Source organism: Opisthocomus hoazin, chromosome 9 (assembly GCF_030867145.1).
Source record: "Opisthocomus hoazin isolate bOpiHoa1 chromosome 9, bOpiHoa1.hap1, whole genome shotgun sequence".
Taxonomy (NCBI): domain Eukaryota; kingdom Metazoa; phylum Chordata; class Aves; order Opisthocomiformes; family Opisthocomidae; genus Opisthocomus; species Opisthocomus hoazin.
In genome coordinates, this window is record NC_134422.1 from 25,674,385 (window position 1) to 25,746,473 (window position 72,089).

Sequence of the window (72,089 nt, forward strand, 5' to 3'; positions counted from 1 at the left end):
AGAGGAGTGACATGTTTGGCAACAGTCAGTTCAAACCCCAGAGGACAGCCTGCTCCAGCACAAAGTGCTTCCAAGAGAACCACCACAGACCTCCATTTTCACTGTGTTCCCCCTACCTGGGGGGAAGTAGCCCAAAGACTGGTTGGGGTTTTTTTGGCACCTTGTTCTTTCTCCCCGCCCCATTTCCCCCCCATTTTTTTTTCATTCAGTGAAAACAGATTCATTCAATTAAGTTCTCTAAAGACATTCCTGGGAACTCCAGTGAGCAATAATTAAAAAATAATTTACCTACACTCCTAGCATACTTTCAGCATAAAAGACAATATGCAAACAACTGAAAAGTGCCTTTTCTAAGATTCCTCATCTCCTACCTTACATGGAAAATGACACCCATTGCCCATGATCAAGCAACTTTCAACCAAGCATTACAGAAACCATTAACTGTTTTATCAAAAAATGCTAAACCAGTAATTCAATTTATAATTACGTGGACAAATACCACACTAGACGAAGATTTCTGAGGAAATAACGATGCAACAAAGTCAGGTTCATTAAAATCATGGTGATATCCTTTCATGGCTATATATAACATCCTTGTCATTAAGAAATAAAAAATTACTGGTAGGCAAACCATGCTGTATTGAAGCACTTAAGCCTTTTGCCAAAGAGAAACCTGAAATGAATCTTGGGTGGATTAATAATGCTTGATTTTTTTTTAAGACTTAATATTACCGTGTTCATTCCTTCCTATACTTGCTGTACAGAAGTACCCATTCAGATTCAGTGTGTCATGTTCTCCGTTAATCACCACTATCACTATATATGACAGTGAACACACATAACCATAACAGAAAAATTAACTGTTCTAGAATTCTATCCCTAACCCTGACAAAAATAAATGCTATTAGCCTAGTAAACCCCATTTTTTCTTCAGGTAGTAAAATAAGATACCAGGTAATATTCCAGTGTTGTATAAGCTCAGAGGGAAGAGTTTATTAAATCATTATTTTTGTAAAACTGAAAAATAAAAACAAAAACTTTTTTTTGTCACTGTTAAACGCATACATATTTACAAAATACCTTCATCTTGTACTCTGTAGATGTATAACAGAATTTAGCCAGAGATGGAGTACAGTGACTGAGAATCTTTACAAAAATATCATTAAAGTTAATTTTAACCAGCTCTGCAGAGAACAGAAGTCCAAAGCATAACACAAGAGCCTTGAAGACATACATTCCTCAAACTCAGCCAAAAGCCCACTCCCTCAACAAGCAATGTTTTGGAGATGCACAGGCACACGCTTCCTTGGCCAGTCTTGAGCAATGGGGTATTTGTAGCGCCGTGACACCAGATTTCTCAACCCTGTTGCCCAGGGAACTTTCTTCCATCTCAGCTTTTACATCAGTGAAGGAAATCAGTGTGGTGTCAGCATCCTTACATCAAAGAGAGCGCTTCTGGAAGCCACAAGACTTGGAGGAACTTCCCCCCACCCTCAGTGTGCCAGCCTTTGGCAGAACCTGCCGAAAGCAACTGCCAGGCAACGCACTTCTGTGTCCTTTATACCCCCAAACATAGGTGTGTCACCGGTGGAAGGCTCTTAAAACCCTTCAGCTTAGTTTTCAGTGGGGCACTAATGGCTCAGGGGAAATCTCAAGGCTTTAACCAGGATATACTATTCCAAAAGGGCAGCTGGATGCCCCACTATCAACGTGACTGTTCAGCTATTTAACGCCTTATAAACACATCTGTGTTTAGCAATCGAGTTTTTGGATATTTGGTCATTTTATCAAGCTATCTTCTGCGTCCAGAAGCAAACACAATGGAGAATCAGCATTAGTTTCTTTGAGGGAAGGCAAAAGAAGAGGAAGATACGTTCTTAGACATTTGTTATGCATTTTTTGGGGAGTTATACAACTCTAGTTTTGCAAAGCAATTTTCTGACTTTCACTGACAAACAAATCTGGTCTGAAAAATCTTACATCAGCAGGGTTGGTTTGCAGATCTTATTTGCACCATTTATTTATCAAAAATAACTAGAAAATGTTTTTAAAACATCATTCCAGACTGTACAAATAGGAATGTGACATGGGCTGTCTGTTTTACTTATACTGTTTTACTACTTCATATTCTGAGCAAACAGAGAGGCTATTTTCCCCAGGGGTTCAGGAGGGCATACTATTTCATTTCTTCAGAAAATTGTTTCTCTGGATTTCAATCTTTTTAGCTAGATATGACAAAATATAATATCAAGAACACTTATGCTTTTTATCAGCTCTATTTTCAAAGCATAAATAATAGATCAGTATATATTTAAGTCAGGTGACCAAGTCTTATTTCAGAAATCAAATAAGCATTTTACAATTTTTAAGTGATGCTGTACATTTTCACTACAGTATCATTATGCCTTTAAAACACTTCCAACAGACCAATTTATAAGCATGGAGCAATTTTGAAGATGTTTCACTAGTGTTAATAATACCTCACTCAAGTGGCATTCAATTTTCTGAATCCTTGGGTTAATGAGGCAACTAAATCAAAACTAAATTGGCCTTGGAAAAAAAAATTCAAACAAAATTGCATCTATCACATTATACATCCTGAGACTCCTCCAGTACTGTTCACAATGGCTAACAATATTCCAGCTCTCAGAATCATTACACTTACTTATAACACAATCTGAAATTTTAAAATCAAATAGATCAGACTTCACGACCAGATGAACATAACGCCTTATTGTAATCTATCAGGAGTATTCACAATCAGTTGCACACAGTCTTAGTCCAGTACTTTCTGTTAAGTGTCCCTAAATTTCAGCTGCCCACCATTTGTTCAATGATCCAACAAACTCCTTCCAGGAGGATTTCACCATCACAAACCGGTAAGTTTTAAGATAAGTCATAAAAGAAAATACATTCTACAACCAGGCTGCCATTCCCCATCTCTTTAAAAAAGCCCCAGCAACACACAGATGTCACCAAATAGCTGAAACAAACAAAAATCCTAACATTTTTGAAAAATACTTATAGTCCTACTGCTGTAGTAGGAATGGTGGAAAAAAAATATCACCTTCACTCCTTTCTCTAAAATATGAGAGAAAGAAAATATTTTCCAGATATTATAAAAGGGATTCTACTGTTGGGGAATACCAGTGTTGTCAGTTCTTTAAAAAAATTGTTAATAATATACAATACAGAGAACTAAAGATGCCCGAGTTGTCACCAGAAGTAATAAATTCAGCATGAGCAAACAACAGTCAACAAATACTGACACACAATGGCACCGCAGTTGCCATTGTTTTGCTGTTGTGACTTGCAGCCAAGTTAACATATGTCCTTCTCCACCCACGGAGTCATCTGCCTGCACAAGGGCATCCTTTCACTGTGCGGAACTTCCTACAAACACACAGCCCCCGTTGAAAAACAAACTTCCACACCGAGCTGTTGTAACCACCTTCATCTGCCAAGTCAGCAGCATGGACTCAAGATTTCCATATACACACTATTTATATTTTTCAATGGAAAACACTGCAAAAAATAAGGTTGGGGGTTTTTTCCAACCTAAATTAGTACTGCTAATTTAACATTTAATGAAAGTATGCAAAAAAGCTTGAGGGGTTTTTTTATTTTGAAGTAGTTAAGGGCCCAAGCGCCCGTACATGGCACAGGTTGAAAGCAACAAGAAACCGCACAGAACACATTTGCGCAATTTCCCCAGACAGTGCCTTCCTTGTAGCTTTGCAAAATAGTTTCTGTGGCCAAGACCTTGATCAGGAGTAATTTATGTGATGATCTAATGTATTTGTTTTGCTTTTCCTCCCAGAGAAAAAATGACATCCCAGATCGTCAAGAATTTTCTAACTGTTGCTAGAAAAGTAGTGAGAACACACATTAGAGAGACCCCTCCATTGCGATGAAACTTTCATTACAAAAGTTTTTTGGTTATTACCAGTCTACAACTAGTGTGTATGTACAGCAAACAAGCCACCTCCCCAGCCAGGAGTTCAAAAGAGAAAGCTACTGGAGAGAAGGCACACAGCCTTCTGCTCACGGCAGATCTGGGAGAGACGGGCACCGTTCAGCCCCCACCCCACATCAGCCACTGGGGTCTGCTGCCTCCTGGGCTAGGGTTCCAAGGCAGCCAAATGTTACTGGGGACCAGAAGTTTAGATTTTCGGCAGCTTAAAGAAAGCCATTCCAAAAGGTGTTGATTTCACCCCAATATAGAACAAAATAAGCATTTTTCCCCAGCTCCTTAACTAAAGTTCAGTGCCTAACTCCAGCACACTGACACTGCTCAGTGCCCAGCTGCTGAGGAAGCAGATATTTCAACAAGAAGTTGTACCTGAAGTTGTTCCTTTGAGTTTTGGTCGTGACAGACAGCATTGATAAAAAGCCACCATTCAGTGGTTACTCAACTGCTAGCTCGGAATGACACAGTAATTTTATTCTGATTTTTAGTCCACAGAACAGAAGCCACAACTGGTACCAGTCCTCTTGAGGCTTTATGCTCTTTGGCAAGGAGTACCGATTTGTGGTTTTATAGCACCTACCAGGTAGCGGCTGTGAACTATCATTATCCAAATAATTTATAACAACAGGTAAGGAAGACGACTTGGAAACTAAACCAAATGTATCTTGATCTACCTAGGAAAAGCATGAAACATTGCTGGAGCAGCTAAAACAGCCTTTTAAATCGATACACAGTGCAGGTCTGAGATACCCTCATATGTTCTGAAAGGCATTTAAAAACATGTGAACTTGCGTTATCATCATGCACAGAACCAACTCCTACGAGTATCATCATGGGAGCAGCACAAACACAGTGACATGTCAACTGCTTGCAGTATCGGGCTTTAGCCACAAATCAGAATATGAAACTTAGATTACATTTGAACACAACAAAAAGGGTTAAAGAAACTCTCCCAGAAAAAAGTATTGTAAAAGAAGCCAATGGCACAAGACTCCTTTCTACTACGAAATCAATGCTAATTTAAAAGCCAAGATTCATTTGAAAACATTCACCTGTAAATCAAAAAGTCCCCAAAGATTAATTTCTGCATGTACACTATTTGCAAAATATATTTAACTTAGAGGTATCCTTTTTATCCTGAAATAATTGCTTACAAGATGAGAACTAAAACTCAATCTCAAGTGTAGTAAAGGTAATTGCTGCACTTACTGCTCGTGTCATGTTGATGTATTACTACGTATCAAAGGTCACAGTTCTGTACTCATACATTATCAAATTTGAAAGAGCAATATTTGATTCAGACCAACCTTTAAACTGCCCAGAACGTGTGTGAAAATGGATGTCAGGCTAACTTGGGTTTTAAAAAAATTGAACCCATGTTTCGGAAGCTGAGGGGTCAATCAAGCCAGACTGACAGGGTTAGGTGCCACTTCTGTGCATCTAATACTCTCTTAGATTATCAATGAGGTGCAGTACACTGATCACAAGCTAAAGCAGCTGTACTAATGAAAACGAAACAGTCTGAAAAAATTAGGTAATACAAGCCCATGACACAGGGCAGTACCTTGTGGACAATAATGCAGGAATAAGGACATAAATCACCATTTAGATACAATAAAACCTGTAACACCCACCCTGAAATGCATGTGTCTACGGAATCAGAGGCCTAAATCAGCATCTTCACAACTCCACAGTCCCCTCTGAAGTTCTTTATACTGAGTCAAGGCAAGTTTTCCACGCCTCTACTTCACTGCGCACACACAATTTTGCAGTCATACACCAGCCTGACCTTTGAGGGTGGGTAGCTGGCTGTTCGTGCCACAAGCCAGGAGTTCTCACAATTGGTTGTAGCACAGATAAACGGGTCTTATCAGAACCTACTCAACCTTGAACAACTTTTTTTTCTACATATGCCAGTTCAACCGGGGGGAGGGGGCTGCACTGAAGCAGCTGGGGCTCATCCTTGTTTTGGTAACATATGAGCTCCTTTAAAAAAAAAAAAAAAAAACACCCTATGAAATCCAAGTTGATTGAGTACAGCCAGCACAGAATGAACTACTGAACAGAATTACCACCTTAAAACCATAAATCACTACTATGCAAAGAGCAACCTGACTCTTATTCCAGCCATCATTATAATCCAGATCAGATGAACATTCAATAGCTTTTTCAGAATCAGGTTTTTCCTGAAGAAGCCACGTACACAGCAAAGGCAACATATATTCAAACAACAAGCTATATAATTTAATTTCATGCTCTTTAATATTTGCTTCATTCCGTAAAATGCTAAATTTCAAAAGGCAAGCACAAGTTTAAGTATTTTACCAATTACAAGCAGAAAAGCTAAGACAGACATTTCATAAAGTCTATTAGACCCTAAGAATTCACATTAATTAATGTCTTTGCCATTGATTTTTATGGAGTTTCAGCTGTAGCTGATGTAACTAATAGTCAAGGCCACGGCTAGGATTAACATTATACTTCTGATTAAAGAGACTGTTCATAGTACATAAACACACATATCCTTTACTAATACAATAACAAGGCTATTACAACAATAAGAACTTAAACTATAAATATACAGGATCTCCTGCTTAAATAAAAGCTCAATACACAAAAAATACAAGCTCAAACATTCTTTAAGAAATATCAACTTTCACATTTCTTCTAAAACATCATTTTAAATAGTTTTCTTAAAATTAATTTTCTCGGTGTTTTTGGTAAAATCTTTTTCTTTGTGTGCTGACCAAGTCAGAATTAAGTTTCACCAACTGAGCAGAACTCCTTGAAGCGATGCAAGGAATTAGAGGGCAAACCATGTCAGGAGAGCTAGAAGATCTCTGTTGCTCGAGTTTTCTACAAATCCAGCATCTCTATTTTCATTTAGGCAGCAAAATAGAGAGAGAAAGAGAGAAAGAATTATCATTTCAATGTAAGTTACAAATTTAGAGATGAATTTGAATTTACAAATTGAACACCCAAAATTACCAGATCTCCAGAATCTGCACCCCTTGTTTTCTCCTACATCTCATTATTTCAGGATTTTGCTGCATGTATTTCTCTCTGGCAGTTGCAATCTCCCTTTTGCAAATTATTTTTGTCACAAAATAAAAGGAGAATACATGATTTCACAGTGGCAAAGGCTTACGAAGCCCTCCTGAAAAATATTAGTAATTGTTTATTGAGAGTTCTAGCACTGCAATGCTGGCTACATACAGAAACAGTCCCCAAGTAGGCTTGTTCCCACAGCAACTACAGTGAGAAATAACTAGTATTACAAGAATCGGCCAGGACCCTCCCTTCTACGCAAAAATTGTCATGATCAAATTGATTTTATGCAACCTTGAAAGTGTTATATTACGATTCAGTGCTTTAGATTTTGCACTGCTGCCAAGTTAGATAATCTATCAAGAATCTTAGAAGTGTTTGCTTTAATCTCAAAACCCCATGGTTTGGGAGCAAATTATTGTATAATCAATACATTTCATTTTAAAACCCTTCTCTCTATCCTGCCCATCATACACCTCTCTAGGTCTTATTCTTGCAGAGAAAAGATTGAATGTGACCTGACAGGACCCCAGAGAGGTCCACAAATCAAAAGCAATGGTAAAGAGAAGTCAAGCTCCTTGAGACTCACAATCTTAAAGGACAACTTTTTTTTTTTAAAAAAAAACAAAAAAAACAAAACACTGGAGGGTAGCAGTTCCTATTGTTAAATGCTATTATAACTCACTCTATTTGTTGTGTAAACAAACCCCTAGTAAAGACCAAGTGCTAAGAGATTCCCATCTACTTAGGATGTCATCCTTTTCCTCCAAAGAGCCAGAATCCAGACCATGAAGTGCACTTAATTTCAGACTACCAGCTACTATCCCGAGTATGACACACTTCTGATGGAAGTTACAGCATTTGTCCTCTGACAGAAGCATAGTAACACGCCAAAACTTGGCAGCCAGAAGCCGTATGCCAATCAGCCCCCTAGGAATATTTGCACAAGAAGAGTTGGTTGTAATTCATCACCTTCATCACCCTCCACAAACTGGAGACCTGTGAACTCCACCTAAAGACCACACGCTGGAAGAGCAGAGCACAGCCACAGATCAGCAACTAACAGTTTCACAAACACTTTTCCTTCCAGCGACTCAAAACCTTCTGACAACAGCCAGAAATCTCTTCCATGAACTATCCCACAGATCCTGCCATTTAACACATTCTGAAGCAAAACCCAGAAAGACGCACCCCAGTAGAAAGAACCCATTGGTCGCAGAGCAACCTCCTGTTGCCCCCTCGTTCTCCATTTTAAACCTAGTGTCTCCTGCAAAGCTATTTGTCCAAATCATTATCAACTTTCAAACTTTCAATCTGAGTTTATTCATAGAAAACTTACTTTCCTCTTAGGGTTTATGCACTTGATGTACTTGTAGCCTTTTTTTTAAACTAGTTTGTGTTAGGGATGTGTCTTCTATACAGTCTCCTATACACTACAAGCATAATACATGAAACTACTACAGCAGAAACCTGGACAGGTTTGCATTTATCAATTTGAGAAAGTAATTGAAACACAAGATGCTGAGATCCGAGGCATTAACTTTTAATCACGTGACTGGACAGGCAAGAACATCTTGGAGATACTAGGCAAAAAACAATCTGCAAAAGATGGAAGGAAATGAAGGCCTAAAGATTTTGTTTGAGAACACTCAGTGAACTAGTGAAATGATTTTTTGCCAACAAAGATTCAAAATTAATCTTGAAGGTTGTTGTTCTAGTGAAACATTCACAGAGAGGCCATTCCTTACCTCATGGACAGTCTTCCTCATTGAGGAAGACTTAACAAAACCTCACTCCAGATGCAGCTTATTTGGAACTTTCTTTACACCCAGTACTCTTCTACTGAATACGTTCAGACTTTATGAAGAGTAAGATTTTTCAAGTGTTTAATAGCAGACTTAACTACTGAATAATGAACAGTTTCCTCTAGCCTACTCACTTGCCCATCACCACAGATCCACAAGCACACAAATATTGCTAAGTTCAAAACCACGTATCAGAGGAGCAGTTTCTCCTAGCCTTTGAAGGTTAATGAGGTTATAAAAATTAATCACTGCCAGAGTTTCCCTAATCCCAGAAGTAGAAAAGAATTTCTAAGTTTTTATGTTTAATAAGAGCAACTTTGCTACCATCATCTCTAGTAATAGCTAGACAGTCTTGTTCTACCAAGTTATTGTCATCCACTTATTTTGGAATTAATTCTAAAAAGCAAACAAGATTCTCTGATATGATTCATTGTTAATTGCATCCTTATTATTTCTGACATAAGCACATGACATTAACCTGGGGTATGTACTGCCGTGTAGTAATAGCTAAACCCCACTAGACTTTCTGAAAAATGTTTTTAAGCTCTTATCTTATTTATCTCTTGGTCAAACCTTGTTCTGACAGACAAAACCACTCTCGCTTCCCTGCCCCCCATCTCTTTCACTCTGTCACTCTTTTTTTTTTAAGTCCTTCCTTCTACTCATGCACCAGATAGGGTTCAACCTTCTTGTTGACTTCAAGGCAACCTTACGCACCCCTAGTTACAGGCTTTTGATAACCTCTAGACCAGCCCATAAATTGTCAGCTTCTGCATCATTGTCATTTGCATTTCCTCATGAGCTCCTGCTTTTCCCACGTGTAGGCTGAACAGCTTGAGACAAACCATCTCCATACCAAGATTCCACTAAATGATCTATTTCTGTCAAAATGTCCAAGGGTTATCAATTATCTTCTCCTTTAGAATAAGTACTAGAATTTGAAGTAACATTCCCTCATTTCTCTGTTATGCAAGCTCTTAGTAAAACTTAAATTCGACCAACTGACTCATTTCAATTTATTTTGAACTAGAACACTCATTTGTCTTTTGTGGCAGATTTTACATAGCCCACATAATTCCTTCCTAATATATCAACTATGTGTGAATAAAAGGAGATCTCTGCAATTACTCACAATATTTCAAAAGCAATAAAAGCATGGCACCAACAAGCTTGCCAAGTACTACTTCACCACATCACTCAATTTTGCTTTTCACCCAGTCCACAGGAAGAAAGGGGACTTTGTACAACACCTCTCAGAAGCAGGATTTTCACAGGACCCGGTTCTTACATACTTTTGAAAAAAATTCAGATTCAGGTGCATACTAGGAAGTCAGAAGACAACAAAATATGGAACAACCACATTTGGTGTATTTTTCCCCCTACTTCCGTCTCCTCATCTTTTGAGAGTCAGTGTGCAACTGGACTAAGTATCACTGACAACTGCTGTACTTGTTGCTCTACATACTCCTACTTCCAAGTTTTTTGGTGTTACAAAGACATGACTAAGCGTGGCTACTGCTGTTCACTGACTGGTATGTTTGGATTTCAATCCCATTCCTGTTGGACAGGCATCTTTTACTATCACCACACTTGCAATAGCCAGAAGCCGAGAAGCAACTGCTGCAGAAATAGAATCCTCTTCTCACATTCGTATCAGGACTGGGGCACACATACTTGGCAGGAGCAACACGTGAACGCTGTAAATTTTAGAAAGCCCAGAGTCTATTACTATCATATGTATCTCCCTAAACCTGAATTCACTTACAGATTAATTAACCCTCTACCCTTCATTTACTATAGCTGCTTTAAAACCCTGAAAAATTAGAAAGTTAAAAATAGATCTTTCTCTACCAAAGTACCAGGACATCCTTAACATCTTTTTCAAGCCTTCTGAAGCAATTAATGGGAATGACTGCTTGGACACTTTTTTTTAGTATGAGTCTTCCAGGAAAACTCTTATCATGCTTAAAACTCATCTATTCTTCCCCTACTCAAAAATTCTAAGTAGTCTTAGGTCTCAAAAAGCTAGGTTTTCACATGTTAACAAGTATTCGTTTTCACATCCGGTTGACTCTCTCTACTTGGTCCTTCAGTGACATATTAAACAGAAAGTATCAATCATTCCTGTGGCAAGTTGCTAATGTCACATTTAAGAGCACAGGGAGAAACCATGCTTTCCCACCCTCCCAGCCCATAGCAGATACTGAGTTTCCTTTTTTTGAAAAGGGGGAGAAAAAAAAAAAAAAAAAAAAAAAATCAGATTCCCAACAATCTAAGAAGCCTCAGTTGACAAAAGCAGGACATCTGAAAAGACACATCTTCTAGGCTAATGAAAAAATTTAATAACTAGTATCAACAGATTATTTTCCTCAGTTAATTCAATAGATATTATATGCATTACAGCTCAGTGGCTGCTTGTCATAGGAAGGACCTAAAATTACTCTACAAAAAGCCTGACACAAGATACAAAATTATAATAGGAAATAATACGTGGACCTAGAGTAATCTTAAATTCTGAAGTGCCAGTAATCCATGCATTCATATCCCATACAAGGGATCGTAACATCAAATTTTACTTGGGTTTAGTGCTTATAATGAAAGCACATCCAACAACTCACTGTGCTAAATTACTGAAGTATTCTGTGATTTTTTTTCTCCTCCAAAGCAACCAGCCTTTAAACAAATTAGTGAGGTACACAATGCAATGTAGAGATTAACAACTGAAAGTTGTACAAAATAATGAGCAAGCTTTGTCACCTTTCAGACAAAATTATTTGTTTGAAAGAAGTTCCGGAATGTAAAATACATTCTCTTACAATATTACAGAGCGCATTCCCCTATAACTTTGTACCCTGTACTTTTCTCAGACCGTACAACATGTTTGGAAAAGGGACTGTTTTCTTTGTATTCCCAACTAAGATAGTCACGCACAAGATGGTTACCTGGTTTTACTAATTGTTTATACAAATATAGCCAAATACCTACAAGTACTCCTTTAATCACATGTCTACATTCTTTTAAAACTAATTAAAATACGAGTTGCAACTTAGTGAATCAGAAAAAAAATTCCTCATTTATCTAAATACAGACCAAACTTGATTCTGACTGATGAAGGCGTTGAGCTTCTAAACTGACCCCACAGAATCAGAAAATAAAGCATATATTTGGAAAATAAAATTAATCATTGCTGCTCATGTAATAATTATGTCTCATATGAAGACATGGATACTAAGGTCACATTTAGAAACACGTTTTTCTTCTAGAGGGCTTTTGACCTATTAAGATTTAGCTTTTTTACTGCCTTCACACTGTAAAACCAGTTCACTTTGGGACCAAGATGATGGATAGAAAAATGTCTGAAGTACTTCCTTCCCTCCATACAGTGAGGCACACAGAACATCACAGACCACAGAACTTTTATCAGAACTACTACTAAATCAACCAAGGTACACGTGGTCTGCATTTATTTCTAAAAAAATCTGATTGATTCAGGTACCTCACTTCCAGCCACCAGAAAAGTTCTAGTCTAGGTTCCAAACTTCTAAATTTAACAGGAAACATAACAAACATTCTTAGCTTGAAAAGCTATTCAATAAAATAAGTACAGTTTCAGTAATCCAGCAGCAACTATTCATTGTAATTTTAACAATACATAGTATCAATAGACTTTAGCCACAGTTAGGAAAGTCTTTCAGCAAATGCACATGCGCTTCCCCTATTGATCAGGGATCTATTTCTACACTATCAAAGCCACCTTAGCTACAAAGAGACACGCTCCTTTTACGGTGTCATATTCCTTCTGAACTTCCACAAAGTAATTGTTGAACAGCTGCATACAGCAGGACAAATTCTCTTCGGTTTTAGGAATCACAAAGCAAGTATTGCTGCTAGATGTCTTTATTTTCCTTTAACAAAATACACAAAGGCACAAAATTCACTTATATCTTGTAATTATTGTACAGGTATAAATAGTGCTTTATATTCAAGTACAATCAAGTGCAGAAACTTTCTATATTTTATGTAAACACAAAACAGTTTTGTATATATGTGCCTCTGGTTCATCTGCAATGCAAATACCAAAGGAGATGCCATTTATCTGAGTGCCATTTAACTGAATTCTGTCAAAAAGTTAGACAATGAATAACATTAACAACACTGTAATGACACTTCCATACGCTTAAGTCAAATGTCAGATAACACTTCAGCTTGTAAACATCTGTGTATTTAAAATGTACTCAATTCATTTTAAACAGGGAAGCATTAAAAAGTATCTTAAGTTCACTAGGCCAAGCTTACTAGGTCAGTTGCTGCCAGTAATTGCTCTTTAGGTGTGACAGCTAGAGATGTCAAATTATAGGTCACCCTTAGCAAAGCTTATACTTCTAAGTTTTTTTAAATATGCAAACTGAACTATGGCTACAACTGTTAGACTTCAACCAACTGTACATGTGTGTTAACTTCTTTAAAGACACATGCTTAATTTACAACACCCACTTTTACACATAGCTTCGACATACTGTGGCAGTTGAGGCAGTTTAAGCTCAAGCGAGATTTTTAAGTGGTACCATTTAAAAAGCTCACCTGAATAGTAATAACAGCCATGAACAAAGCTAAAAACTAGCTACAGAAGGCACTTGAAGTACTTTATTCTGCTTTCGTTAAAGATTCTTCATTTTGTTCAGCTGAAAGAGACTCTGAAATAGAGTCTTCAGTTGTTGAAACGTTTTCTGTTTCTTCTTTTTCGACTTCTTCGACTAGCTTATCATTTAGCTGCTCATGACTTGGTGTTTTATCACCTGTCTCATTTGTCTCAACGATCTGGGCCATGTCTTCTTCAGATTCTAGGAAAAGAAAAATGATGAAATAAGCATTTCCAGAAATTAAGAGCTAGGCAATATTCTCAAAAAACAAACGAAACATTTTCGCAATCACACACACAGGTTTTGACTAGCCACTGCACAAAGTTCTCAGCTGCTAAAAACTATTGTATTTTTCTAACAAGAGAGTCATAAGTAAAATCTGTAAAATTAAACAAAAATGAAAATACTAAGGAAAATAGTTCAGATCCCACTATGAGACTATTACGTATTATTTGTATATGTTCACCCTCAACAGCATCTTTCTAAGCTTGTTCATTAATGTGAGACAGTGTCAGAAATAAGACATGATGATAATTCAGCTTCATTGTGCTTGGTAATGGAAGTTTTACCAACTGTATAGCTTTTTCTAGAAGAGTTCCATCTGTACACAGAACATAACCGTTCTATTTGGTGAAAACTAAACACAAGGAGCCAGATAACCAGGAAAAAAAAAAAAGATCACTAGTCAGTTCTCAACATTTCATAACAGCTAATGAAAACCACTGCATATTCTCCATCTTCCCACAGAAAGGGTAGGAAGGATACACAGGATTATCTTTACTCTCAATCTGGGATGGAAGTTTCTTGGATAACAGGCACATTTTGAAGTTCAGTCAAAAAATTTTATCATAAACACTACCTGTAAAGAAGTAAATTCTAGCTTCACAACATGATTTCAGTAGTGTATGAGAAATAAGAGACAGTCACATTTTGAAGTAAGCATAAGCACTGAAAAACTGAACACTACGCATTGCACTAAATGACACAAAGGTACTGTCGAATAATGCTATTGACAGTGGTTTATTTATCGACTACTATTAGTCAATACTATACAGCATTAATGCACACTGAAGGCAAACAGTTTGCAAAGCTGATGTCAAGTTACAGCTCAAAAATTTTAACCTTATGAAATGCTTGTAATTTCCTATTTATCAAAACATGTTGGGTGTCTGAAAGTAATTGGACCGCTTCAGGCTGATATGCACAGACTTCAAGCAGGGCTGGAAGTTTTAGAACTGTTGCTCTGGCTTCTTGAGTGATGCCTGAAGAGAGTAGCTGCTGCACACCCTGGTCCAGCAGACCTGGTACAAGTACTATCCATCACCAAGAACTCGAGACTCCTCTTCCAACACACAGGTCCACCCAGCTAGTTCCAGGCTTCACTTCCAACGGCTCAGTGCAGCTCAGACTTCTGCATTTCTTCCCCCGACTTGATCTTCCATCTTAGCAAGTTTGCAGCCGACCTACCTCCTGATTCAGCTTCCTTCCCTGCTTTCTCAATCACAGGCTGCTCAACACCTGTCCTGGCTTCTTGTTCCAAAATTTCTCTGGAGCCATCTGTCAGATGGTCAATTCTCCTTTTTCTGCCCAAGCACATTAATGTTCCCAGTTTTTCTCCAGACTATCCCATTCTCCCTTCCTGCTCTTCAACTTCCATCTTGACCCATCCCAGTCTGTGCTCAATCTTTATCTCTCAACTGTCAGTTTTCTTTCTGCCTCATCTCTGCATTTTTTCTTCAGCCCCAAATTCTATGAATAAATTTGTGCCTTTTCCTGCTACAAAGCCTCCATACTTGAGTTACATTCCTTCTTTATTGCTGCTGTTCAGGCTCAAGTCAAAGAAAGTAGAGGATGTGAGGAAGAGACAACTCCATGCCCTCTCATAGCCCATTACTTACTTACCACGTTTCAGACCTGCAGACCTCACCTGAATGATACCTAGCACTCTGTAGAAGTGACTCAGTCTTAGTCTGGTCAAGGTAAAGAGACTATTCACCTGATCAGAAGGATGCCAAGCATCTACAACATGTTTGAGGACAGCCCCAGGGACAATCAGTCACTAGTACAAGCAAGCAGAAGCTTCTAATGAAAAGGAGAAAACCTGATGAAGTGCATGTTCTAACTATCTATATTCAAAAGAACAGGAGAAGGATGCTGCTTTCATTTTTATGTTCTACTAAAAGGTATGGAGACACTGCTTCTCCAAGAAAAATTTATCAGATATTATGTGACTTTTCCCTTCACCTTGTTCTTGATTAAACTTTGTGAAACTCTTGAAACTCTCCAGAATATACACTTAAAACCAACTTACATGGAAAGTTTTGGTTTAATAACTAAGTCTGACAAAATTTTAAGAAACTAAAGAATAGGTCCTTCAAATGAGCAGTCAGGGCAATTACAGTAAGTGGTGCTAGTAACTCCAACTATAAACATGAACAACCTTCATTAAACATATACAGTGATTCCATTTTAAAAATAATAATTAATGAAAAGCTTGCCTAAGTCAACTTGATCTCAATATTGCAGAAAGGATGACCTTCCCTTGGTCGAGCAGGATTGTGAGAGAGATCATTTAAACAATTTGGACACCCACAAATCCATGGGCCCTGATGGAATGCATCCATGAGTGCTGAGGGAGCTGTCGGATGTCATTGCTGAGCCACTCTCCATCATCTTTCAGAGGTCCTGGAGGACAGGAGAGGTGCCCGAGGACTGGTGAAAAGCCAATGTCGCTCCAGTCTTCAAAAAGGGCAAGGAGGACCCAGTGAACTACAGGCCGGTCAGCCTCACCTCCATCCCAGGAAAGATGACGGAGCAGCTCATTCTAGAGGTCATCATCAAGCAAGTGGAGGAAAAGAAGGTTATCAGGAGTAGTTAACAGGGATTCACCAAGGGGAAATCATGCTTGACCAATCCGGGTTTTCTACGATGGCATGACTGGCTGGGTAGATGAGGGGAGAGCAGTGGGTGTAGTCTACCTCGACTTCAGCAAGGCTTTCAACACTGTCTCCCATAACATCCTCCTAGCGAAGCTCAGGAAGTGTGGGCTGGATGAGTGGTCAGTGAAGTGGATTGAGAACTGGCTGAATGACAGAGCTCAGAGGGTTGTCGTCAGTGGCGTTGAGTCTAGTTGGAGGCCAGTAACTAGTGCTGTTCCCCAGGGGTCAGTACTCAGCCCAGTCTTATTCAACTTCTTCATCAATGACCTGGATGAAGAGTTAGAATGTACCCTCAGCAAGTTTGCTGACGACACAAAACTGGGAGGAGTGGTGGATACACCAGCAGGCTGTGCTGCCATTCAGCGTGACCTGGATAGGCTGGAAAGTTGGGCAGAGAGGAACCTGATGAGGTTCAACAAGGGCAAGTGCAGGGTTCTGCACCTGGGCAGGAACAACCCCATGCATCAGTACAGGCTTGGGGTGGACCTGTTGGAGAGCAGCTCTGCGGAGAGGGACCTCGAAGTGCTGGTGGGCAACAAGTTGACCATGAGCCAGCAGTGTGCCCTGGTTGCCAAGAAGGCCAGTGGTCCCCTGGGGTGCATTAAAATGAGTGTGGCTAGCAGGTCGAGGGAGATTCGCCTTCCCCTCTACTCTGCCCTAGTAAGACCCCATCTGGAGTACTGCATCCAGTTCCGGGCTCCCCAGTTCAAGAACTGGAGAGAGTCCAACAGAGGGCTACAAGGATTAGGGGACCGGAGCATCTCTCCTATGAGGAAAGGCTGAGGGAGCTGGGCTTGTTCAGCCTGAAGAAGAGAAGGCTGAGAGGGGACTTTCTAAATGCCTACAAATATCTCAAGGGTGGGTGTCAGGACGATGCGGCCAGACTCTTTTCAGTGGCGCCCAGCAACAGAACAAGGGGCAACACGTACAAACTGAAGCATAGGAAGTTCCACCTGAACATGAGGAAGAACTTCTTTACTCTCAGGGTGACGGAGCACTGAAACAGGCTGCCCAGGGAGGTTGTGGAGTCTCCTTCTCTGGAGATATTCAAGACCCGCCTGGACAAGGTCCTGTGCAACCTACTCTAGGTGATCCTGCTTTGGCAGGGGGGTTGGACTAGATGATCCCCAGAGGTCCCTTCCAACCCCTACAATTCTGTGATTAAATGGAGTAGAAGACGTTATGTCTGTTATGCAGGAATTCACAAAAAATAGTATAAAATAATTGCACTAAAATATAGCTACTCTACTTGTACTTTCAAGATCTTTGGGACAAGTTTTCTTCACTACTGCAGCTCCCCATTAGACTTTCACAGTGCCATGTGTCTGAAATATCTTTACAGATGTGCTTCACAGTAGTCTGTGTTCACAGCTTTGATATCACAGAAAGCTATTGTGAGGTCTTTGAAAAAGAAGCCTGGTGACAGCACAGCATTTGATTCTCTTGTACCCTTTACGTCCTACCAAAAAGACAAGCTATGTTGTTCAGCAAAACTGAACTGTGGTAGACCTGAAACATAACACATTTTCAAACCAAAAAGAACTTGTAAACAAGTCATTAAATTCAAGATGAGTTCACCCATGTCTGCTTGAGAAATCACTGAATTCTAGCCATATTAGCTGAACTAAGGGAAGAGCACTGCAGGCAGAAATTCACATCTTTGAAAAGAAACAATGGCTTACAAAAAATACAGTGGGCTTCTGCTGTCCTGTGGAACAGGAGCATACGTGGTAAAAAGTCAAGCCAAATCTCTGAAACAGAAGATGCCTCCAGCCCTTTTTTTTTTAAAAAAAAAAAAAAAAAAAACACCACCACTGAACTCTGACTATTCTGACCAGAACAAATACTCAAGCTTATTCCTTAGTCCTTTGTCCTCAACCAGTTCCGCTCCATCTATAACACTTGCCCAAAACCAAGCTCTACTTTTAGTAGAACTCAAATAAGCACGCACTTCAAGCAGCATTATTTCTGGAGGACAGCTTTACTGTGAATCTTTCTGTGAAACAAACCAAGTTTCTGTATCTGCCTCTTAAATGGAAATCCTTTCAAACATACTAGCAGTTACTGCATTCCAAGAATCCTTAAAAGTGACAGAGCATTAAATCATCATAGAATATTTCATCAAGATGGTCAAGGATTTCCATAAAAATCCGGACACAACACAGGAAGCTGTCTCCATGAAGTGCTGACTGCTGTGGTGAAATCTGAAGTTCAAAAGCATCTAATGAAGACCTCTGAACACCAGCACCAGATGTTCACCACAAAACACTGAAGCAGTCAAATTTTGTTTCAACCTTCAACACATTGCTAAACACTAAACCTGAATCAAGAATGCAGCGTAACAGTACCAAATATAGGCAAAGCAAAATTAATCAAGAGGATAAACGTGGTTCCTGTTGGCTTTTTCAATGGTCCAAACTTTCATACTTTTAAGAGAAGTATGTAAGATAATCGACTAGCCTTTGATGAAAAAAAATTCAAGATTGAGCCATTTAAGAAAAAGGTAAGAAAACAACTGACATATACTGCTTCATTCTGATACTACAATGTCCCAAGTTACTCTGCCAAACAGGGAAGCATGATGTTTGTGCCAGTAATCTGCATCAGATCGACAGCTGACAACTCCATATTTCCACAGGATTAAGAAATCCAAGGTTCCATGCCACCAGCACTCCCCATAACCATTCTTCAGATCTCTTATCCACAGGACTTGCACATAACATGCTTGTCACTGCATGAGCACACAACTGAAAAGATTCAGCTTCATGCTCTACTCATTAGTAAAAGCAGTGACTGGTTAAAAATATTTATTAGCACTTCTGTATCATATTAGCTTGCAGTTTCTTCAAGCTATGCAGCTATGGTTTAAATGAGGTACAGATAAGAGTTGGATCTCCCTGCACTGTCAACATTGTGGTGAAGTTGAGTTTCCTGGTGTTAATGTTTGCCTACATCCACAACTAAAGATCTACTCTACCCTTGCTACGACAGCAGCTCTATTACTGTAGTGAGCAAAAGCCTTGTCCAGAGTTTCTCAATGATAGCTTCTTGCCTTGAACTTACAATCAAGGAATATGTTCATTTATTAATAAAGCCCAACTGCCTATAAGTAGTTATGTTCCAAATTAGGGTTCTGATGGAAAAAGTGTTTTACTGAAAACTATATTTTCTCCTTCGTAAGAGATCATTTTGTGGCAAGCCGCACGCAGTTAATGCAGTGACAAACCAAAAGGGTAGCACTGGCCTCTTCTACGTCAACAAGTCATTTCTCAGATATTAGTTACGTAAAATATTAACACATACTGTATTTATGGCTGCTTACTAATTATCAAAACAGCATAGTCTGTATCATCGTGGAGATTAAATATTCAGAAAAGAGCAAATATTTAAGCTAGATAAAACCAAAAGTCAGTATTACCAGTTACTTATCTCTTAAGCCTCTTCTGAAAAAATTCACCATACACTTCCTATCAGGAAAAAGAATGGGGGAACGAACCCCACAGTGGTTTTTGTCATTGTTTTTAAATAAAGCAGCACATTAATACAAGACCATACCAACAAAAAACAAGTTTCTATCACATTTACTGCAGTAAAACTATCCTGTTTTTATCCTGAAATACTTGATAAAATTCTGCTTTCAAAAAATGAAAAGTTATTTTGCAGAATTTTCACTTCTACATCTCAAGTCCCTAACAAAAACTTCATGCTAATTCTTAAGGTTTTACTTTTTTTTCTTTTTAACAACATCTATAAACTGACTCAGGAGCTTAGACCCATTAAAGGCATAGTTTGACAAACATTTCCTTCAATGATAATACCAGCTTAATTAGCGTCCCCCTTTCCTCAAACCTCCAAGAACCTGCAGTTATGGATAATACTGAGAAGCACACACCTTCAAAATCTGAATATCCATCTTTAAGGGCTTCCCCATTTGATTCACACAGAGGAAAATAAGCAGAGTTTTGAGGACCCCAGTAACAAATTATGTCTTTTCTGTAGGAACCTTCCAACTTTAAAAGCAGCTGAGAAGCTACTAACCTACCGTTCCTTCACCAAAAAGATGATTAGATCCTTTGAGGGCAAAGACAACATTTGCATCATCTTAGCTTCACATATTTGATTGCAGTCTTATTTTCACGCTAGTAACAGTACTTTTAATGAAGTAAGAGCACACTATGGCACACGAAAAGAAACCAAGCTTTCCCTATAATGCACCCGCATCAGACCACACCCAGAGACGGCTACATTGAGATATGACTTCCCTACCAGTCTCACGCAGCCTTCTCAGGCCAGAAAGCAAAATCCAGTGCTGTTTTGTACTCCCTCTTAAAGATAATCAAACAGAAACATTCTTTGCCACACTCTGACAGTTCCCACAGTTAGTGTGTTTCTAGCCTGAATCTCGGGGCTGTACACTGCTCGATAGCTTTCCATCATCATCCCTGTTTAAACTAATGTAAAATCCCACAAGCACTCAATGGCACAACTAACTGAAGATTCTCTGGTTTGAAATTATAATTTCTGGAGTCTTTTAAAACACTGCATCTTCCTGTTGGCTGTACACCAGATGCCTACTGTATCTGCAGACTATAAAATGTCTCAAAAGGAACTACGTTAAATTAAAATTGACAATTTGTCTTTGAACTCCCTGAAATTAAACAAGGCAGTTTTACTAGACTTTCCTGCCCTGAGGAAAACAGCAAAAGGAACAAAGGCAGAAATTCCAACACACCTCAATCAAATGACCTGCTGAACACAGTGAAAGTTAACCACTTCAGGACATACTGCCTTCTTAATTATTTCTGTAATTTACAGTGCTATTTTCAATCTGTTTATCAATAACATTAGAGTCAAAAATTTTGTTATGCTATCATTTGCATGAGACATATTGCCAAATATGAAGATATTTTAGGGTCCAGGACAGAAGACAATAGCATGAACAAGCTAAGCTCGAAGCAGTGACAAGAAAAGTTGAAAATATGCAAACTGTACCCACTACGAATCTAGAATAGAATAGACTATTTCAGTTGGAAGGGACCTACAACAATCATCTAGTCCAACTGCCTGACCAACTCAGGGCTGACCAAAAGTTAAAGCACATGATCAAGGGCATTGTCCAAATGCCTCTAACCCTGACAGGTTTGGGGCATCAACCACCCCTCCAGGAAGCCTGTTCCAGTGTTTGAGTTCTTCAGTTGTTCTTATTTTTACAAAAAACTAATCTAGACGATGGGGGGAGGGAGGGTCATCAGACATTAAAAAAAAAGAGCAGACTTCATGAGATTAGCACATACCTTCTCTCTGTTGAGTCTCCTGGGGCTTTCTCCCTCTAGGTTCTAGAGGCTCAGCTTCAGATTGCAGTTCTGTAGATTGCTTTTTTTCAAAACTGAATTCTGGAAGTCGTGGAGCCTGAGGTCTAGTTTTTCTTGCAGGATTCAGGAAAAAGCAATAGGCACACCTAAATGCTACACAAAAGCACACCAAATAAGTAGCCTCACTCAATTTCACATTTCGCCTTTTTTCCTACACTATATTCCGACTGCCCTAAATACTAAAAACAGAGAATTACATAAATGACTATCAGTACCTGAGAGCACCTCCTTCAAATTTACACAAGCTGCTCCATATAGCTCCATTTTTAACTTCAGCATATGTTTGCTTCTTAAAAGCCCATTTGCTTTCAGCTTTTTGCTGCACTTACGAGTACTGCCCACCACCCTGAAAGATTTGACCACAATGAACAAAACAATGCAATCCAGTACTACAAGATGTTGCCACATGGTGTTCTTCTATTCTTTCCTATGAAAGAATTCAGTTGGCCAATGATTCCACCCTCCCCCCCTTAAGATGCCACTTTCCTCACCCTTTGAGCAAGGAGATGCTATGGATTCTGCAAGGTATGTCTCACTCTGCTTTCCGAGGAGTATTCTGCTCCAGTGGTGCTTAATTAAGCAAAGGCAATTCTGTTCTGTAGAATTACTGGATACCACTTAATACTTGACTGTATAGTCCCCACACACTTGTCTTAGGGCAGGGGAAGAAGTGGCAATTCCTTGCACAGTTAAATTGTGAACTCACTTGATCTAAGATGACATATAGACTACATACCTTTGGTTCCATAGGAAACATTCAGCTTATTCTTGCAATGCAGTATATTTACTCATAAAATTAAGCAAAACAAAATGAAACAGAAGATTTATCTAAGATTCTCTCATTTCTTAAGCATCAGGCTTACGCTTGTGGTAGAAAGGAGGCAAAATAAAACATCTGTGCTCAATAAAGAGCTGTGTCTGTCTTAAGTTATTGTCAGCCATAAATTCACATATAGCCCCCTAGGGCTTGTTCCCACTCCTTTTCCGATACCTCCCCAAGATCTTCTTGCCAAAGTAAAAAATTTTTTAAGGTCTGGTAAAGAGAGGCACACTTTAATGTCAGATAGTTTCTCAATATAAAAACCTTCTGAGAATCATTCATAGCCAGTAGCAATTCTCATGGATGTACTGGAGGAGACTTATTTCTACTGAATAGTTTTCTCCACATAAAATCATTGGCCTGAAGGTTGCAATAAAGTACTTCTCTAAGTCTTGGAAGTGAATCTTAAGGTACAGAGTAATAAGTTACCACAAAACCGTTCCCCGTATGAAGTGGCATTCCACAGTGTCAGTTAAGTATGTAACTGCAACCAAAATGAAGTATGATGCATGTCAGTTATGAAACATAAGCCAACTACTAGAGAGCCTAACACAGATTAACTCTTACCTATGTATTCAAATTCCTCCTTCAAAGCCATACCATTGTGAGAAAAACATTGCTGACATATAAGGGCGTACCTAGAAAACATGAATAATATATAATTATGTACCTTTAATTAATAACACACTGAAATGAGATGCATTTTACCTTAGATATCCACTAATAGCTTAGATATTTACTCTTCAAAGCTAATTTCCACAGTGAAATTACACAGATTTAGTTTGCTTTAAAGGATAATATCAAATAACAGTTTTTAAAGTTGGTTTAAAAACAGTGAAATATTCTTAGATACAATTGAAACCTCATGGTTCAGCATATTGTTAATATCATCGCCGCCAGAAAATAACATCCAAATTAAGTTTATATTTAATTAAAATACAGTCAATATGAAAAGTGACCAAGGTTAACATGGATGTTCTGATATGCCTGGACAGTTCTGAAGGCAAGCTGAAAGCACTTATAATGATAATAAAGCTGAAGTGCTAAGATAATAAAACTTTTTTTTCTTTTAGTTCAAAATATAATTCATTCACGCACTTGAGCACAGATTTTTCTCTTTGTATCCCATGGTTAATACCACCCAAAGTGGAGGTTAATTCTGCAAAATGTTACCATTCTTCCTACATAGAGATCTCTGGTGAAGCCACTTCATTATGAAAATTTCAGACAAATTAATTTGCAATTCTTTTAGCCTTCACACATCTGAAGAAGCTTCCTCTCTCTTAAATGCTTAGGTATTTTCTTCAGCAACGTTTTACCTGTTCTGAGGACCATCGCCTACCAAATATTCAATAACTCTATCCACAACTCCTCTTTCTCGAGGAAGAACAGGTCTTGCTAAAGGAGGACCTGGAGGATGAAGACCTAGGAAGACACAAACTATGTCAAAATTATTTTCAACTACATTATATATAATCTGATATGTCACTGTGCATGCTAGTGTAATAAAATAATCGCACCTACTTAACATAAATGGTCATTATTTCTTGGTCCACTAAGAAAGCTAGAAGATTTTTAAACCCACAATAGCTGAAAGTTCCTCTTCTGCTTCTTTAGCTTATAAACTTATTAAATCACTCTACTTTCACACCTTGGATATGCAATTAGATTTATAATTTCTAAAGAACTTAAACCATCAACAGTATTTAATGATTACTCATGAACAGAGGCTTTAATCAAAGAAAAACTCCTTATCTGCGTTTTCTTCATATAGTCTCAACCATGCACATTCAACACTTCAAGCGTTACCAATAAATCTGGTAAAATCAATTACAACCATAGACGAACTAAACATGTTACCAAAGCAGTACCCACTGTTTTCTGTGTAATTACGGTACCACAGTACCCTCAGTGTGCATTCAGCCTACACATGCAATTTGACATTTTGGTAATCCCATGTTTAATGCAAAGTTGGATACTTTCAGATTTATGCTTCAGCAAAGAAGCCAGAAGGCCACTATCAAGATACCATTTCTCATATCCCACGTGTTTAACAAAACTACTATCAACATAAAACTCCTCTAACAACAGCTAACAGCAACAGTTGGCATCACCTTTTCACCTCTGCTTACTTATGGCAGTTAAAGTAGTCCAGTGGCACAAACCTGTCTTTTCACAAAGTTGTTTTAAAACATCTGGTCTATTGTACAAGACCACTGCGAGCTGCCAATTTCCATTTATGTAGTTTTGGGTTCTTATTTCTACCTTCCTCTCCAGCCTTAAAACAGAAGATGCTAGGCATAATAAGCAAAACATGATTTGGTAAGAAATGAAGTCTGAATCCTTCAGATGTGACCACTCAAGTAACAAAATATCCGAAACTTCTTCCCAATGCCATGCACCTGGCCAAGAGACATTTTAGACAAGCACAAGAGGTATTACGTTACAGTACTTTCAACCGATATCAGACAGTCAGTCTTGAATGCAAGATAATTAAGTGAGCACTTGGGGAGGGGGAAGGGAACTTAAAATATATTTCCATAAGACATTTATGAATTACATTCAAAGGCCACAAGAAATTATGTTTGAGTAGAACAACAAACCAGTCCTTTCAGAGCTGAAACTGGGACAAAATGGTCATCTCCAAGCCAACTATAGACAAAATTATGAAACATGACAGATAAGTCTCAGTTTAATCCAATGACAAAATTACTTGTAATAATACAAAAGTCCTATTCAAGCTCAAGATAGTTAAGAAGGTTAGACAGAAAAATTCCACCAATACTAGCATGTTTCGTACTGAGATGAGCATATGATAATCTGAAGCCATGCAAGAACTAAGTATATTTAATTCTTAGAAGTAAAATTCTCAAGGCACAAAAAACAACCATTGGTTTTCTCAGGGAGAAGTTCTGGCTTGTATCTATTCTTGCTCCACCCAGTAAAAACAGATATACAAAAGGCATAACTTAAAAGAAAGGCTTTTAGTGACCACTGATTCAGCCTTCAATTGTCTTCTCAATTTGCCGTATGCTTCCAGTATTTTTCTTGGGAAGATGTGTTTCACAGAATCCCCCATAATGCCCAATAAACAAAGAGGAATCTAAAGGGTAGAACAAACTAAATCCACTGTCTGAAGATGCAAAAAGGATTTTTAAAAAACACAAATAAAGGACTACCAAGAGAGCAGAGTTTGTTCACAAGTTGAACTAATTCAGAAGGACATTTAATTGAATGGTATCATGATAAAAAAAAACAGTGGACTTGGAGTTTCTCAGCAGACAGCTTTAGCTTTCTTGTAGCACCTTGCCTGGGGACAGCACCAGGCCATGCACAGCCACTGCTGCCGACACAACTGAGACTCACTCACAAGTCACACGGAGCTCTTAAGAAGAGCGTATGCAGGCAAATCCAACACAGCAAGTCTTACTCCTTGATAAGGTGATCCAAGACGTGCTTTAAGTTTAAATACAGCATTAAATGTAACTGCCAGCAACTACCATCTCAAGCCTTTCACCTTTTAACCTTCAGAGATCAGAGCAACAAAGGAAAGAGTAACTTATGTCAGAGTGCACTGCAACGCGGTAAACCTCACGCTGAATGCCACGCACAGCTAACCTCCACCCTCTACGGCAAATGTCAGAAACATTGCAGGAATCAAACATTACAGCAGTGCTCTCTTAAAGTGCTACAAGTAGAATGAGACTAATCTCACCATTAAGGCTGCAATATTTCTAACAGCACAGCCTTTCCAAACACCTCTCACCAATACTGGATGATTGACCTAAATGGACTGTCCTAATCTCTACAAGCACAATGAAATTCAATTAGAAAATACTGCAATTTACAACCCTTCAATAAGCACAAAAAAGTTTCAAGCTCAACGGAAATGGTTTTAAAGTAACACTCATTTTCACAAAGAGAACTGCATTCACGACATATCAACCAGTGAATGCATTCCTAAGTTATTACTGTATTCTGTCAGCAACCCAGACTACGAAAACCCTCACAGCAGCAAGGGAGAACAAATTTAATGCAAGGCAAACTGGACCTAATGCTTCATTTTACAGATTCTGAAAAAGTTGCCCAGAGAAGAGTTCATGCAAAATGCATTTCCTAAAGCTTCACAAAAATCTGAAAGACCCAACACTTCCATTAAAAAAAAGTGATGGGACAACGTCCGACATAGGTGTGAAATAAAGATCTACAGCACTGATATAATTTGCAATAAAACTAAAACTCTAGAATAATTTTATGAATACCTGGCTAACATTCCAACATGTATTTAGCCCTATATTCAGACGGTCAAATTTTCCTATGACCTGTGTATCACCGATATATCCAAAGTTTCTAGAAGTTCATAAATAAGGTAAAAATTAAATAAAGCTACCTACAATGAAAGATCACAACACGCTCCAAGAACAACTTCAATCACCTACTTAAGAACTCAAACCAACTACCTTAGTTCTCATGCTGTTATGGACACCAGTAATTAACATAAGCATCAAAAGCAATCATTGTAGAAAGACTGGTCATTTCTGCAAAGCTTGGCAAACTCTCAACTACCTGCTGGTTATTAATTTTCAAACATATGGGAGCTCTGTGGTAATACACATTAAACTGATTCTCCTCTACAAAATATAGTATAATGAAAATGAATTATTAATCTTCTCTAAAGTAGAGATAATTAAGGCTATTCATATTTGTTGCAAGCCATGCATAAACTTAGATGCAATTATATTACTCTTACAGATCCTGAATTTACATACTTTTCACTACAGCTACTTGACTGAGATTTTCTATGCCTGGAAGGTTTGAGGAAATCCAAGAGAAAGCAAGGCTTCCACATTAACCGACAACTGCAGTGGCTTCCATTGCTATCTACAACAAAACTACATTTGGTCAAAATATCGGTTATTAGTGGAAAAAAATGTGTCTATAAAGCATTATCACAAAAACCTACATTAAATATTTTAATTAACAGGCTTGGCAACTGTCCTTTCAAACAAGTCCATTTTTTTTTCCTTATTCCTCTAAACCATTTCTGTAGTAAAGACTGAATTTCACCCAGCTTATTCAATGTGCCTGAATCGTCCCCTAAGAATAAAACTACTATATAGCTGATATTATTTTATTACACAGACAGCTTCTTAAACAAGAAGCAGCATGTGATTTTAAACTCTTTAAGGAATTTTCAGTAAGCGGGTTACAAACCATGTTTACTGAAACCAAATGATCAGTTTCCTGGTGCAAGGAGCTGATTTCTGGTACTTCAAGACAATCAAGATTTACTAATAACTTGCCTTACAATTCACTTCAGGGAGAAAAACAAGTTTAGCAGTTTCATAATACAGGTAAACAACTACTAACAAAAAATAGGGCTTAATAGACTCTGCAGGGAAGTGAGAGAGCACAATTTTTCATGACGAGTTTACTCCATACACTAAGCAATACAAACAGGCATTTTAACATTTAGCTGCCCAAGATCTTCCATTAAGAGACTGGGTGTCAAAATATTATGTATGGTCCTACTTTTAGACTGTATCATGAAGTTAGTAAGCAAGAATGTACAGCCTGTAAGACTTAAAGTTAAAAATCAGGAACACAGGGCAGAAAAAAATGTTATTCTTCATCACTATACAGAACCACACCACATTACAGTGATGTTCGGAAGTTGCATCCCTTCTATTTTCAACTTCATCTCCTTTCTTGCCTTGTGATCCAACTTGCCAGACATCCCGCACACCAAATGAAAGGCCTGACACTAACCCATACACAACTTTACCATCCATGAGGAGAATGAGAAGAATGCATCCTCCCCCAAAACTCTCAAATTTTGCTATCCCTCCTATTGGATTTAGTTCATGTTCTATTTAATAAAGTCCATCCCATCCAAACACCAAATCAGAAATCAAAGGAAAAGCATTTTCAGGAAATGAAACCAAATTTGAAGGAGCACTCATTTCTACCAGATTTCAACCTGTTGCTGAAACTTTTGACTCTTGTACCAAAATAACAATGCAATTTTAGAAGAATTCAGCTACAACACAGACCACTTTTCTGGTGTATTTGGTATTTTACACTTTAATCTATGAATCTAGATTGCATGACTATACCTCCTAGAGTAAAAATCTAAATAAATGTCAAGATGCATGTTAAAAAATATGTGCAGGGTTTAGTGAGAAACATGAATGTATTCTGAAAGTGTTCTCCTCTGTACCTGATTTATATAAGTGTAGAGCACTTCTAAACTAAGAACATAAAAAGGTATGCTATATTGTTGACTACAGAATACTGCAAAGTTTTATTGCCATTTAAACAAAGAAGCCATAACAGTTAAATGAGCTCAGGCAATAGGTTTCAGCATCAAAAGGTGCCAGCTGTAAAGAGTTATGGCTAATTGAATATGGAACTCCTGCTTAATCAGATAACTGCTCTGCTATTTCCAAATGAAATGCCATTTCCATACTCTCTGAAAATGGCCTATTTTATTGGTAACCAGAGAAAACAATATAAACTGTAAATAACATTAAGTGCTCTGTTTACCCATTCCAGGCACTGAAGTAGCAGGGGATCCAGGGCGCCTTGGTAAAACGTTTGACTGCAAGGACGGCACAACAGTCCTTTCCGGGGATCCGCTCAGAGCTGATGCGTCTCTCTGCAGATTAGGAGATGCTGGAACCAGTGATTTTGGAGAGCCTTGTTTAGGAGTTGTAGGTGAGGGCGTAGAAGCATTTCTTTGAGCTGTGGTCCTCTGACGAATTTCTGACAAGAACATGTGCATATCAAATTTAATATCTAACATTATAAGCAAGAGGTTAGTAAAAGTACATTAATATCATTGCTCCAATCAGCAAACTATGGAGTCAAACAAACCCAGAAAGGTCTGTAACTAAAGATCACCAGCTACCTGGCTGAGTATGCCACAGAAATAAACCCCATGCAGAATACTATATTTTAATAGCAATAATCATTACCTGTTAAATACTTACAGTAAAAATTCCTCTAAAAGAAGATGAGAGAACAGAATCATAAGGTAGCTCTTTGCTAAGGCAAAATGTTGGAGATAGGGACAGCTACATTCATACCACAATGTACAGACAGAACTTGCCACTGTTCTTGCTCTACAGTTTAAACATGCTTCCAAGTATTTAGCTTTCCATGGGACCAAAAACTATTCAGTTAATGTCTAAAACACATAGGCTAAGTGCCCAGAGTTATCAAATTTTTTTCAGATTGGATAAATGAAACCATTCTAAAGCCAGAAGAAAACATAATGCTTCATTCTGATCGTATAGTTTTGCTCACTTTTCTCAGCAACCCTGCCAACAAGCCACATGCTTGGATTGTCACAAAGCAAGAATGGGCTCCACCTGAACATGTCCTTACTGCTACCTTTTCTCACTCCAACTATCAGTATTAAATCGCTATTATGAAAAACTTAATAGGTTTCCTCAGTTCTTCTTACCTGAAGCCCGAGTTCTCATTAACACCAATGGGAATACCATCCTAGTAATATATTACGGTTTGCATATTATTCACACAAATCTGAAGTTCCATTATATTTAGACCTGAGTGTGCTCCCCAAAACAAGCCAGGAACAGTGCTCAAGAACAGCAGCTACTATCATCTACTTCCCATCCCATCTATACCTCATCACCTCTACGGAGCCTTTGAAACACACTGTTCCAACAAATCCAGTAGAAATCTAGCCCTCACTTCAGGGCTGCAGACATCAACATGGTTTGCAAGTGACAGCTTAGTCTAAAAGGTACACCCCAAGAATGCCTACGCCTAAGGCTACAGCACCCTACAGAGCTGGTGTCTAGCACCCACATTAGTTTGAACAAGCTTGCTTGTCCTCCACAACAAGTGGCATTTAACATTAGAACTGGACTTTAAATTCATCTCCCTGAGTTTCAAGATCAGAGAGTTTTTATCTGCTGACTTTGTGTCAGGCTGGCAGAGTTTAAATCCTTAGCAGGCAGCTCACAGATCCACTGGTGACGGGGAGATAGGTGTGCTGCAGTCCAAAGGAATGATCCCTGCCCCTAAAGTACAACACTACCACACTGAGCTTCTGTGTGGGCCGGATGAGGCAGCGAGTGCGAGCCATCAGCTGACTCTAGCTAGGGAAGGAGCTGCTATCACTGGAGTTTGATGTCAAATGTGAAAGTCCTCTTGGAAAATCGCCAACGTCTAGTGCCACAAAATTGCAACACACATAGGCTATATTCCTGCCTACGTATCTGTACATATAAATAGAATTAATACACATCAGAATGAATAAAAAGCTCTTCGATATCAGTAGTCAGAAGCTGCACAAAGTCTTACTAAAAACCAATCTAGTTCAGTTTCCTACAGAGCAGAACAAATTACTCGTTCCCCCCTGCCACACCTTCATGTGCATGACTGCACTACTTCACACAACTTCATCGTCCAAGTTAGATCACCCAATGAGTACAAAGGTTCTGTATCTTAACTTTGTTTTAACAAGTAAAGATTGTCCCCTCACTATTTAAACTGTTCAGAATCCGGACCCCAGGATAAATTGGTAAGGTAGTTGCAGAAATTCCTTGAAGGCTTCCCTGGTGACTTGCTTCTATTTTGAAAACTGCTCCTGTGTTGAAAGCTTTATTTTAATCAAGAATTCATTTATGAACCTCCCCATTAACATTTCTTTGAGAGCTTTTTGTGAGAGACCTTAGTAGTAAACATTTCAAGTCTAACTGCACTAGAATAATGGCATCATCCTCCCCTTGCCATCTGGCCAACAGGCATGACTCATCTACAAAATATACTGATTCTGACCAATGATATATTTATCCATATTTTCAAGTCTGTGTTACAGTTTCCACTCATGTACTAGTTTCAAAAATCAAGTTAAAGGTATGCAATTTCTCAACTCTTTTCAGCTCCACATATCTTTAAAATATGAGTGATAAATATGAAGCCTAATTCCACTTGCTCCAAGATCATTTTAAATATTCTTTTTCATTACAAAGCCTACTTTATTATGATTTTACACATAAAAATGCCAAAGATCATGACTATAATTTCTACATACGGATGCTACTCCTACATTTTGTCTTCCTATACCATGTGATACAAGCATGTCAGTTTTGGTTGCTTAACAGCTCTGAGTCTGTTTTGATAGGTCACGGAGAGGATTATCCACGTTTATTCTGAGTCCATAATACACTATTCATGAGCAATTTCCATGCCACCTGCATTAAGATTTACCCCTTCTGCCTGTTCTTTCTGAAGAGTTATTTTTGGCAAGCATCCTTTAAAAATACTTCCAATTTTTAAAAAGTTACAGCTACTTTACTGGCTCTTTCCTCATATTTCTGCTCTTACAAAGACATTGAACCCAAGTACTTTACAGTCAGTATTAGAGAGTTGTGCTTCGGCAGCTTTAGTCTCATTACAGGGTAAGAATGCAAGACTCATTGCTAGTTTTATCAGGTTATTCACAAGGCTTCCCCCTGCCCCTTAAAAGTTCATTGGGCTTTCACTCTGTTCTTATTTCACACTTAAGAGAACTTGCCAACACTCTGCTGCTCCCCAAGTAATAGAGCTTATCAGAAGAACTTAATTATGAAAAAAAGAGAAATGCTCTCCTTGGCGAGACCAATAGCCCACCTATCCCTGTATTTCATCTCTTAGAGTGGCTATAGGTGTTATGTAACTACAATATAAAACTGACTGCTTTCTGTTGCCTACATCTCTGATACCACCCCCAGGATCCATAAACACATTAGAGACGTTAGAGAGTACAGCCCTGTCTAATCATTTTCATGTCACATATGGACCCTGTTGCCCATGAACTCCTCTAATTCCTTTTAAACCTGCTGTCCTCTTCCACAATAACAGCCCTAATATTCTTCTGCAGTAACTGGATATGCTCTATCTGCTTCTTAAATTGCCTTATGCTGAGATGCAACGTGTTAATAACGAGCCTCGTGCAAAATTCCAGATTTCCATAACTCAAGTTCCACAAGTTAGCTGAGTAACACATCAGTCAGGTCTCAACACTAAACACAACACACAGCTACTGCTGATGTAGTTTTAATGAAGTTTTGCATTTTTCCAAGGCTTTTTCTTCCCTGAACGATGTCTGTGCATCTGCAAACCAACTATATGAAGGCAGATAAATAACTTAACAATAAAACTTCTATTCTTCAAGCACACTGGAGTCCAGATTCTGGAGTTAGCGGCACTGAACAATGCAGATACATAAGGAGACACATTACTTCACAGGGCTACTACTCACAGCTGATGATTCAAGTATGCTCTCTTAAAGAATATTAAGATATTGCCAGTGCTGAGACAGCTGTATCTTTCATGTTTACAAGCATAATTTTCTTATTTCTCACTGACTTCAAAACTCCTTGATTTTTGTAGAGAAGAATACATCATTTTTAAAGAGCTAGAGCACAATGCAGGTCAATATATAGTTCACATAGCTTGTTGGCTTTACTGGCAAAGACCAACCAAGAATTTTCTTTCTTCGTCCTTGTGCCTGTACCTATCCCACAGCTTGCAACCATCTGTTAGTGTATTATTTTTAATTCAGGTCATGGAGTGATCTTATTTACAATACAGCCCTGCTAACAGTTGTATTAGCACAACGAAGGGAGCAGCTATCAATGACAGGATATTGTTGATGAATATTTATTCCACTGACAATATATACTCACCCTATTTTTTTCATACAACCAAAGTACTGGATAACTGTAAGCTCATTAACTCTACCCCTCAAAACATTTCTGAATAGGCAAGATTGCACTTGAGTTTTCAAGATTTATCTGAATCATCTGTTAAAACTACAACTATTTAAGAAGTGCATGTCAAAATCCCAATAACTGCAAAAAGAGTTAAATATATATGAAAATTGGGGCACTACCAGTTGTTCTTCTGAGAGCCTATGCTTATATAATGCTGTCCTGGTTTCAGCTAGGATAGTGTTAATTTTCTTCCCAGTAGTGGCCGTGTTTTGGATTTTATACCAGAAGAATGTTCATAATACACGGATGTTTTTAGCTGCTGCTAAGAAATCAAGGACTTTTTCCAGTTTCTCATGTTCGGCTGATGAGCAGGTGTGCAGGAGCTGGGAGGGAACACAGCCAGGCAGCTAACCCAAGCTGGCCAATGGAAATATTCCATACCATAGATGTCATGCTCAGTATATAAAAGGGTGTTGGGTCAGGGGTCAGAAACTTTTCCATGAGTTCAGCGAGCTCTGCGAAATCCACAAGTTCTGTAATCGCTGCCTGGGGACTGGCCGCAAAATCAGTCATCAGGCAGTAAGAAAAACTGTATTTTGTATCACCTGTTTTGTGTATTTATTATTATTTCCTTTGTTGTGTTATTAAACTGCCTTTATCTCAACCCATGAGTTTTACTTCTTGTCCAATCTACTCCCTGTCCCGCTGGATGGGTAAGGAACAAGAGAGCAGCTGCGTGGTCCTAGTTGCTGGCTGCCACATTAAACCACAACAAGTGCTGATTAAATCTTTGTACTAATTAGCATGACACAAGTCAGGCAAAAACATACCAACTAACTAAACTTACATCAGCTGCCTCATACACAATCTGATTACACATTGATCATTATTCACCCTCTTTTCAAACAGACTCAATTACAGAGCTCAAGACAATGCGTTCTGCTGCCTGGCTAGACTGTGTCCAAAGTGAGCAAAGAGAAGATCAAGGAATCTTTAATGTCAACTTGTTCACAGATATTTTACTATTCCCAATCACTATAATTTTGCCACATATTGCATACACCAAATTACACCACAGCCACATTGTGGTGTCACCTAGTTACATATACTGCACAGAATAGAAGCTAGTATTTGTTTTGAGCAGATATTATTTAGTGTGAACAGCAATAAGCTAGTAGTTTTTTGACGGCTAAAGACTGAAACAATTACCGTACATCCCAAGAACAGGTTATTTAGGAAATATGTTTCTACAATTCACAAGCTAAAGACAAACATAGCACACCCCTCCTGAACTATAATGTATCTCAAAATACAAGTGGCTGAATATCCACTTCTACATGGACAAAAAAGCAGCACCAATTCTAAATTCAATGTGTTAGAGAACAGACCGGAAAAAGAGAAAAAAGGAAGTTGTATTGTATATGAACAAAAACCATATAGAATCACAGAATCACTGAGGTTGGAAGAGACCATAGACTCTAGAGACTACGAGATCATAGAATCCAATCATAAACTATGGTAACTTACAAAATTTATTTTCCCAAATCCTTTCCAAGGTAAACTGCAATTTTATTCAGGATAAAGTAAATTGCTTACTTTAATGGGGATGCACCCAAAGAAGCTGAATAATCTTTGAATCAGAAGTGTACTTTGCATTTGCTTAATTGTGTCACTTCAAGGTCTCTTGTTCACACCACAACACGGTCTCCGACAGCAGCACTTACATTCTTCTCAAATGAAACTAAACTGAAAGATGACCCCTGACAGATCCATGAGACCAGTTTACAGCTAGCCCTAAATAAAAACCCCTCAAACTTACATAGTGTGGGCAAACTCCTCAGTAACAACTGTTTAACTCTACAAACCTACTCCTAATGTACCACACTTCTTAATGCAGACCACAGCCTATAGCGGCTGGCTCTCAAATACTTCTAACTCTCTCAGAACCTCTCCTTCACAGGTCGTCTATTAACACTCAAGTCAAAATCCAGCCATACGCTGGAACCAACTAACCTGCTTTTGACTAACCCAGAACCCTACGTAAAAAGCACATGCACTGTGCTTTGTAAACTTAAACATACACAAGACTAGTTAACTAATAAAGACTGAGCAACTCACTTGTCACCATCGCTACTTACACAGTCTGGGCAAAGCAGCAGACAAATCTTATAACTGCTTAGGGGTTTCAAAAATGCTGGTGATATCTCTTAATAAAGCCAGGGTGACTAAAGACTTCCTACTGTATTTAACTTGTAGCTAGTTATCTCTACACCTCTACATAGAAACACACATTTCAAGGCAGTTTCATCCCCTGGTCAGCATTACTTGCATTCTACAAACGCATCTGTCACCCTACTTCTAGAGTGATTTCTAACATATTTCAAGGAAAAGGATGAATATAAAGAGTTTAAAAAAACCCAGACTACCTAAACATTACAGATATGACAGAAAATTCCTGGCAACCACCATGAGCTGTACTAAAACAGAGAACAGAACAGGGTGTCAGAATGGCCCTTCAAGCCTCAAAAAACTACGAGTGTCACAGAAATGGAATGATGGGAGAGACAGGTAAGGAACAAACTTGAGAAAAAGCTGTTGTGTCTAGGACACCGGAAGAGATAAAACCTTTACTGCTAACATACAGCACTGCAACTACTCACTGTCAATGTCAACAAGTAAGAATGGGCTAAAAATGTTTTCATGACAATTTGAAGCTAAGCAAGAAGAGTAAAACACCTTTGTTAGTAAATCCAGGTGCTCTGCACCCATCAAAACCAGCACTCCAAAAGTGAAAGTGAGATAAATGAAAGTTTGGTTACTCACAAGAATTAGACGCAAAGTTGACAATTCTAATACATGCTCTAAAGCAATCTGTTTATTTTATGGAAAATTCTGCACATCAGATTCTGCAGTTTATTTTGAGCACCAGCCCTTACAGGTCTAAGCTGGTTATAACAGCAAATTAGTACTCACACTTTGAGACAGATCTGTGTAAGTATCTTCAGTATTATAATACAAGGTGGCCTTTATAGTGTGTTAATATTAGTATTTTCAGTTTAACTACAGTATATTATACTCCACTTTAAGAAAAACTTAACAGTAGTTTGTTTGCATTTTTTTTTTTTTATAGTCCACATTTGTAACGCAAACATTCCACTGGGAGAGTGTGTGGAAGAGATCTTTTCAGTCTTGAAACCTCTGTCTGCAATCTAGAAACAAGGCTTCCTTGAAACACATGCAAGTTTTTTTTCCTATTTCATTTATTATTTTATTCAATAGCACCTTTAAATGGAACATCGTAAACTAGTAAAGAACTGTCCATTCCTTGCATCTAGGAAATACCCAATTTCTGCACTAGCTTTGTGGAACCTCTCCATCCACCATATAAAAGTAGTTTAAGCACCGCATTAGGAAAGGTCTAACTAGCCAGAAACAGAATTGAAAAGCTAAGTCAATTAGCATTATGTAAGATTTGAAAGCATCTTAGTATTCTAGAAAAATCACAAGTATGCCATAAGAAGTTAAATTTTCTCACTGCTTTAGCATCAAGCAACATTAAACATTCTGCTGTCTAGAAGAGCATCAGCCTTTAGTACTAGATCCCTTGTCTGAAAAAGATCAGGAATAGGCATAGTCCAATAAACAGTCTATTAACCCTAAATAAAGGTCAATTGATCTACAAATTTTATCATAGTAAGACTTCTAGAGTGGAAATTGCTATGAAAGATGAGTATCTATGCTAAAGAGCAGCCGTTCTACAGGGCTATTACCTTGTCCAGGTCTTGGGGCTGCAGACGTTCCAGCAGATGGTAGGTCAGCCACCTGCCAATTAATTAGAAATACCATTATCTGGATGTTCAGCTCCGTAGTAGCTTTCATATTAAATCAGTATCAATACCAAGACTCTTACCTTTGCACTTGATTCTGGATCAAACCTTTCAAGGATTAATTTAGCAGTCTTGTACGTTTCCTTCTCCATTACTTCCTCAAGCTGGAAATAAAAGGTCCCACATATCAACACAGAATTCTTCAAAGCATTTCCCCCCCATATGCTCCCATTCACAAGCAACTTAATGCTACTCAAAAGGTGAAGCTCAGTCCAGTAGCATGTTCAGATACCTGCAGATTTGCTGCATTCAATGGAAACAAAATTTTGGGTTAAAAAATAGTTTCTAAACTCAAATGGGCTGCTTGTATTTAACAGCTTTATTGCAAGGAAACACTGAATATTGCTAATTGTTTACATATAATGAGGAGAATAATTACATGCACCAACTTCAATAATGGAATGTGCAAAAATCTATCAGCCATCATTATTGGAAGTTATTAGACATGACAAGCGAATGACAGGCAATTCCTTAGATTTATTTCCTTATAGCACTTAATGCTATTAATTTAAGGAAGGTCATTAGCCAAGTGCTTTACAGAATAAAGTCTCTGTGCCAATTAACTGCTGTCAGCATCGATTTTAGATTATTTATTAGCAGAAGCAATTAGCTTGCTGCAAATGCTGTGAAAACTCACTAACTAGAGAACAGCCATGGAATTTGCTCAAATGACTTTAAAGGCTGGATCTCCATCTTTACAGCAATTCAAACTGCTTTTCAGAAAAAAGGGAACATGGTAAGAATTTAAATTAAAAAAATTACTGAGAACTATGCATACTTTAGGGAGTGTAATTAAAGCACTTCATTATTACAGTGTTTTATTTACAATGCACTCAAGTGGCTTTATAGCTAATACATGAGCTTAATTTAAAAAGTAATCACTAGTAAAGTATCATTTTAGTGGTTAACAGCCAATATCAGAAGCAGCTTAACTTTAAAACAGAGATAGTTGAAGTTATGACAAATAACTAACATGTACAGAAATTATAATGCATTTTACAGTATCTTAAGCAGACCTTTTATCCTAGCTATGCTGACTAATGGCCACGTTCAGCTAAAAGTGGGGGATTTGTTTGTTCTTAAGTTTGCTGTTGGCATAAACTGCAAAATTGAAAAGATCAGTGGTCAAAAAATTAAGTTCCCTCAAACTCATTTATCACTACTAAAATAACAAATGGTGCACATTAACATGACTTTTACACCGTTATTTAGCTAGTGAGAAAATAAAGTTTCATCCATTCTGCGTATACAGACCTCACAGGGGTTTTACCTTTAGACAGACCTCAGAATTGCAAATAGACCTCGGAAGCTAAATAAAATTTAGCTCAATTTAATGAATACACAGTATCCATTTAACAGCTCACTCCTACACACACTACCAGAAGTTTAAGGCAAGGAATATTACCCAGGCTGTTAATTAAGGACTGTTGAAACAAAAGCTAGTGAAGAGGGAAGTAAAAATCAATTTCCTAAACTTGTATTTCAGCAGGACTTTGGAGTTAACCCACTAACTTCATAAAACAAATGTCACACAGTGCAATAAGATAAGAATTAAGGGTCTAATAGGAAAAATAAAGTATTTATTGCTTATAAAAGTGAAAACCATAAGGCAGACCTTTATATGAAGGGGTAAGGTTAGTGAGGTGAAGCTGCGAAGCAGGGAAGTGTTAACAGTCAGTGTCAATATCTGGCCCCCAAATCAAAATAAAAAGCCCCAAGTCACTTTACATCAATGAACGTACAACGCACACAATTGTCTTTATAGCCACATAGGAAAATGACAAATAATCTTCTGCAGGACAAAGTGACCTTTAGGAAGAGAAAAAACAGAACGCTCCACCATCACTTGACACTGTCCTTATCTAACACACTTCTGGCTATAGCAATATTAGATAGGATGATAGTTATTTGTGGATACGTAAGTTTTGCAAAAAGAGTAACTTTATTTAGAAATAGAAAAATTTAGCTCTTATCACAAGATTCACATGTCAAAGTTAACTTCACATTATATAGCTATTGTATAATTCAAGAAGTTTCTGTTCAGATTTTGAAATTCTTATATAGCTTTAGAATTCTAGTAAAACTGAATCTGAACAAGAATTCAGTTTCACAACTACTAATTTCTTGAAAACATATAGAAATTGTCATAGATTTCTGTAAGCATACAGTTCTCATGATTTCTCTTCTAGGATATACTTCTCTAAAAATCAGTTGAAGTTTGGCTGACAACAGAAAATAAGGAATCCAGCAGGTCAAAGTCTACTTACTCTTTAAGCAAGTAAGTATAATTATTAGCAGCAAATAAGGGTCTGTGCAAAATTTAAATACTCTCTCTACGCTTGCATAGCAGAAGAAACTGGCTTACACACTGCCACAGCAAGCTCATTTATAAATGCAAATCATCATACCGACTTCTGTATTATTCACCATCCTGAAGCATGACCCTGGAAAGGTTAACCCAGTGCTGAACACTAGCTCACTAACAGAGCAAACTGCTGGACACCACCTCTTTTTCCATAACAATCTTCTCCAAGATCCAAAACTTTTCCCACAAAAACATTTTCTACTTTCTGCCAAGGCCTAATTCATAGTTTATTATCAAGCTTACATGCTGAGTAACCAGGATCACAAGTGAAGTCTCTATGAAAGTCAATACCAGCCTAATCATGAATTTTTCAAACTTCTTTCATGGAATCCACCACATCTTAATAAACAAGCATGGTCATGTACCACATTCTCTCCTACAAATAGTTGCACGGATGGCCTCCTTTTAAACTGGCAACCAAACAGAATTCCTGTGGCAACGACATCAGTTGCCTATATTGAAAAGTAATATGAGTAATGTATTTTAAGCTTCTTGTAAATGCGATTTAGCAACTGGAAGTCTGAAGTACTGACACAGTGCAAACTACTTATTCACCATACTACCATGTGAGTTCTTAAATCGAATTACTTGGTATGTTAAACCCAACTATGAAGAGGTATTTCTTTTATGTTCAAAGGGCCATAAGATTAATTTCAGTCTACCACGTAAGATATGCAAGTACACATAGCAAAATAGGAAATAAATCATCTAAGCCACAATAATCAAGTGTACTCTGGATAGAGCCAGCAAACAGTAAAACAACCAAACTAACTGTTTTGTGTGAACACAGCATGAAAGCAATACCTCATTTGATCATTCACGAGTAAATACAATTTTTAACTATATTTTGAGCTTCCAATTGCATGTCTGCAGTACTAGCGCAGACGGGGTAGACAAGACCAGGCTTACACAACAATTGACTCCTAGTAGAGTTATTGTCACATTGAAGGTTATCAAAATATCTACAGTTTTCTGTGCCTGGAAGGCTGAAGGTATAAAGTTAATTAAACAGCAGTTATTTTAAATAATAATTCATATACTGCATTTTTTCCACTATTAACATAACTCCAAGGCAGACTTGAAATCAGACTTCTTTTTTTCTCCTTGGAAAATTCACAGATGCAACGTTCTAAATTCTGATCTGAAATGGCTGGGAAGTCTGTCCAAGTCTAATGTTACACTCAGCCTACTATAACAGAATAGCTGAGCAAACTTCAGCAAAGTTTAATTCTAACATTAGCAAAGTAATGGTTATACTATCTTCACAACTCTGTCCTCAGGCTAAGAATTATCCCATCTTTAAGAATGCTGCTCCAGGTAAATTCTACAGTAATTCCCACTTGTAGCAGCTTAATACCTGTCCTGTGCCCTTGCTTTAATACGCTTAACCCTCTGAACTTGCTTATCTATACGCATTCAGGCTTAAGGGCTCACATCCTCATTAACAGGGAACTCTAAGGCCAAAATTACAGCTACACAATCACGAACACAACCAGAGTATCCCTTACGATCGAAGGAAAAAAAAAAGTTGTATCTTGTAGTGCCTGAATTACAGCTAATGAACTTAATCCCCAGCCCCAATCCATAAAGAAACACAAAGTGTTTTAAAGTACTCACTAGCAAAAATGTAGTATAGGGAGTCAATTCTGTGGAAAATCAGTATTACACAAACCTTGAGTAAAAGCACAGAATAGACAACATTAGTGGGCATTTCCAGATGAAGTATCTGTGTTTGTCAGGTATTATACCCACATGAATATCCATGGGATTATGCCACCAAAGACTGAAGCCCTTTGAACAGAAGGGCGACTCAGCAGCTCATAATGCCCTGGTGGTTGTGCAGTATCTAGCAGATAAGGAGCTTACTCTGTTATAGGTACCCTTCAGCATGTAAGTAATATTATCAGGGAAAACGTGGACCACATGCCTGTAACACACTAGAACTGTCATATTTTTCAAAAGGACAATTGTCCTCAATATAAGATTTCTCCAGCGATCAGGTAGCTGAGCTGCAACGAAGTGAAAAACCATAGTTGTTGTGGCAGCCTAACAGTGCCTAGACAACAATTTGCATTACAAATAAACAGCAAATACATAATTTGCTTATCCCAGCTACTTCGAGGATCACAATGTAAATATCCTACTAACTAATCCTATTTGCAAACTCAGTAGCAAATCAGAATCCAACAGGGAAAAAAATCCTCTCCCTTCCCATGATTTTACTTGGTAAAGCACTTTGTTTTGTTTTACTGAAAAGTAGGTGTTGTTACAGTTATTCATAACCACAGATAGTCCTAAGGAAATTAATCCAGAACAAAATCAAATCTCAATATTATCAAAACCATATTATTACAGAAGGCAATTTTATGAGTATTTTTATCTAAAACACAAATTATATTCTGCCTCATTACCTGCAGCCACTTTCAGCTCATTTCAACACGCTAGGTTTCATGTAGGATGATCTAATTTTAATGCTTAATTGAATACCTTTGAATTACAATGAAACTCCCAAGTCAATCTTCTGAATAAAAAATACCAACACCGTATTGATTCAACAGGTTGCGAGAAGTCTCCTGTTTCTAGTTCCTTCCTAGGAACCAGGCACCCACAAGATCAGGAGGTAATCATGGATTTTATATTCCCCCGAGATTCAAAAATAGCTGAATTATAGGTTGACTTCCCAGAACTCTGTTTTACTAATCCTATTTAGAAGTTTGTCTTTAAAGACTGACATGCATATGTACTAATGCAGATTTATATTTCCAGGTTTAAACTCTCCATAGTTACACTGTAATTTCTATGTTGTTCACAAAGCATTTGTGCAATTGTTTACATTTTAACTACTGCCTGCTACTCTACAATATGTTGCTTTGATTTATGTCATATGCAAAAATACACATTTACGTCTTGTTTCAAAAGCACCGATTTCCAAAGTTAAAAACTCTCCCTTTTATAAGCCAGTTTGTTCCTGACTAACCTTTTATTCAATGCCTTTTCTCTAAAGTGTCTCACACACAAGAATTCAGCATGACTAGTTCTTCTAGAGTATGAAGATTTTCACGATTATAGAAAAATAAACTTATTTAACTGAAATGAAGGTTCTACTTTTAAGACTCCAAAAGCCATCTTGTTCTCCATCACACTTTTTCTGTTCCAAGAACTTTCCCTCCAAAGCTACTCAATGACTATGCAAATTGGATAGATTAACTAATTTCAGTTAAGCAGTTTTCATACAGTAAAATGTAAAACTTCTACTCATGTATTTTGTTCTCAGAAAATGTAAGCCTCTCCAACCCCTTCTTACCACGTCTTCAACCAAAGGACACTTCCATTTAATAGATCCCTTAATATAAAGATTAGCAGATATAAACATTAGCAAATCTCTTTACCAAAGGACAATGACATAATTAGGTTACAGGTTATAATTTTCACATCTATGCTTTAAAAGTGATAAAAACAGAGTAGAAGACAAGTGAAATCTGTCTCCCCTGTATAGGCCATGTAATACCAGACTCTTACTTCACTCCTTTTTGGTAGCTTTGTTGTGGGCTTTCTATTAATTCAGCTAGCACAGCAAAATCCAGAAGGCATGAGGTGAACACTTTGTGAAAACTCATTAACAATAAATCTTCATAATACAACTTTTGGAGTTTTGGGGGGCACAAGGGACAGTTTTCTTGGGAGGTGTGCTGTTTGAGTTTTGGGTTGGTCAGGGTTTTTTCCTGTTTTGGTAGCGGTGTTTTTTTAAGTTTTGCCTTGCAAGGCAGGAGATGAAGCCAACAACATACATGAACAGAAAACTTCCTAACGGAATGATTAAGCAGAGAGAAAACAGCTTTCAGTGTTACAAACTTCACAAAGAGCACAAGTCATCCAAGACTCGGAATCTTTTTCCACCCTAAATTTGTCTTACTGAGATTAAGCGTTGATCTAGTTGAAGCAAATATCTGACTTACACCAGTTTCATACTGTTAACTCATCCACACAGGTCACAAAACAGATGACCTCAAGACAACTGACAGAACTGATACATGGTGATAAATTTTGTAGAGCAAAGATTGTAATGGAAGAAATATGTAGTACAAAAATAAGATGGAGGAGGACAGGAAATAAGTGGTGATTCATTTAAGATACAAACAATAATCTGTTACTTGATGAAAAAGTGAATCCAAACAAGATGAGAGTCCTTTTTGCTATTTATGAACAAGACAGTAAGTGACAGAGTAACTATTAAAGATATAGTTGCACTCTATGTTCTTAAATAGGTGTAACATCTTTTTATAATCCTAAAGTAAAAGAAGTAGTCAGCAATGAGTAGGTTAAAGCATACATTTTCATTTTCTGACAAAATGAAATCACTTTATATAGGTCTAGCAACACTGAAACAGTAGGTTTAAGTTAAACTACAAGGAGACAATTTATTCTCATATGCAAGCAGGCCTTTGTACTTTTGGGGTAAGGAAAACCTTGTGTGGTACTAGAAAATGGATGAAAACAGGACCGGTATTAGTTTCACCTCCCTCCCTGTGCTCTTCATCTATATATTACAATCAAACTCTACTTCTAGAGATGCAAAAGTTTTAGTGGACCATAACAACCAGCTTTTCTTGAAGTTTTACTTACTATTTTTTTCTTTTGCAACTTTAAATCTTCCAGCGCATCATCTAAAAGAAGGACATCATATATTAGTTTTCAAATATAAGAGTGAATTTCAGCACACTCTAAACATTGACTCCGCCCTATGAGAGGACTAAAAATTATGCACTGACCACTACCAGCCCTACGTTAGTAAACTTTGCGTAAAATAACTGAAGTTTTAATGTGAAAATAAATCATTTTAAATCTTGAAACTGCTTATAAATTATAGCCCACTGTTACTACTTTACAGTTGTAACTATTAAAAAGTTTTATGTACCATTTCCTCATTAAGCAAACCAATTCTAGCCAGTGCCCTGCTTTGACCTACATTAAAACTGGTACAACAATGGACCAAATACACTTAATCTCATGAGTCAAACTGCAGAAAAAAAGCTTGAGGTCTACGTATTAATATATCTATTTGAGCACCAGATTTACTGGCTTCAGTATTTCACATAAGCCTCTTAACACATGCTAGTTTCAAATGCCAGGTCAATTCTGAGCTTCAAATCTCAATCTCTTTCACCCTTTCAATACTTTCAGACTACAACAAAACCCCCAGTTTTGTAACAAAAGCTATCAGAAGGTCGTTTTACTACTAAATGTTAAGAGACTGCTACAACACATAGGCACAGAGCCTAGTCTCTCTAAAAGGAAGGGAAAGAAGAAAGGTCAAATGCATGTGGGATTTTCCTGTAAGTCAAGGCTTGCAGCTTGGCACTCATGGAAAACTCACTGTAATAAACCATCACCTAATAGAGAAGATACTCTCTTGATAAATACATTTTCTACTCTCTCCTTCACAGCAAGGAGAGTTTGACAAAAAAGTTTTACAACTTTTTCACCTTCTCAGCTCTACTGGACACCAGCAGTTCACTTCCTGAAAGACAGAGCTACTTTTACCCATTTTTCAGTTTTCAATAAAAGGTTCATACATATTTTTTCTCTTTATTTATACATATTTAAGTATGCTATTCACACTTTTTAAAGTTACTTCAGGAACATTACTGTTACTTGAAATTAAGGGAACACATAATTACTTGAACTTTTCCAGAATGTAGGAACTCATTTTGATAGAATAAACCACTTTATTAAATACACAAAATACTAAAACTGGGTATGTACATATTCAATAGTTTATGCAATGAAAGGGTAACTATACAAAATACTAAAACTGGGTATGCACATATTCAAAAGTTTATGCAATGAAAGGGTAACTACAAAAATCCCTTATTAGTTAAGACAAACAGGACATGGAACAAGACCATATTTAGCACTGGGCTGGACCACACAAGACAGACAATTCCAGGAATCGTGCATCTTCAAATTAATAAGGTACCTCCCTCCACCAAATTTTACGCTGATATTAGAACACAGCCTCTTGTGTGGCCCCACACAGATTAACACCCTGAAATGCATTGCAATGCAGTATGTTATCATGCAGACAAACAAATGGCACAATACAGGTCAGCTGTCAACAGTTACTTAAGATAACAGAAGCTGCTTTTGGTACAGAAATGGCTAGAACACCTTCTAGCACAGCCTCCCACAAAGCAATGCAATCACTTCAAAGTGTGGGCATTTGTTTCTGATCACTTTACCTCCTGTGTTCAGCAAGAACCTCATGAAGCACCTGCCCCTCCAAACATGGCCAAATGGCAATTACTGCAAAGTACTCTCAAGAAACCAATATCTAATCTTAATTAAACCTACAGAAAAAAAAAAGAATTCATACTAGAGAAGTCAATGCCTGCAAGATACCTCATTTATTTTCCCCAGACTTTGGCACAGATCAGCCTAAATCTTCCTCAACAGTTGTCTGCCTGCCTTAAAAAATGAAATTCTATAATCTCTCTACTTCACTTTTCCTGGTGTTTCACTAAGAATTTTCCTCATTTAGAGCATGGTTCCGAAAACTGGTGTGTACTGGTTATCCAGCATAGAGAGCTTCATAGTATTAAATAATCATCTCCAGTGACTCAATGTGTTATATTAACTTATCCCAGAGTAACAGGTGAGCTCTGAGCACTTTAGTTGCCCGTTTGCTCTCTCAGCCACACTTTCTCCTGCTTTACTGCTGTAACTCTTGTACTATGTATTTGATTTCTCTTTTCCAAATACAGGACTTGTGTCTTTGAGGTAAAACACTTCATTTTTACCCAATTTCTGGGACAATGCAGAAATAATTCATTTTGGTATCTGCTAAAACCCTTTATACACAGGTTCAAGAAAAGCACTAGACTTGCTTGTATGCCAGAAACAGCAATAAAAACATTTAAGCAAACTAGAAAAACATACATACTTTTTTTCTTATCCAGCCATGAAATGCAAATATATATTCGCCTTAGAAATGAATCACACAGCAGCATAGAATATATGGACAATTTTATTTCTACATTAAAATGTATATCCTGTGCTTGCATATCAAATGCAAACATTAAGTTTAAGAAAAATTCCAAAAGTGATGTTTAACTTGTAAGTTGTCACAAATTAAATACATCATGTTGTTCTGCAAGTCATAAAACATAGTGCAACATTGAGACTTCCCTGTATTATTACTCACATCACCATGAGATATTGTTACAGGCTGGACTGCTTTCAAAGAAAGTCTCAAATGAATTCTAACTACTGCAGACAAGTGCCAAAGATAGTTTTTAAATTTTGCATTAGAATGAATCTGCATGTTCTTTAACAACTTTATATATATACATTTGAACACCTGTATTACTTTTTTTTTTTAGTTACATGACTCACAGTTTTCCCTAGCTCTCAAAACAGCACAAACACACCTGCTTATCCCTTTTCCACTCAGGAAAACATAAGCATGCTTTTGACAACTTGGAAGAGAAAAGCTATATGACATAAAATAAACACATCTGCTACAAATCTCTTCTTATACATAAAGATAACAGATTAAGACTGCTGGAATACTTGCATTAAGGGCACTAGTACTATTGTTTGTATTTCCTTTCCCTCACTCCTACTTTACATTTTATTCCACTCAACTCTGAAGTATGCAAAGACCAGAGCAAGCTACTACAATTTTGTAAGAAAAGTGAAAGATTAAGCAGTTTCCTTCCTTTTCTTTCAAGAACTGTGCGTTAGAAATAACAGTTTAGCTAACACTACCCATTTCAGCATCAACCAAAAGGCTACTCTTCTTTTCCTGGAAGCCAAATTATCCAAAGTATTTACATTTTCACAGCAAGCATCATTCCCAACTAGTTCCATATTCTAAAAGGCGACAGAAAAAATACTTACTATTGCTCTCTGTCCTTTTGGAAAAGAAAAAAATGAGCAGTGTTCTTATAAACCAGATTCTTTAAAACAGAAAGAAGAATTAGATTAATTAAAACATATCACAGTAACCATTTCTGAAGTCATTTAGCAAACAGGATAGTTAATGCAGACAACTTACCAGATGAGATTTAATTTTGCAAATACAGGGAACAGAAATCTTCAAACAATATTTATACAGATTAGTATCTTGCCAACACCACATCAACATTCATCTAAATAAAATCCTCCTGTCTACTAAAATTAAACAAAGTATTATTATAGGTAGAAATACTAAGGAAGCAGCAGCAAGTAACATCATCACTTGCTAAAATGTTCAGTGGGAACTTCTTAAAAATCAAGGTACATGCAGCCACCTGAAAATTACTTTGTCATCACTTTTTATTTGATAGATTTATGATGCATATTATCCAGGAAACCGAAGCTTACCAGCTAAGGCCCAAAATTAAAGACCCAGGAGAATCGTGGGAAGAAGTCAATACCAAGGAAAACCATGAGATACAGCTATTGTACAAATGCTCTCACTCCTGGCGATTTTAGAGAGCTCTAAATCCACACAGTTTCTGTAGCATTTCAGCTGACTTAGTTCAAACAATGGAGCAGTTTATGCGTGCTCAAGATAAAGTTAAACCGGTCTATGATCATTTTACCTTTGAAAGGTCTCTCTGCAATCATCAGGACTTCATTTGTTTTAAAGTTTAGAATTGCTTATAATTATTAAGTCGACACTGATCCTGGCAAGTTATTCGGCCTAAGCCAAGTGGTAAATCTCATACTTCAAGCCCTTCCAAGCATCTTATCCAAAACCCTCCTAGTGCCAAGAACTACATAATGAAGCCTGAAGTAGCAATGTTTCACTTAAGGAAAAAAAAAATGTCTTAAAGGCTAGAAAGGTTCTCTGAGTAACAGCTAGTATTAAGAAAGCAGGCAAAAGGCTGTCAGATTTCAAATAGAGTTTCAACTTAATTCACAAGAACATCTTATGTACTTATATAATTGCTGCCCAGTTCAAAATGCTTTCAAGTATTAACAACCTAACCTGAGTTAGGTAAGTTAGACCTGCCAACTGGAATGTGAGAGTAACCTATCCAAGGTCAGAGAAACAGAGAAAGACGTATAACTGTACTCCACATTCAAAGGTGTGCTGCAATAACTACTCTAAGCATAAGGATGGCTTTGTCCACTTATACAATGCAAGGTGCATCTTCATAAAGTACCAAAAGAAATAAATGCTTTACAGAGTCCAAATTGCCTTAAAGTCTATGTTACACAGGCAAAAGCATTATTTCTTTTCTACTGTACACTTATTAAAGTCTTCTACCTAAAGCTGTAACCTAAACTAATCTATGGTAGGACTTCAAAAAGGAAATGTTTTTCATTTCATAAGAACTTTAAGGTGAAAGTTTAATAGTAGACCATTTCAGACCAATTTTACTAAATAAAAACATATTTCTCTGAAAATCAGAACATGCAAGATGAAACAATCTAATTCAAATGAAAATAATTTCAAGAAGAGCATCCTTCTAACACGCTAATACATTTCTTCAACTTTTCAGCTATTTCAATATACATTTAAAATTAACAATGCTGTATATTCCTACAATTTAATTTGCTCTAGCAGCATCAGTAACTTGCTGAGACCCTGAGGGAATGACCTCAGGCAGAAGTACGTTGGTGACTGACTGCAAGCTGGAAAAGGCAGACATATTCTGGTTTGATTAGGGCTGAAAATTCTCCAGAGCTATTACTGGGTGGCACCAGGCATTCAGCATGGAGTCACCTCTTGACCGAGAACAAAGACAAGTTGGCAGTTGCTTGCCATTCATATCTGCCAAAAAAAGCTGAAGGGAAATAGCTTAAGTGAAAAAATCAGATAAACAGCTGCAAGTCATAAGAGAACAACAGCCTAATTCCAAATGTTAGTAAGGCAATATCTAATTCAGAATTATAGAGAAACCCACCTTTCCAAAAAAAAAAAAAAAACAAAAAAAAAACCACACACACACACACCCCACAAGAATTGGAAGACAAATTAGAGAATAAAAATCCAATGTGAAAACTCACACCACAGCACTAGAAGCCACAACCCCCAGTAGTAAAATTTTCATTTCTACACTAATCCTAACATACCAAAGTGAAGGGAGGCTGGTAATACTTCCTCTTCTACAAGCCTTCCCTGTCAGCATGAGCAAGGCTTACATGCTAACAAGACAGACTTTCAAATCTTTGTTCTTAAGAACAAAACCAATTCATATTGCTGCCAAAGATTAATTTGAGCTTTAATTTCTATATTAATCCTTTCCAGTCAAGATATTGCTGCCCATATATCTTCTCCACGGGATTCCATAACAGCAGCATATTATACTGTGTTATGCATTATGTACTAATGCACAAAAAGCATTTTCAAGTTTTAAGTACTTTTTTTTGCATGTTATGTTATGCTACACTAATCAAACTTCCAAAGACTTAAATATTTACATTTGACACTGCCTTTCAAGTCTAAAGCTAGGGTGCTGACAAGTCATATTTTCATTGAAGATGCTGTGCAAATATGGACGATATCTATGACATTCATTTCCGCAAATTAGTAAATGTGCTGTGTTCCCCATTGGCAGGAAAGATGCTCAGTAGGCTGCTTCTCCTCCTCGATGGTCTGGGGGAAGGGGAGGCAGGGAAGACACTGTTTAGTGAGGTGGGAGCCCATTTTGTTATTTTTAGAAAAGCAGTTTTCTTAGAAAACAGCAACCACTCGTGAGGATGAGCAGCCAGTCAGCTCAGTAGAACAAAAAAGTAGACAATTCTTTCTCCTATTCACATCTAATGATGTTTGGATATTTTCTGGTGGAAGAAGTTAGTCAACGATTTTCCAGAAAACAGCTAATTACATAAAACTAGTCCTCAACACATTTAGGCTGATGACCTTTCAAGTCACTTCCGTGTTAACGGTCACCTAATACATAAATTTCTCCATGCATTCTTGTATTTTTTCCCCAAAACTTTACATGCTGCATTTTACAGACAGGCGACATACCTCAGGTCATTTCATACAGTAGTGTTACTTTTCCAAATAGCAACAGAAATAAAACCCAAGATAACAGTCTTCTGCTTATATTACATTACCTTGCAGCTGTTCAGATACAGGTCTCCCTCTAGCCCTAGTATAATTTTAATAAGCCGAGTAACTTTAGATGCTAACATCTCTTGATGGTAAGAATTAGTTCTACACTAGACCGAGAGCCATGAGAGATATTTCCCTCAAAGAAAGTGTCTGTACAACTACTCGGGCTTATTTTAAAAGAAAAAAATTCAGCAAGTTATAACAACTCAAGGATTGTCAAAAGCAGACCCAAACCCCTGCTGAGATGCATTTTCCATCTCCTTTTATCAAAGAGACAGCAGCTAGGAAAAAAAAAAAGCACATTTACTTACATCAATGGAAATGCGAAAAATGGAAGTGTCATAATCAACCTTGCTGTCCATTCATCAGGAAGACACCAGAAATATACAATTAAGCAGGTGATAAGGTAAAGAACTGAAGAGTATAGAAGCAGTCTTCCAACCCATAGTTTCTGTAGCCTCTGATTTTTTTCTCTAAATTCTTCTAATGTCTGTATTTCCTGTAAATAGAGTTCAACCTTATTAGCGAAATTAGTTGATGGTTTTACTAAGCTGCCTTTAAGTGTTTGCTAAAATTAGCCACATCAATTTGATACTAGATTAGAAAAGTCAAGCAGCTTTTTGATAAGTGACAATATTTGCCTAAAGATAACTTTCATAGCATTTATGCATCGCACTATTAAGGTTATGATATGGGCCACTTGCACTACATTAGCACTATTACGAAGAAATATTACAAATTCATACTTTTTCCTATTTGTAATGCACTAGTATATTTGGGACAAAAGGCAAATGCTAATATCTTATGAATGGCAGTCTTCATGATCGCTTAAATCACTGCCAACCATACTTCGCATCCTAAAACTTTCATCAGGCAACTGTGGAATTTCAAATGCTTCTAATACTTCTCCAGTAACACGGGGAATTGCTGAAACCTCTCCGTCCTTTCACATGTTCTCATTTCAGCATTTTCCTCACATTAACAGTGAAATCCTGCACCTCTGAATGATGCTTTTGGCATATTAATAAGCGATCAAGCAATGCTCTGCTATGTTACGTTTCTGGTTGTATTTCAAGTGACAACAGGAGTACTCACACATTGAAAGGGAAAAAAAAAAATACCAACAGCATATTTCAAAACAGCTAATTTCCCCATAGATTACAGACATCTGTCTCAAATTCTGGCTAAAAATCACAATTGATTACTGAACCATCTATTGAGTTATTCTGCCCCTGACCTTATTCACTACCACTACAGTTACAACTCTTACACTTAAAACCATACATTGAACCCTCTCTAATAAGCCTGATGAATGGAACTTTGAGTTAGCGACATTTTCCATTACATGGGAGTTTACCCATTAGATATAATTAAATTGTATAATCAAGCCAACTTCACATTCATTCCCATTTCAGGCTCTCTAGATAAATATTTAAACTGTAGTTTCTCACTATTATTATACTGTGTGTTTGTGGGTTTTTTTTTTAAATGACAAATAGTAAGAAGAAAAAAGGTAGCAGTCCATCTGAAACTTAAAATCTCTAGTACATTCAACTGAAATAATTATCAAATAATTTTAAATTCCATGACAGTATTTTACCTAATGTGAAAAATACATGGCCAGCAAATATTGCATATTTCTAAACAAAAATCAAACAAAATACCAAAAAGCAAATACATACCCTATCAATTTTTTCTAATACTTCTACAGTGGAAGGCTTTGCCTGCTTACAAGGGAAAGAACAAAGACGTTAACCTCACTTTAAAAAGTCAGTATTTTGAGGATTACTGTACATTAACAGCTTTCTAACAAAAAGATATATTCATAACAGATTAGCATATTATCCATTTTACATACACGTAGTAAGTTTTCCTATTTTAATAGTGACAAATAGAAGGGATTGTAATGAATCACTATTTTACTGTCGGTATTGCTATTAACTGCGGCTCCCTCCTACACCACAAAAGGTGAAAATCTATGCATGTACAGCAACAATGGATGTGTTGGTGGGAAGTAAAACAAGAAGAGAATTGATGAGTGGAGGGAATAGGCAAAACAAAGACAATATATGCAGAAAGATCTAACCTGAGCTTTTTATTACTATTCATTCCATACAGAGACACATGCTCAAATTATAAGCAACTGAAAATAAGTGTTATGTCCAGTAAAACTCCCCTTAGAAGCAACCTGGAATCCACCTTCTGGGAATCTTTTCTGATTTCTGCGAAGTATAAAGCCACCATCTTCCCCCGCCCTTCAGGCCATGAATTCAAAAACCATAGTCCACGCTGCACCATCATGAAAGCAAGTTTCTTTCTATTACATAAAACTGACATTCCACCTAAACTTTTGCCTTTAACGGAGTTTTGTATGGGAGGCTCTGAAATCAATTGATAATATACAAAGGCAAACCTAGACTCGAACAACTCACATTTGCCAGGAGAGTACTCGGAAACCTGATGCCTCTTCCTCATAAACTCAGTGCACCATTCAATAATATACAAGCCAATAAAAACAGTTAGGAAGAAAGACTTGTATACATACAAGTAGCTATCAAAGTATTTGTTAAAACAGGTATAGAATGATATTCTGAATGTACCCATTTTGACCTAAAATAGCCACCAATCTTTCAAGTCACAGATGCTGCTGTATCTATCCCAATGAAGCACCACAAAACTACCTAGATTTACAGAAAGAGTTAAAACTGCATCTTTGTAAGTTAACCAAACCAATACCAGGCCTGGTATTGTAAAGGAAATAAAGAACAGCCACACGGCTTCACAGTTTAGGGATCTGGCAGAGAATATGTTTGGTCATTATGTCTCACTACTGCACTTTTATATGTCATACTAATGGGAAAAGTTTAGCGCTAACATTCAACCAGCAAAAACAGGTACTAAGAAACACATCCCGTATACTCCCATCTTCTAGATTAAAGTTTATTATATTGTTACAAGACTTTACTTACCCTCCACCTTGAAATTAATCCACCCATCTTCTATTGCGGAAAAATGTTGGCAGAGCTATCAATCTTCTACAAGAATTCACAGCTAGAAGTGAAGCATTAAGCACTTAGGCGTAATCTAACAGCATAGTCCAAAATTCACAGATTTATTCCAGTATCTAAAGGAATCAAAATATCGCATAAAGCCATTGCCTAGTTAGCTACCTGTATCTTACTTTAAAATCCACTCTTCTGTTTCATAGGCCATCTTGTAAGCTAGTTGATCAGCCTTGATGTGGCCAAACTTTTTTTACTTTGGAAATACTTAACCAGAGAGGAGCCCTCAAACCTACAGGCACAAAATAACTGCTAAAAAAGCCACCAAAATCCTCCAGCAGAAAAACAATTTTAAAAACTTATTAAGTAGGATTATTTAAGAAACTGATTTCTAATTATTTCCTCTTCTGCTCGTAGGCATAACACTCAATGTTCCTTTTCAGCTGTCACTCCAGGCATCCAGCATTAATACCCTACTATTCATGAGAAAGCTGATCTCCATTAAATCTACTTCCTTTTCATGCTCTCATCAACAAGATCATATTGGATAGCACTACTGTTCTTCCTCTGTATGATCAGTTTTAAATTCATATAATGAGTTTCAAAGAGATTTCACTTGCTTTAGGAAAGCACTACACCGGTAGGCGTTCGCTGCACACAATGCACAGTGCAGTCACTGGCACATCAAATGGCCCTAAAGCAATTCCAAATGTGCAAAAGTAGCTTGCCCTACACAAACCTGGAACCCATGAACAGCACTAATTTGATGGTCTGGCCCTAGGTTCCTGAAACAGAAGTGCAGCAACTTTCCATTAGCAGGTTGTTGGAATCAACTGACTGTGAACCTTAAGATGGCACAATTTCTCTCCAGTCATTTAATTTACAAGTTTTCACCCAGTGAATGAAAAAGTGATCGGTTCATAGCAACCCCAACAGTAAACTACTGCTCAATCCCAACTAGGACTCAAGCCTTTAACTCCGGAATGAGTTAGGCAGAAATACAAGTGATTGCTAGCTTGTTTATTAAGTTACCTTTGTCCAAAATATAAAAGATAAAGAAACCTAATCTCAATCTAAATTTGTTCCCAAAGTATCTGAGGCTGTTACAACAAATTAATGTAATACAGGACACACATTGCTTACTAGCACAAACGCTACTGTAGTATGGTAACCTCTTCACCTTTTAAGAAACCCAAGGACTTCAGAATCCAGAACTACAGGCTCTATGATTTCAAAAAAACAATCCTTAAACATAAGTAAATCCATATTTGAAATGCTGCCAAAATGAAGCTAAAACAGATGGACGAATTAGCTCTGCTGCTGCCAAATCACAAGCACAAAGGGGTGAGCTACAAAGAAAGCACAACTACCCCTTGGACTCTCAAATTCTCAAAATAATCACTACTACAGCAACTCACCTCAGTAAAACAGCAGCAATATTTTTATTTTTCAAACATGCAATACTGCTGTTGTCTAACACTGAGAATTTTGCACAATTGCACTTTACAGTTACAGGCAAATTTTTTTGCATGACAAATATTGCAGTAGATCTGAGCAGACGCTTTCTTCACAAATACTTCCACAGAGGCAGGTAGTATCTTCATTGCAAAACAATACAAAAGCTATGCCAAACAGCCAATCAAGAAGTTTATAAGCTTAGCACAAGGTTCCCAAATCTAGTTTGCTTCCCTAGCACTGCCACTACTGTTAAGAGCAATGGCAGCTCTCAGTTGTGGACATACAGGAGAGACATGGAGATGCTCACGCAGCCTTTTCGTGTGCCATTTTCCTTCAGGCCATAGTTTGAGAACCTCTGCAGTAGAAGTGTTGGAAGATCTTTTGGCATAGGTTATCTGTGAGCCATTGGTGACATAGACCTTTGTCATTAATACAGTCACAGTCCTATCTCTACATATGTTTCTTAAAACATCTGGCAAATACCTGGAAGACAAACAGGTTTGACAAGTGTCACCGTGCGCATGATTTTACATGAACTATGATGCTGACAGGCTTTACGTATGCTGCTGGGAAAGCCAGTAATACCACCAAAACCCTTCCCCAAAGAGGTATTTAGGGATTAGGGTCACTAGATTCAGATTTGCAGTTTAGTCACTGTTCTGGTTTCAGCTAGGATAGAGCTAATTTTTGTCTCAGTAGTGGCTGTGTTTTGGATTTTATACCAGAAGAATATTGATAATTCTGACATTTTCAGTTGCTGCTAAGAAATCAAGGACTTTTTCCGGTTTCCCGTGTTTGGCTGATGAGTAGGTGTGCAGGAGCTGGGCGGGAGCACAGCCAGGCAGCTAACCCAAGCTGTCCAGTGGAAATATTCCACAGCATCGATGTCATGCTCAGTATATAAATGGGGGTTGACCACTATTAGGATATAGGACATTGCGGGGCCAGCAACTTGGAATTAGAAGGCAAGGAAGCCAAGCAGCTGGGATCCCTGTCTCGGGAAGTGGGCACTGACAAAGCGATTGGAAGAGGAACACAAGCCCTCAGCCTTTGGAGGCAACTCCTGTCAGCTGTAAAGGACAGGTATCCCCTCAAGGACGATGTTATAAGCCACACGGGCAAGTGGACAAACATGAAGAGAGGGGCCTCCAAAAAGGACTGTCGTAGTTTAACACAGCAGCTGGCAACTCAGCACTAGTCAGCCACTTGCTTACCTCTCTCCTTCCCCCCAGCGGGATGGGGAAAAGAAACAGGCATAACGGGAAGCTCGTGGGTTGAGACAAAGACAGTTTAATGAGACAACAAAGGAGATACTAATAATAATGATAATAATAATGATGATGATAATACTGAATATGCAAAACAAGCCATATACAATACAAATTTTGTCACCACCTGATGACCGATTGACAGCCTGAAAAAAAAAGTTTGAACTCCCAGCCAAGAGAAGATTCAAAAACACACAGAAACCAAGAAGAGCCAACACTTTCCCACCCCCCGGCCAACTCCATTCATAAACAGAGCACAACATTTATGGTATGGAATATTTCCATTGGCCAGCTTGGCTCTCTGTCTGGCTGTGCTCCCTCCCAGCTCCTGCACACCTGCTCGTTAGCTAAACACAACAGACTGTAGAAAGTCCTTGATTCCACAGCAGCAACTGAAAACATCAGTGTTATCAACATTCTTCTGGTACTAAATCCAAAACACAGCAGCTACTGGGAGGAAAATTAACTCTGTCCCAGCTGAAACCAGGACGGTCACTGAATCCTTAGTTAGGACATGGAGAATTTTCTATGGAGTAAGCTTAAGAAAATACTATTGCCAACTTTATTACCTGACCCTCAAAAAAATACTAATATCCTGACAGCATCTCTTCTACCCCAAAAATATGCAACTTGATTAGTAAAAAGCAAAGCAAAAGTGCCACCATGATAGTACCAGAGCAAAAAAAGTTTCTCTTCTGAAAGAAGGATGAATCATGCACAATTACAGAAGCCATCCACCAACCTATTCATCCAGATGGAGGGAATAGTTTGATGCTCTCATTACACTTTCATCAAGTCAGTCTCAAATTTCAAGTCTGTTGTTGATGTTTTAAGATGAAAAGCTCTCCAAAAAAAAAAAAAAATCAGTCTCCAAAATAAATTTTAACAACTGGCTTCCTGAAATTCAAGACTGGCAAACATCAAGTCAAGTTATATTAAAAGAAAAAAGCAAGTTAGAAACTTGAAATCAAGGCTTTGCGTACAGACACGCAGACCTTTCCCCTGAAGGAAGGGGAAACGCTCTTTAAAGGAGGTGTTCTGCAAACCTGGTACTTTCGTTGTATGGAAATGTTACCAGCTATTTACCATTACAAAGAACACAAGTTATACCTTTCAAATTGAACCTCCAGTTCGCTCACTAAGCTCCCACCCAAAAATTCATGTTCTCCCACAATTACTGATCTCGGAAACGTCACAGCGACCACGAAAAGTTTCTCCAGCTACGAGCGCCGTGGACAAGACAACAAGCGAGAGGAAGCCAGGAGCATCCCCCGCCCGGCCCGGCCGGCCTGGTCCAGCGCCTCCCGGCTACACGGGGTTACTGGACGTTGTTCGTTTGACTTCACTTCCAGCTCTTTCTGCCTGGAAGCGCCCTACGGAGGCCGCACGCCCCGCAAAGCCTTAATCAAAGGGGCACATTCGCTCCCCCACGGAGGCTCCGGGGCGGAGGAGCGAGGCGCGGGTGGGCCGGGCGCCTCTTCCGAAGCCCAGCCTTGTGTGGAAGCCGGCGGGGGCGGCCGGCAGCGAGCCCGAGCGCCCGCGGGCCGGGAGGACGGCGGCATGGGTCGGCCCCGGCTCCCGCCGTCCCGGCCGGGCAACCCCACGGCTCCGCCGCCCCCTCCCCGCGGCCAGGGGCTTCCTCTTCCGAGGCTGCGCGCCGGCCGCCGCCGCCACCCCTCTCCCCAGCCCGTGGCGAGGCGGGAGAGGGCGGGGGCACCGGCCGCCCTCCCTGCTCCGCTTCGGACGGGGGGACGCGGCGCCCGAGCTGGGTCACGGGCGGCGCCCCTCTCCGCCATCCCGCCCACGGCGGAGCCAGCCCCTACCGCGGAGCCGCCCGGGGCCGGGCCGGGCTCACGTACCTGCCGCCCGCCGGGCCGCGCATCCCCCCGCCGCCACCCGCCGAAGGAGGGGCCTGGCCACCGGCGCGGCGCTCCCATCAGGCACCGCGCGGCCCCGGCAGCCAATCAGCGCCCGGCTGCCGCGGGGCGCGCTGGATCGGGGAGGGGCTGGGCCGCTGTGTGAGGCGGCGGGCGGTGGCTGGGGCGGGCGGTGGCTGGGGCGGGTTGGGCCGGGCCGGGCCGGGTGCGGCCCGTGTGGCGGTTGCAGCCGTCGGGCGGTGATACGGTACCCGGGAGGCTGTGCCAAGCCAGGTCGAAGCGGGCGGGTGTCGGAAGCGGTCATCGCTGGCGGGGCTGGGGAGGCCGAGCGCCTTCTCCTACGGCTCTCCCTGATACTCACAGAAAAAGCAGTGTTTTAGCAGCAAAGCCTGGGACCGGGAGGGTGCGGCTGCCGTGTGCAGGCTTGCAGCAGCCTCCGCTGCCCTGCTGCCCCTTCGTTCCGGCAGACAGCCCTTGACCTCACTTGGAGAGAAGCAGCACTGCGTATTTCTGTAATTTACGCTGCTGTTGTAGCAGTGCCCTATCTCTTGGTGCCCTGCTTCATTAAATAGTTTCCTGATGCGGTGCCCTTTCTTGGCTGACGCCCGTCATTGCTTCTCCCGTGCCGAGGGGGCTGAGGAACAGAGAACGTTTTTGCTGCCGGCAGTGCCTCTCACCAGGCCTGCAGTGCCCTGCTCAGAAGTTTGACCGCTGCAGCTGTGCTGGTGGCAGCGCGTGCACAGACGTGGAAGAAAGTCGTTCAGAGAGCCCTGAAGTAGAAATTCCTATGCAGAAGCTGCACACCTGCTGTTGAGCCTGCGCTGTTCAACTCGTATGGAACAACGCATCATAACACAGCCTGTAAATGTTGGGGGGTTTCCAGTCGTTGTGTGTTGACCCTGGCCAGCAGGTAAACACCCACGCAGCCTCCTGCTTACTTCCCCTCGGCGGGGTGGGGGAGAGACTAGGGAGAGTAAACGTGAGAAAGCTTGTGGGTTGCATTAAAAGAGCGTTTGGTAAGTGAAGGAAAGAAAAAAAGTGATGCAAGGGAAATAACTCGCCACCTCCTGCAAGCAGACTGATGCCTAGACAGTCTTTAAGCAATTGTCTACTCTGGAGTGCAAACACTCCCGACTTCTTATTCTGCTACCTCAGTTTTATTGCTGAGCATGATGTTATAGAATCATAGAAATTTTTGGATTGGAAGGGACCCCTAGAGGTCATCTAGTCCAGCCCCCCCACAGCGAGCAGGGACACCGCTAACTAGATCAGGTTGCTCAGAGCCCTGTCCAACCTGGTCTTGAATGTTTCCAGGGATGGGGCCTCCACTACCTCTCTGGGCAACCCGTTCCAGTGTTTCACCACCCTCAATGTAAAGAATTTCTTCCTTATATCTAGCCTAAACCTACCCTGTTTTAGTTTAAAACCATTACCCCTCGTCCTGTCGCTGTTGTCTCTAGTAAAAAGATTGTCCCCATGCTGTATGTCCCCATGTTATATGGCATGGAATATCTCTTTGGCCAGTTTGGCTCTGCTGTCCTGGCTGTTTCCCCTCCCAACTTCTTGACCACCCCCAGCCTATTCACTAAGGGAGCAGAGCGTGAAAAAGAGAAAGTCCTGACACTGTGCAAGCACTGTTCAGCAACAGCCAGAACGTTGCTGTGTTATCAGTGCTGTTTTAGTCACAGAATCCAAAACACAGCAGCATGTGTGTTGCAATGAAAAAAATGAACTCCATCTCAACCAGACCCAGTACCTCAATGTTAAAAATAATTAAAATCCAAACAGAATAGGCAAGGCTTTTAGGCCAGGGGAGGATAAACAAGGTATCCCACCATCCTTCCAGGCAACGCAATCAGCTTCAAGCTTTAAGTAGCAGAGCTGCTGAGTCTGATCATCTGCCAGACATTCATTCTTAGTTTTGACATAAGGAAATTAATCCTTTGCGCTTCTGCCAGTGTTCAGAGTGAATCTTGCTAGTTACGGTATCAGCTACATAACAACTTTAGCTGCAAATCATTGTCTACAATGGGTTTCAAGTAAGTTCACTCAAAGCGAAACAAGGGCAGTCAGTGCAGAGCCAATGACTATATTAGAAATGCTCTGCTATCAATTACAGAGGTCACCTACATCTACAGCTTCATTTTCCTCACTGAGACCTAGACTTTTCCTTCCTTTTTGAGTGGAGAAAGACTCTGTGACTGACCCTGTCCTTCTCTTCAGTTTGCATTCTAGAGCCACATCCACTTAAATCCCTGTAGCAATGATTATCCCTCTGCTGAGAAGATGTGTTCCTTTTTGCTTTCAGATGAAATACAGCTATAATCTACTCCTGGTTTTGATACTTCAAAGTGCTGTGTTGCTGGAGAGAAGCTGATTTAAATCTTTAAGCTAGCACATTTAAGTGTACTAACATATTTTTTCCATCGTCTAGCGTAGTATCTACTTAAAATAAACCCAAATAATGACAATACCATATTTAAAGGCTTTTTGAAATGCTGCAGCCAATACTGGCATTTCCAAGAAGCTTCTCCCCTTTTTTGGCTAGAATTGTCGTATACATTTTCAAGTCACCGCGAAATCAGCCCTGATTCAAGGCTGAACCAGAATTGTGAGGGAGATCCCAGACTCTATTTCTGTCCTTGGGCCCTGTTGCAGAACTGTCTTTTATGCAGGCTGCCTTCAGGAAGTTCTAATCACTGCTACACAATTATGAATGTGTCTAACTGGTAGGTTTAAAAAAGTGTTATTAGCTACCATGTTTGAACTTCACGTGCAGATAAGTCTCTCAGCTACGTGATGTTATATGATAGCGTGCAGCTACCTGTTTGCTTCAGAGACAAGATCTGCCTAAAAGAAGAAATAATCCTCATGTAGCTGGTGAGGATAATAAAACTGAGTATAAAACCATATACTTTGAATCAGTCAGCTTAAAATTTTTATTCATCTAGTTCCAAACATCTCCCTGCAGAGTATTTAAAACTCAAAATAAATTCCCTTCAAAATCTTTCATTATCAGTGGGACGGGTATTTAACCTGATTCTGTGTAACCACACTTAACAGCAGAGCGTATCTTCAGAATTTTCCCCAGCATCATAGATTGCATTTAGCCCCTTCGGTCCCTCTATGTGCAGAACACTGAACCATCAGTAAAAAACTTCTATTAAAATGTTTTGGTCTCACACCTGAAGATTTTTTTGCCTTCAAGAAGAGTTTTCCTGTGGTAACATTTGTAACGCTCATATAGCGATATATGTAGCCTAGTAGTCCAATTTCTTTTTCTAAATGAATATATGGGTCTATACATCCTTAGGAAAATGCTATATGGTTAAGAGAATCAATGTTGCTAATTTGTGTATACCTGAGGTTTTTAATTTAGGCTTCCAAAGTATATTCAGCATTCTTTTAAAGTAAACCCTTTTGAACTTCTCTGGCTAGTGAGGCTGTTGTAGTTTAACTCATTTAGATGCTGGGAAATTTTAGACGTTGAAACCGAGCCATTGTTTGCATTGCAAATGGAGATGTGGTTGCAGCAAACGAGGGTATGCAGATAGCTTTAAGATCACAAACTCCACTGCCCATACCACTATTGACTATGGCTGCGTGTGCTGCCATCTCACCAATTTTTTCACTGCGCTGTTAGTGAAAGAACAGTTTGGGAATTAGGTGCTGCTGTATGCTGCATTGCTCAGACCAAAACTGGTGTGCTGTGCCCCAGTTGCTCTGCTTCGGTGAGCCATTCTGTGCTCGTTGCTGTACACCACAGGGGATTCCTCAAGAGCACAGCTTCATTTCAGGCTGCTTCCTGCGCGCCGTGGGCACCGCAGTGATTAAACCAAGCCAGAACTGTTAGGGATGCAGTCCAGGCACTCCTCGCTGCAGCTCTGCTGTCCACCTGCAAAGCCACTCTACCACCACTGGTGGAAAGCAGTTGGTGTCGGCATTTGGATTGCTGCAGCGTCCTTACATCCCAGCCTCAGCTGAATGCACCGCAGCCGGTGGTGTTAGCATATGCCAGAACTGAATCGAGCCAGCGATGGATCATGTTTCTCGGGGCCTGGACTCTGCTTCCTCTGCATCTTGAACAGAAGGAGTGCATGCTGGCCTTTCATAAATGACAAATACATAGCAATTAGCACACAGTTGTGAATGTCCTGCGTAATTCAGCTTTGGTAAAAAAAAAGTTTATATTTGAAATATAGGAACTTTTTTTTTTTTTTACCAATGCAAGAAAATACATATGTAACTAATAACTTCCTTGTGTGGGCATATCTGTAGTCAGAGTTACATTGAGCCTACACTTTATTCTTAACTGACGTGACTGATTGAAATGACTCCAGACTATTTTCTTGTCTTGTTTTGTTGCAAGTTTCAGTTAGGACCGGAACTGAGAAAAGAGCTAGCGAAAATTTTTCAGATTACAAGGGGCTGGTAGAGCCGTCGTAGAGGGAACTGGTGAGCTAGAAGGAGTTGAGTCCTGAAGCCAAGAGGCACGTATAAATTGGAAGCTGCAAGAAAGGCTTAAAAATCGATTAATCAAATAAATTGTGTTTAATTCCTGATATGTGAATCATTTCAGAGCATACAGAAAAGGTAGTGCTCCCAAGGTGGGGTGACTTCAGTGACATATTTTTGGCAAGATCTGCTTTAGAAATGCGCTTTGCAACAGCAGCACTGAGGAAGATGTCATAGCTTTGAGTTAATTTTTTTGTACGCAATAGTATATTCTTCTTTTGATGTTCTGATCCAACCATAACATTTGGAGTGTCAGATGTCTGTATTCTTACAGTTGCATCTAATTCTCTGAGCTTTTCAGTATTTTATCGTGTGGGGCATTTAAATGCTCCAGCACTTTCACGAAGTCCTTTGCATCTATGTCTTTCTGATAAATTATCACCTCAATAAGAAGTACATACTCCATCAGGTCAAAAGATGTCATTTCAAATGAAAGGCTCATGTAAAAATCTTTTAATGGTTGCATACAATCATCAGAAAAAGCCAAGATCAACTTTTCCATTCCATGAAGTATGCTTGTGTGATTAAGACCTTTGCTCTTGATTACTACTAATAAATATTATTATTAATATTATTATTACTATTATTACCTGCTATTACTTGCTATTGCCATTGCCATTGCTATATTACTATTGCTGTTACTTATTATTACAATCATTACTATTATTATTTTGCTGATTATTGTTCTGTGGCAAAAATGTGAACATTTAAAAGCTTTAAATAACAAAAAAAACGAAGTGTCTTAAACCTCTTGGTTGATATCCTAGAGTGTGAACTTTTCCATGCTTGAAAGACCATCAAGTTTAAAGCAGGAACGGCAGTCTCATCTTCATTTGAGTACTATAAATCTCTGACAGTGTGCTTAGGAGCATGGTTAAACTTTGGGTTATTTTTGTGGCACAATGAATCCGGAAAGTGATTTCTCATAAAACACTGAAATGCATGTGTTTATTCTGTCATTAAGATCTCATGAACAAACAGAAGAAGCCTAGTGCAAAACTGTCACATGAGAAGCAGAAAGATGGTTTTGCCTCTGTTTGAGAAAAGTTATGCTTCAAATCATGTATGAAGTTTTAGAAGCAGTTATTATACACATATAAGTACATTCCCTTCCCCGCTGGGCATGACTTCAAGCTTCTGATTCTTTAATGGTTATAATGAGTAATATATGTTTATAGTTAGAAAAATGACTATATAAACAATAACTCAATGTTCTGTAAAAAACCATACTAAATCAATTTTCCCTAGTCCCCAAATGAAAGCATGATTATTCTCACTGAAAGTATTTGAGCTGTACTAATACCTAAGTCAGCTATATTATTTTTGCTTCCTGGAGCAGTTTGCTCTTTAAACTAATTAGGGTTCTGATTCAACAAGATTCCTCCTTTTTAATAAACACATAAGTACATCCTTAAATTTTATTAACATCTATTTCCTTGAAGCTAAATAAAATAAAGAATGCTTTCCAATAGCCTTTTTAGTATGGTTGTGCCTACTGGGCAAAGTGGGAACTAACCCAACAAAATGAGGGCCAAATTATGAAGTAATTTGAATGAAACTCCTGTTGACCTTAAGAGGATTTTTACTTGATTAAGAATAATGGAATTTGGAAGCAAGTAAACACAATTCAAGGGGCGAACGAGAATGTGCTGTTCTCACTGCAGTGAGCCTCCCTTCCATGGCGCTGCATCTGTGTGCAGAGCACAGACTAGTGCGGGGACGGTGTCCCGGTGCTGTTCAACCTGACTGCGTTTTAGTGCTTCCTTATTAGTCAAGCTGGAGGAGACAGGCAATGAGAAGGAAAGTTCTAATTAGTACATATATTTTTGCTTTTGATAACTGCTCAAAATGGTAGATAGAACATTACCTACATTAAATGCATTTCATACATACTCCTGATTGTTACAAGAGCTTACTTTAATGAAGTATTCAATTTACATATAAAATTGTTTTCAGCAAAGTACCAAGAACTGGATCTGCTAATAAGCTTTGTTCTGGTTGGAAACCAAATGGAACCACGCTGTCCCAGAATGCCAGAAATAGGACAATAAATATTTCTGGCACAGTTTCAAACGTGCATAATGCCAGACATAGACATGTAAAAATAATGGCAAGCTCTACAAAGATTATAAAAGAAATAAAATCGCAGTTCGTAATTCATATAGTCATGTTAAATGGCAAGCTTATAAACCAATTCATATAATAAAATCCACATGTAAAAGTATCTGTGATTTCATTCAAAGAAGACAAATATTAGAGCTCCCCTTGAAAGCAAATACATATCTTGCAAACTGAAAGACAATGAACAGTTGCTGTATGTTCATATTTAATGGTATGACCTCTGTTAGTCTTTTTGCACACACGATTTTCAAATACCTTTTCAAATAATGTGAAATTTGAAAGCATTCAGAATTTCAGAACATGTATCAGCTACCATGTATCAGCTACAACTATTACTGCTTTAAGTTTAGATAATTGAAGACCTGAATTTATAGTCTCTTCACATGCAAAACTCCCAGGCAACATGATTTTCTCATAGTGGGTCATCCTAATGAATGTCTGAAACAGAGCGTGAATGAATTATATTAGAAGGATGTAAAAAAATATTCCCTTTCTTAAAATAAAGCTATTTCATTAAATACATATAGAAGATGTACAAAAAAACAGAGCTTCTACTGTAATCACTCCAATGACTTCAAATGATAGGATTCAAAGTCATTCCAAGCCTGCTTTGGCTATATAGAGGTACTTAGATAAAAGTCATGTGTCTGGAATTTTAAAAACACGTTTGGAAACCGACATTTCAGAGCAATAAGTTGGGTTTTTATTGCACTTTTCGGGGTATTCTCCACATTCCAGTCATAAACTGACCCATAATCAGCCAATGGACCCATAATCAACCAGTGAAAAGTAAGGCAAATGATAAAGCTGTAACGAGTCAAAGATAAGTTGCAGATGAGATGTGGAGGAAGAGAAAAATCTGAAATAAAGCTTCAGTTCTTTAGGCAAAATGAACCAGAATAAAATGCATTAGAAAAGGCTAATTTTCCAGCACAAGCAGCACTTCAACTGGAGTCCTGTTAAGAATAAAGGAGGTTACCAGGAAATAGAAAGAGCATGTAGTGAAGTCTAGGAGTTTTGCTTCAGGGCAAAATATACATTTTTGTTAGGTCTGGGTTTTTTTATTAAGTAATATACATATATCAATACTAGATCAGTTCTTTCATGCCAGAAAAGCAGAAAAAACTACTACAATACATTTTATGCTTGTCAGTGACTTAACTTCTTTCTGAAGGATAGTCATTTTACACATTCATTAAATTATCTTGACTTTAAGGCAGATAGATGCTAATCCAAAACATCTTAACGTAACGTACAATGAAAACTAACTTACTCTCATTTTGCTAGCTGCCTGTCTTAGCAATTTGTTCTTCAAAACATCACAACCTCTCTTCATTTTCACAGAAGATCTGACACCATAGTGCACTGAGAAGACCAGTGAAAAACAACAATATGTGGCACATCACTAATAAAACAGTATTGTCTTAGTGATGGCCCATCTGCCTTTTGTTTCTTTCCCTATATTTAAGATGTAAACAGTTTGGTGCTCTCTCTGTTTGATGCTTGAATGACCCATGGCTAGCAAATTGTGTCCTGGAATTCCTGGAAGCTTCCACGGTGCAGCTATCCATCGCCTATTCTGTAATGTACTAAATTATACCTGTCTGATATATCTGTTGACAAATCGTAAGCTTTCCTGTTTGGCTTGTTTACTTACTCTTTGATTTACCAAGAAAACTTTCAGAAAGGTTTTGTGGGTTCAGGTGAGATACTACACAGGATCTGATTTTCAGAAAGCACTAATTGTCTAACCTTTGAAAACTGAGTATTTTTAAAATGTCTTGAACATGGCTTCAGTCTTTTTAAAATGTCGAGAGAAGAGGAATCCATCCATACTCATTAGGTATTTTTTACATCTTGATCTATGCAGCTTCCTATTTTTTCTATTTTTAAAAAAATAATGTCTGATGTACACAAATTATTTTCCATTTTTGTTGTAATATAATTAAAAATTAACAGTAAATGTAAATCATTACATTGTAGCTGAGGAAAGTGCAGGCACCACACATATTTCTAACAATCTATAAATGCATTCCTACAAACTTGTTTATTGGATAAGTCTGGCCATAAATTGGCCAGGACACAGAACTTTATATGAAAAGAGCAGAACATTGAACAAAAACATTATAAGTCCACAGTATTAGATTTAAAGTAAAGTAACCACAAACTCCTAAACATGTATCCCAAAACTCATGATCTGTGTAATGAAAGGAAAAGACCACATCATATAACTGTCTCAGCCAGGCAATTCAGCATTTAACTTGTTTATTTTTCAGTTAAACAAAATCCAAATATCTCTCAGGAAGACAATGCTAATAGCAAACATAACCACATAAGCTTTGTATATGAAATTCAATTTTAGATTTAGTAGGGCCTGTCAAATTGGAAATTGTAGTAAAAAGCCAATAAACTTTAATAAAATTCTATCACACAGAGAGATCGGGCATTTTGTTTTCACCCAGCTTGCTCCAGAATTTCTGGTCTGATCCTGAGTCCTGAAGCGCTTGCATATTCCTTTGATATTATTCTTAGCTTTGCAAGTGATTTACCATACTTTTTAATAAATTCCATCTTAGTAGAAGAAATCCTTCTTAATGAGCACATCTGAGAAAACGAATAATGTTTGCATTTTGTTTTTCTAGTGACATTAAGAATTTTCTTGAGCGTATGACTCCCTATTGGTAGAACTGCTGTTGATTTCCCTAAGAGCAGTGGAATAGCCACCTGCACTCTGCTGATTTTAAAGCTCTCCTGAAGACACTTCTTTGCCATTGCTTTCAAAAGTATGTGCATTGACATCTATTTGTTAAATTCATTTGTATATATCTAAAATAATTTTTTGCTTCTTCACACTCTGCTTAACTGCTTTTATTCCACTGATGTCATCTTTTGTTCTTTAACACCTTGTCTCCTTAATTTAGAGTTTACATCTGCTTTATTCTTTGAGCATTGCATGAAATTGGACCCTAATCCTTCATCAGAGACTAAGTGAGATATTTTAGCTGCATGCTTCCCCAAGACTTTATTAGGGTTCTACACAGTTGTGGGGGTCCACACGTAACGGAGGACTGAGACCGTCTGATACTTCTGTGACACAAATCTCCTGCATTAGTTGGCAATTTTAGTCTATTCTTTCTACTCTTGTCCTTCACAATTTTTGCAGACTAGCAGAGTTGCAAGACAGCGTATTTTTTTTTGTTTATTTATCATTGCTCTTGTGTTATCTGAGCTGTGCATTGGTCCAGGAGATTGTTCTGTTCATATAATTTTATAACACCCATACCTTCAAAAGTGTCAGCTTGTGTTCGGTGCCATAGTGAAGAAATCCCACAGATTCTGACTTTTAGTGGTGAGTGGACTGCCTAAAGCATTGAGGGGAAGCAGTTAGAACTGAAAATGTTAAGCATGTAAAAAATGGTGGACTTCTCAGCTCTAAAGTCTTCCTTGGGCATTCAAATGTTTCCTGACTCTGTCATTGCTTTACTAAAAGGCTTTTCAGTTATTATACTTAAATCACATTTTGTAAGTTTTCACATTTTGAGATAAATTCTATCTTCAGATGAACACAACCAGCTTTTTGGCTTCAGCAGAATTTTGCATGAGGCCATCTACATGCTCTGTGCTAGAGAACAAAGCCTCTGTGGACTGAAATAATGGAAGAAGCCTCCATGAAGGCAAAAGCCGACAGCACCCTCATTCTTTTCCCAGATCTCAGACAAGAAAAAGGGCACTTCACTGGTACTCATAATTCTGACAGCACACATGGCACGCCTATAAAAGATTTTAATTTGCATAATGGTCTGTGTCTCAACCACTTGCGGATCCAAACAACCAACTGTTCCTTCAGCTCATATTGCATCTGCTAGAAAGTCATTTCACCTGACCATGAAAACAGACAGTAGAATGGGAGGAACAGAGGTGGGAACCCCTCTATCCACAGCCTCAAAACCACACTGGTGCCATCGGACCCATGACACTGATCACCCACTTTGGGGTGCGTGAGCTGGACTTGCCCTGTTGTGGTCAAACACTGCAAAGAAGACGTTCATCCTCTGTACACAGTCAAAACCACACGTCATCATTTCAGAAGCAAGTGTCTTATGAGGAGTTGATATCTGGCCCATTGTATTTTTAAAATCTTAGTCTTTGAAATGAGAATTCAGTGATCCACCCAGCTGCATACAATTAGGAGCAGCAGCTCGGCGTAATAGGGTGAGGAACTTTTAATGACTGTTTATAGGTTGAAAGCACCAACCTCTCTTTAAATGAAAGAAGCAGTAGAAGAAATAGTAAGCTGTAAGAGATAGTTCAGAGTGCCCTTAGAAGAGGAAGATTCTTTATCCTTGAAGCTTCAAAATGCCAGGCCTTCAGAAGACCACTGCATCCCAGTATCACCAATAAGGAGTGTGGGAAATCACTTTTAAAAGTCTTACTCCAGGAAAAAAAAAAGTTGCATTAGCATTTTTTAGCTGCTTGAAAGGTTAAAAACATTCCAGCAAAAGGGTCTAGATTGAGGTATGTGAGGCAAAAATAAATATTTCTCCATTAAGTGACTATACTAACATAAAGAGGAATACTTAGTAGGCTTAAGGTGGGAATTCAGGGAATAGTATTTTTGCTTTTTTTAACAGGAAGTACTGTTTAGGCATTTTATATAGGGGGTTCTGCATTTGTGAAGGGATAATTTGCTCTAAAATATGTGGGCAACCAGCCTAAATTCTCTAATTGAGTAGTTTGCTTATAACCCCAGGCCATTAGGTGAATGTAAACTATTACAGGCTTAGTAAGAAAATAGTCCCATTAGGATTTTTGTATTTGTATGTGGCTGTGGGTTAGAGTGACTGTTTCCAAAATGATGGATTAATGAAAAGGTCTTTTTTTCTGAGTTTGCAAATACCCGCTTTGAAATACCTAAACTCAAATTAAGCTGAAGAGTCCTTTTTTTCTATCAAAAAATACCAGATCAGGGCTTAACTATTAGTTCCAGTGTGAGTTATCTAGGATAAATCACAGACATGTTTGCAATCTTTACAAAATAAATATTCCTACAGAAATACCTAATCCAGTTTTTGCTCCATCTTTCATAAAGTCTCCTTAATTTTAAGTGCCAGCTATTAGCGCAATAGAAAATGTCCTCTGCCCTCTGAGAAAACTGTGGTCTTTCTGGAAGTGTAAGTATTTAGCCCTTGTGCTTTGTACATGAACTTCAGTTGCTGATGTTAAGATGTCACACAGGCTGCTTGTAGACTCATATTTCTATAAGAAAGGAGACAACTTTATGTGCAGCTTCTTTTATACTGCTAGTATTAAATCTTGTACAATTCACTACGTAATACATCTCTCAGTTGAACAGTCTATTGCTTTTCCTGTTCCCAGGCAAGCTTTACCCTATCACATTTTATTTTTCACGGCCACTGTATGTACATAGTATGGTAAGATATTAAGAAAAGGAAGCATAGCTTTAATTAAAAGTAGTGGGAATAAATGACCTACCTCTATGTCACAGTAGAAATCAGCCCTAAATCCGCTGATAAATTCCAGCATCCAGTCTCCTTCCCACAAAACCTGAGAACCAAGAGCTACGAGAAACTCCGAAGACTATGAAATGAGAGAAGTCCTGTAGTAGCTTTGGTGAAGAAGGTGGTAAAGAAAAAGGACTTGCGTCAATGGTGCCTAAACTCCATATGACCACAGAGGCAGACAGTTCTCCAGATGAAGTGAAGAAAGAGTGCAAGTGTAGCTCAGCATCCCTGGGACCCTGGAGAGTATTCACCTGGTGAAATAAATGCCAGATCTGAAGACTGTCACAGTTTTCACACGAAGTAATAAGTGTATCAGTATAAGAGGGACTGGAAAGATTAAAAGAGGGAAACAGAGATCAGAACATTTTGCATCCAGGCCAAGTAAAACCGAAACAAAACATTGGAAAAGGAAGCTATGCACTGAAAAAAGGATGGTATTGCAACATACAAATAAGCTGGTTGCTCAGGGAATTAGAGGAAATAACCCCAAGACCAGCTTCCTATAGAATTAAGAAACTGTGTGAAGGGGATTTATTAAAAATAGAATGGTCACATGGCTTGTTCTGCTTTTCTTACAATGTCAAAAATTGCAAGTTGTTGAGGTTTCCCCATTATGTCAGCAATGGAGGAGATTTTGTTCAATAGGTAAAGAGTGATAAATAGGAGATCCCTATTTTGAGGATTTAACAAAGTTAAAAGCAGTGCAAATCCAATAAAGTAATCCATTAAAATAAAGCTCAAAAAAGGAGAGTGTGAACACAGAATAAGCACAGAAACACAGTCAGGAGGGAGCACTATGTGCAATAGTATCTTGCTCTGGCTATACTTAGAAAATATGGTGTACATGGAAAGGAAAACAAGTAAAAGTAAAAAAATGAGCATTATAATCTGGATAGGTTATCAGGACAGCCATCTGAGAGAAAACATGAAGATTTCAGATTATTTTTTTTAAACTTAATCTTCTTGGTATCACAGACAGAACTACAAACTTTCCTTCTCACGCACCAAGTCCTCCATAGGCATTCCCATGTCCTCATCCTTTCTGTCCCTTTCTGTCTGCACGGGGTCTGGGAACTTGGGAATTCGAGAGAAACATTGTCCCAGGTCTCAGTCCCATGGCCTGGACCCACACGATTCACAATTATAGCTACAGACAATTGCAAGGAAAGGGGAAAGTATATTCAACCCCCCTCTAAAAGACGCAGTGCAGCGAAGTCCTGGTTTTGGCTGGGATAGAGTTGCTTTTCTTTCTGCTAGCTGGTGTAGTGCTGTGTTTTGGATTTGGGATGAAAATAATGTTGATAACATACTGAAATTTTTACTTGTTGCTAGGCAGTCAAGGATTTTTCAGCTTCTCGCGCTGGCCTGGCCTGCCAGGTACACGGGAAGTTGGGAGGGGACACCTCTACGGCTGCTGACCCAAACTGGCCAGAGGGATATTCTACTCCATATGGCATCATGCTCAAGATATAAGCTGGGGGAGTTGGCTGGGGGCAGCAATTGCTGCTCAGGGACAGTCTGGGTCATCAGGTGGTGGGCAATTTCATTTGTGCATCATTTGTTCTGTATATTTATTATTATTACTTTTATTATTGTCTCTTCCTTTGCTTTCCTATGAAACTGTCTTTATCTCAGCCCACAAGTTTTTATTTTTTGCCATTCTCCTCCCCATCCCATGGCGGGGAAGGGGGGAGTGA

General features: G+C 38.6%; 1 protein-coding gene across 6 annotated transcripts; it reads right to left on the reverse strand.

Moving 5' to 3' along the window:
- Positions 1-986: 986 nt before the first annotated feature.
- Positions 987-58,305, reverse strand: LNPK (lunapark, ER junction formation factor). 6 transcript variants are annotated; one of them, XM_075429869.1, is made up of 14 exons: positions 58,217-58,267; positions 57,100-57,201; positions 53,599-53,680; positions 52,312-52,356; positions 50,941-51,128; positions 47,476-47,534; positions 44,200-44,240; positions 37,235-37,315; positions 37,095-37,146; positions 29,141-29,359; positions 23,914-24,019; positions 23,162-23,232; positions 21,697-21,867; positions 12,683-13,664 (listed from the first exon to the last, which is right to left on the reverse strand). In XM_075429869.1, exons 3-14 carry the CDS (start codon positions 53,623-53,625, stop codon positions 13,468-13,470), a joined length of 1,257 nt encoding a protein of 418 aa, XP_075285984.1. In that variant the 5' UTR covers positions 53,626-53,680; positions 57,100-57,201; positions 58,217-58,267; the 3' UTR covers positions 12,683-13,467. The 6 variants fall into 6 exon arrangements, 5 of the variants coding, with proteins under 5 accessions (XP_075285982.1, XP_075285984.1, XP_075285985.1 ...); XR_012764989.1 differs by lacking the exons at positions 53,599-53,680; positions 57,100-57,201 and adding an exon at positions 987-6,843 and having other exon boundaries at positions 13,405-13,664; positions 58,217-58,294; XM_075429870.1 differs by lacking the exon at positions 57,100-57,201 and having other exon boundaries at positions 52,312-52,353; positions 58,217-58,305.
- Between the last annotated feature and the right edge of the window lie 13,784 nt (positions 58,306-72,089).

Excerpts from the sequence above, each read along its gene's own strand:
- LNPK (XM_075429867.1), bottom strand. The coding sequence starts at position 58,294 with ATGGGAGCGCCGCGCCGGTGGCCAGGCCCCTCCTTCGGCGGGTGGCGG. Across the intron at positions 37,147-37,234 it reads ATCCAGAATCAAGTGCAAAG|GTGGCTGACCTACCATCTGC; the intron begins GTAAGAGTCTTG and ends ATTAATTGGCAG. Across the intron at positions 29,360-37,094 it reads AGCCCCAAGACCTGGACAAG|AAATTCGTCAGAGGACCACA; the intron begins GTAATAGCCCTG and ends TGTTCTTGTCAG.